Below are 72,089 nucleotides of genomic sequence, written 5' to 3'. Positions count from 1 at the left end.
CTTTCAGAGCCTTTGGGGCTATTTTAACCCATTGCTTATGATCTTGAAACCATAGACTATACATTCCATGAAGACAAGGACAAAATCTGACTCATTTTGAAATTGAAATTTCACAGGAGTGAAAATATGAAATTTGCTATATAAGATAACCTCTGTCTTCATTCCTAAAGTGGATTTTATTCAGAAATTATTATGAAGGACATTAACTGGGGGTGCCTGAGTCTCTTCCGAGGAACCATCTATGTAAGGCTGATAAAAGATCATATTAGACATGTCATTGAAATTGAGATTCTCAGGACAGAACAGGGCTCACAGTAAGAGCTCAACAAAGACTAAATCAATGAAACATTAGAGATGATATGAATAGTAATGGTAGTAGTGGAGGTAAAAATTGTCAACATTAATGAGTGATATCATAAGGGGACAGAAGCATGGAAGAAAGGCTCAGTAAAGAATTTGAACAACCAACTTTTCATGGTGCTTCCTCTGACTGATGTGTGTGAAGTCATGAATCCACAAACCCAAAAAAGACATTCTTGTAGAAATTCTTCAACCTGCATGGCTTAACCAAGTAACTCACAGTTCAGTTTTCTCATCTAGTTAAATAGGACAACTGTACCTATCACAGTTTCTAACTCAGTAGTTGAGAATATGCACTAAGTACACTCTAGAACTTTGTAGTTATAAAATGGACTTGGCTTTTATTACTAACTTAAGATTTACTGCCTACAACATTATAAACATTCACATTGAAACAGGGCTATAAGCAAACATACAAGATAAACACACATCCTATAGTTGTCAAAGCCAAGATTTGAAAGACAGAAGATCCACTTAAAGAAAGCAAAAGTGTCCTCATAATTAGTGGAAGCTACAGTAGTATCATTAACACTATATATTTGATCCTACAGATGATTTATAAAGGATGATAATAATTGAATGTCAGAATTGGGGATAGGTGGTGGTTGCTCACTTTATTTACTAATATTTTAGGTATGTTACCTATAGAAATTATCTAATCCATCATGTCACATGTGATTTTTTTAAAGCTTCAAACTACTATAAAAGGACCAGCAATTTTGTGACCATACTCCAAAGTCAATTTCCTTCTACTATTTAAAAAAATTGTGTAAAATATTGGTTTTGACTAGTATGATCAGAGTTTTGAATTACATAAATATACTAAGATGACACTGAAAATTCCATTCAACGTTAGTAGACATGCTTTTAGCAAATGGAGAACTGACTTGATAAATACTCAAATTCACTGAAAATCTTTACCATCAAATATGGTGGTCTAGTACATGAACATGTTAGAGGAAAGCTATAAAATTTAAAAAAAAGAGTTCAAAATATATTCTTTTCCCACAAAAGGAAAACAGAATCTGGAGGTAGTAAAGAGGAAGACAGTAAGACATCCAAGACTTAGTTTATTCTTTTTTCACTAAACCCTGTGCTGGTATCACATTAGAATAATCAAAACAGGAATATTCCTCATGCCCTGATTTTAATCTTCTAAATAAACCGTGCATGTTGTTATTTAATTTCTTCCTAGCATTGGCAGTCAAAGAGCTTACTGCCTCCCAGAGCTGCTTCCAGCTTGTTTTAAAAGCTTAGTGCTATCACAGTTGGGTTCATTTGTATGGGCATAGCTCTCTGTATTAACTTCAAAAATCATCTTCTATAGAAGAAACTGGTAAAACCAAGTCAGTTTTTCTTTAGCTGATGTGAAGATTAAATTAAGGTTTTCCATGGGGGAGCTTGGGGGGTTTCTCTAGTGTCCCACAGGGACACTACATTTTTGGAAGAGTTAGCCACCTGAAGAAGGGTTAATGTAAAAATCCTAATCCACCTGGAAACTTAAGAAAAAAAAATACAAACCAGAATAATCACTATAGATCTCTGGGCAGAAGTTAGATATAAACAGACAGAATTAGTATGTATGCTCAGCCCCCATCCCCCTCCCACACACACACATCTTAGTCTGTGGGGAATGGAAAGAAAATTAGTTTTTGAGGCTTTATGATTGGCAAGAAATTTCACAACAGGAAATAATTTCTGAACTTTTCACTGTGACAATATATAACAAAATCATTAGAGAAAATAAAACACAATCTACCATAACAACTTTAAATATAAAGATGTTCCTTTAACATGGCTGAAGTATTTTTCTTAAGCCTTGGATTAACACTAAGAATTTGTGATATATATATATATATATATATATATATATATATATATATACACACGTGTGTGTGTGTGTGTGTGTGTGTGTGTGTGTGTGTGTGTTATTTTGTCTAGACGAAAAGTGTTATGCAAAAGGAAATGAATTTCTGATAACTTTTCCTACCTGGATAAGACACTTTACAGTATACACACACACACACACTCCAATAAGTATATATTTTTGAGTACTGTGTGAGCATCAAGGGAGTATATCCTTAGTTGTCTAATCATCACCATAAAGAGCAAAGCTCTGGTATGTTTCACATTAATTGTTGAAAAGATACAGAGACTACGCATTGGGATAACATTCAGTTTTAAGAAATCCAGGGACAAAGTAAAAATGGTTCTCACTTTTCATTCAGTATTCTGTAAATCAACGCACTTCATCTTTCTGAACAAAGCGTAATGATTAACTCAGAGCCTAGCATCCTGATCACATCATCAACTTCTGGTTTTACTTTAAGATTTATTTTTAATTATGTGTATTTGTGTGTGCCTGCATGTGGATATGTACACATATGTGCAGGTACTTAGGTTAGGTTAGGTTAGGTTAGGTTAGGTTAGGTTAGGTTAGGGCCTAGGTGTTGGGGGTTAGGGTTACTATCTACAGCAGCAAGAAAACAAGCCAGATTCCCTGGAGTTGATGTGACAAAGGTTGTGAGCTACTTGGAGTGGGTGCTGGGCACTGAACTCGGGTCCTCTATAAGGGCACTTGCCACTTGTAATTGTTGAACCATTTCTCTGGCCTCCATTTCAGCAACTTCTGCATGGAAGTCTTCTTATATTTCAGTAAGCATAAGCCTATAATGCTGTTCTCATTTTTAATAAGGATTAGTTAATACGATAATAGACATAATAAGACATAATTGTCTGACTCTATTTGCTTAGCAAAAATTAAAGGAATTAATATTCAAACATGTATTAAGATTATTTTAATTTTTTATAGTTCATATTTTAGGTACTAAAAATTTTTATATTTTTTAAACATTTTTATGGATGCTTTAACATTTTAAAGATGTCCTAACAATAGGACAGCTTTCCTACAGTTTTTAAAAGGCAAATTTAGATGTGTATAGCAGGCACTTAAGCATGGTACCTGACCTGGTCTCCATGGCAACTCTATAATAAAGAAATTGATACAGTAATACTTATAGGTGACATGAGGAAGAAGGTAAAGACATTAGAATGTTTTTGTTCACTAACACCAAACAACACAGTATAGAATGTTTGTATCTATATGTAGCATGAATCTTAAAAGGTCTTATTAATAAAGTCAAAAAACCTGAAGCCAGGTACTGGGGTGAATGCTGGAAGATCAAAGAAGCAGAACAAGCCACAGCCACCTCACCTCGCCAATTGCTCAGCTGATTCTGTTTCCTTAGACTGGAAGCCTCTGTGTCCTCATTCAAATGGATCTCAGCTGAACTGCTGCTCAAAAGCCTAAAAGCTTAACCAGGCTCTAGTTCCTGGTCCTCATGCCTTAATATAGCTTTCTGCTTCCTGCCATCACTTCCTGAGATTAAAGGTATGTGTCACCATTCCTGGCTGTCTCCAGTGTGGCTTTGTACTCACAGAGATCCGGATAGATCTTTGCCTTCAGAATGCTAGAATTAATGGTGTGTGTGCCACCATTTTCTGGCCTCTATGTTTATCTGGCGGCTGTTCTGTTCTCTGACCCCAGATAAGTTTATTACAGTGCTCAACATTTCGAGGAACACAATATCACCACATCTATATCTTTTATCTTATATAACCTTGGGTGCCACTTTGTTATTTCCTCAAGGTTAATGTATGATTTATTGTTTCTTTCCAGATACTTGTCATAGATAATCCTTAAGACAAAAAACCTGACTAAGAAATATAGAATTGTGAAGTTCAGCTTTGTCATAGCTGGAGATATAGGTCAATATTAGAATGCTTTACATGTATGCCCTGTGCCTTAGGTTCAACTCCCAACATATTAAAAAATTATTTATTTTTCTTAGTACCTATTCTGTGATTTATATCAATAAAGCAGCTTTCCTGTGAAACATTTCTTTTAGTTTATTCATTTTATGACTTTTTCTACATTTCTCCTTACATTGATTGAGGTGAAAGGTGATACTTTTCTGTGTCCGTGTGTATACACATTTCTGGTGTTATTGTTATTTCCTGTTTTTTCTTCTCATTTTGATTGGTTTTCATGTCATTGTCTTCTAAACTCTAGGGCAGAGTTGATTTTATGTTCCTGCAGATTTTAAAATATTTTAGCAATTTTTTTTTTTTACTTTTTTCTAAAACTTTTTTAGAAATTCATCTTTAAACATTTTACATTTGTTTATTTACTGTGAGCATGTGTGAGTATGTGCTGGCATGTGTGCCAGAGCACATGTGTAGAGGTTAGAGGACAACTTAACTAGCCTCAGTTCTCTACTTCCATTAAGAGGGACCCAGATTCTAAAACAGGTCATTTGGCTTGGTAGCAAGCCCTTGAATCCCTTACAGTTGAGATAAAAGCTAGGCCTTCTGGCTCACTGTGTGGTACAGTCCCTTATCAAGGAAAATTGGGCTGAATTGGAAGGGGAGTCTTGGCAAATTCATGTATGTTGGCTGGTTTTATATCGATTTGACAGAAGCTGGAGAACTTTGGGAAGAGGGAACCTAAATTGGGTCACCAGATTGGGCTGTGGGCAAGCTTGTGGTTCATTTTTCAAGTTATTAAATTATATAGGAGGGCCCAGCCCATTACGGGTGGTGTTATGCTTTGGTAGGTGGTCTTAGGGTATATAAGAAAACAAATCAAGCAAGCCAGGAGGAGAAAGCCATTAAGCAGTGCTATTCCATTGCCACTGTGTCAGTACCTGCCTCAAGGTTCTTGTCTTGCTTGAGTTCCTGCCTTGACCTCCTTCAGTGATGAACTGTTACTTGGAAGTGTAAGACAAAAATAAACCCTCTCCTCTCCAAAATTCTTTTGGTCATAGTATTTAATCACAGTGATAAAAAGACATAAGTCAGAGAGCTGGCCTGTTCAAACCATATTTTTAAAGTGTTTATCTGCTCTGTAGTCTTCAGTGATCTGAAAAATTCCAGATCTTCTCAGTTTACAGAGACAGGCAAGTTTGAAGTCAGTCTCTCAGGGACTGTCCATGAGAGTTTAGATGCTGGTTATGGAGTTGAACTTTATCCAGCCACAAACTGGAAGCTGAATGCTACCAGTTGAGTACGCTGAGGGTGGGAAGGTGCATTGGAAATGCCCATAGGGTCCACCAAGCACTTCAGGGACTAGTTGTTGCCTACTTCAACATCTCCAGGAAACTGGTCAGTTAGAAGCTAGATGCTTGTGCAGCATCTGGAAAGGCTGAAGTGTCTGCTTATTAGAGAGAAGCTGAAATATGAGTTTAAATGCCCATTCACTTTGTGCTGAGCTCAAAAGGCAATATTTTGGGAAGTGCTCATGAACACATCATTCAAAAGCCCTACCATGTTCCTGATCCCTTGGTGAATGTTCAAACCTTGCCAGAGAGTTGAAATGTTATGTAAAGTGATGTGTTATAGAAGAGACTGGGAGCTGAGAAAGATTTCCCAATTGAGGGGGTCTCTGCAGGTGTCATACAGGGAAGTGAACTCCTGCTAAGAGATAAGAATGAAAACCCAGTACAGATTGATTTATTGAATATGGATCAGACTTCAGGGAGTCTAATAACAGGTGGTTTATTCCCAATGAATTAAACCCAGTAAAATTTGAAAAAGAAAAGTTTCCTGGTGCAATACAATCCTTGTTGCACAAGGAAGTGTGATTACATTGAAACTCAACTCAGAGTACATGTCATTTCCTTCAAGATGACAGGGATAGGCTACCTATATAGCTTAAGGGACTAGGGGTCTGGCTAGTCTCAGTCATACAGATAGCATAGAGGTCATTTGGGCTATTAGCCACCTCTAGTCATGGTTGTGGGAACTTGGGAGAACCTCTCCCTACAAGGGTCATTTAGATTACATTTAGACCATTACAGGGGTCTTGGTTGTAAGAGCTTGATATGGCCTGGTCCAACAGGTAACTCAGATCATTTCCAATTCTCAGTTTTCTGAATGGAAGAACAGGTTTTTCATTCTTCCAATTGGAAAGATAATCCTGTATGCTTAACATTCTTGGTTTCTCTGGAGCTTTGTGGGTACAAGAACCTTCGTGCTATACTCCCAACACCCAACCTCAAAGTACTTTGCTGAGTAAGGAGCTCACAGCAAGAACATGTCCCTACTTCCTCTCAATGTTAATCACCATGTTTTCAGATTTATTGGGTGTGTTAGTCTCACAACTAGTGTCTGATTTCCTTACAGGGAATTAACCACATATTGCTGTTTTATAAGTGTACTCATAGAAGGAGAGAGATTCCAGAATGTTCTATTTATCATTGTGGGACCAACAACTATTTACCAAAATTTTAAGCTAAATATGTGCCACATGTGCTCAATTTCTTAAGTTCTTTATGAAATTTTAGCACCTTTTTGGATGCTATATTTTCAAGTCTGAATCGAATTTGCTGATCCTACTATATAAACTTATCACTATGACATTTTTCCTATGAATAATATAAAATTCTTTAACTTTTCCCTTGCAATAAATCATATATACATTTTTTAGAATACCACAACCTTTAATCAATTCCAAGTTAATCCTATTAAAATTCTATTACCCCATGTAATATGCTTCCTGTATTTATTTTACTTTCCTCACATTAGTTTAGTTGCCTACATGAGTTGGCAACTTGTGAGCCATTCCAACAAAAGATAGATTGATAGGAACACTGGGAGAAGAAATAGCTCTATAATATCCAGTACTCTACATAAGTGTATACAGGAATTTTATTTGCATACAAAGATATGCACTAAGGCAAATTCTGCTTTTATAACTATATTATCCTTCAGCTTCATTAAGATTTGATGTGATAAAATATTGCAGCTATTTGTTGCTAGGTGAAAAATACTACTACTTCTACTAACATAAGCATTTTATAAAAGTTGGGTGAGGGTATGACAGCATGCTTCAGGTACTATTGGCTTTAATTATGCTATTTTGTTACTTGTCATTTAAACACTAATGCATATGTGAGAAAAAAATTTGCTACATTTTAATTATATAATAATTTTGAAAATTTTCTAATTTTTCAAGAAAATACTCTGCACTAGAAGTACTACACAATGAATCTAACTTATTTAGCAATTCAATTTAATATTAGATTTAACTCAGGAAGAGAGTTTAACATCTTAATATTATGAATATGTAAATCTTTTCTTGTGTTTCTTTTTGTTGTTGTTGTTCCTTTGTTTTATTAGGTATTTGGTTGTTTGTTTTGATTTTCCTTTTTGTAGTTTAATGGGTTTCTTTGCTTTTGTCTTTTAGGATTTTTTGAAAGAGAAAGAAAAGTTGGTATGTAGGAAGGTGGAGAGAATCTGAAAGGAATTGAAGAATGGGAAAAACATGACCAAAATATAATGTATGCAAAAAATAATTTAAAAGCAATAAATAAATATACAAACCTGGAATACAAATCATACATATATATTAATATTTTTATTTGAATATTTAGGATTTGTGTGATATGTGCTCAAAGACTGAATACATATCATTTAGGAATAATTTATGAGCACACAGTTTATAATTTAGGGAAGTTGATTTGAGGTACTGAAAAACATTATTGTATATGGCAGTGATAAGAATCTCTTCCTTGATTAACAAATATTAGTCATGAAATGAGCTTAATTTTCATTGGTTTGGTATTGCTGACCTAGGAAACTAGATTTGTGATCTTCTGGTTGATTTTTTAAGCTGTTTGTATGTTTTTGAGCAGTACACTCATCCCATATTTTTTTAAAAAAGAAAATGGACAAAGCTATTTTATAATCACTCTAATCTCAAAGGCTAACACATTTACTAATGTATAACTTTCCACCATCTGTTGGTGTCTCATTAAATTGTTTACATTTAACAATAAGCATGAGTAACTCTTGAAAATTCACAAATATATAACATTGAAGCATCATGTATGCAACTTCACAGAGAGGAACTCAGTGTGTACTGTACTGTACACTAGAACATCTATAAAATGAGAATGCACACTTCCACACTCAAAAAAATAGTAAACAAGGCAGAATATTTCATCTTACAAATTGCTAATCAATAAATCACATTTTTAAAGCTGCTGAGTAAGTAGTAGCTGAAGCATCAAGCAATAGCATCCTCATTTACATGTTAACACATTTATAACAATAATTTCTGTTATGTGCTTGTTTATGTGGAATATAATAAATTGTTCGTGTAATTCATACTTTGTTAATGCATAATTAAAATGCTGTTGTTGGGGCTTAAATACATGTGTACTTTCTATAAAGAATTAGAATTGTAAAAACTTAATGTAGTCAATCTTAAAAGCAAATGCAAGTGTAGTATTTGGGATGAGTAGATTCCTAACTTTAAGGAAAAATTATTTTTATTAAAGGCAATGGTACTATAATGATTTCTAAATATCAGTTGGATTTCAATTTATTTTAACAAAAAGGAAAGATAGTTAACTTTTAAACAATGTATTCAAAACACTTTTGGGCAATTGAGCTACTGCAAACTAGCACTGTGAACACAGGAACAAAAGAGGGTTGCCGAGAATCACAGCTGAGGTCAGCTTGAATGGAACAGAAGACACTAGGACCTCATGCTGTACAAATGTCTATGTGACCATTTTGTTGACTTGCAGGAACTGAGTGTGGACTACAATAAAAATAAGGAACAATCTAGAATCAGCATTTTGGTGGCCACAACGACTATTAGTTTTTCTTTCAGAAACCCTACCTGATTCTCACAGTGAAGAGCAAAGGCAAAAATCATCGTGTTACTTATGAAAGAGAGAAAATCAGGAATGGGAAGTAGGCCCAGAGAATTGCCCTACGTAGGTCCACTCTTCAGGGGCAAAGATGTAAAATGGAGCAGTATGTGACCCAGCTTGTCTAGCTTTTCTGTCTCTCCTGAGGACTAAGATGGGAAGGGCAGTAAAGGTCTTAGCTGAGGAACTATGATATTGAGGTTTAATCTTGGAATTCTGGAAAGCTTCATTTTTCTCACAGTGACCTCACTTCAGTGCTTCTGTAAAACAACAGTGAAATGCGACAGAAAGCCATGAGCAGCGGCTTTCACAAGAAGACCTAGTGGACCCCAAAGACAGCAGAGGAGACAGGACAAAGAACAATGGACAAAACAAATATCTGTATCACCTATATCATAACAATCTGAACACAAAGCAACTTAAGGGAAGGAAATTTATCCTTCAAACGTGAATGCAATGCATGTATATGCATATACATAATATCTTATACACATATACATAATATCTGATATATGTAAGACTATATATAAAGAAGTCTTAAAACTCAAGACTAATAAAAAATGGGGAAAATACCTCACAGAACACCTTACCTAGAAAGGTGTATAGGTGGCAAATAAGCACAAAGAAAGAAGCTTGGTGTCATAATTCAGAGAAATCAACACTTAAACATTGAGGTCTACTACAATAGGAATCCAAAGGCTGATGAAAACAAATGCTGTTGTGGACATGGGCAGTGGGAACTCTTGTTAATAGGAATGAAAATGGCAAATTTGCTTTACAAGATCATTAGGGTTTCTTACAAAATTAACTATTACCAAATAACCCTAAAATCTTCCTGGTATTTATCTAAATGATTTGAAACCATTACAGCAGAACAAAACCTGTTCCTGGATATTTATAGCAGCTTCAGTCATAATTGCTATATCTTAGAAGTATCCAAGATGTCCTTCGAGAAGGAAATGGAGATAATTTGGTTATGTTAAGACCACAGACTCCATTCATCACTTAAGTAAAGGCAGTCAGAAGCATGGAAATGTTTAGTGCATGCTTCTCTTTCAAAACGCCAATATAAGAGTGCTGTGAAGTTCCAGCTACACAGCATTGTGGGACAGACCAAACTAAGAGTAAAATAAGGTATCAGCCCTAGGGCTGGAAGGGTCAAAATCTGAAGCTAGGAATTTTTAAGAGAGTGATCGTGTAATGGTGTGAAATAAAAGCCAAACACAATGCGAGACAGGGTTTCTCTGTGTAGCTTTGCTCTTTTTCCTGTAACTCACTTGGTAGCCCAGGCTGGCCTCAAACTCACAGAGATCCACCTGGCTCTGCCTCCCAAGTGCGGGGATTAAAGGCGTGTGTCACCACTGCCCCGCTTTTTTTAAGTTCTTAATTAAACAAATAGAGAAGGGTTTGCTCAAGACACATACAGTGACATAGTAGGCAACTGGCATTTACCAATAGGTGAAGTGAGTGGCAGCAATATTATAAAGAGTGGGTGGGAAGATGGGAGACTGGGTAAATTTTCTGCTCTATTCATGGTATCCTTTTATATAGTTTTATTGCAAGGTAATCCTATGTTAGATGTAAATGTGTATTATAAATTTGAGAACATCTGATTTTTAAGAGGCACGAAAATAAAATGTGAATACAAAACAATATAAGCATGGAATCTCTCTATATAAATTGTCTCTTTAAATATGAATGCTATAAACTATGTCACTTATGTTACACCTGAAGTTGAAGGTTCCTATGTGATCTGTATGAATGGAACCACATTCATCTTTTCTCATATCCCATCCTTCCTCTGTGGGTTTTTGTAATTATGACATCTCAAGTGCACACAGAAAAGCATCATCCTCAGTCGGACAGGTGCAGAGACTCTTCTGGAAGTATTGCCACAATGACTGCCCAGGGAGAGTGACAGGTCCAGTTCAAGCTCATCCTGGTGGGCGACAGCGGCACCACGATGATGATATTTGTGAAGCGCCACTTGACTGTTGAGTTCAAGAAGAACTATGCAGCTACCCTGGGCGTGGAGGTGCACCCGCATCTTCCATACCAACAGAGGATCCATCAAGTTCAATGTATGGGACACAGCCAGCCAGAATTTCAGGGGCCTGTGTGATCGCTATTACATCCAAATCCAGTGTGCCATTATAATGTTTGATGTAACATCAAGACTCACTTCCAAAAATGTACCTAACTGGCATAGAGATCTGGTATGTGTGTGTGAAAACATCGGCATTGTATTATGTGGCAACAAAGTGGATATAAAGGACAGAAAAGTGAAGGCAAAATCTATTGTCTTCCACGGAAAGAAGAATCTTCTGTTCTTGTACTATAACATTTCTGCCAAAAATAACTACAACTTGGCTTACCAGAAACCTCATCGGATACCCTAATTTGGAGTTTGTTACCATGCCTACTCTTGTCCTACCTGAGGTGGTCATGGACCCAGCTTTGGGAGCACAGTACAAGCATGATTTAGAGGTTGCTCAAACAGCTGCCCTCCCGGATGAGGATAATGACCTTGGAGAAAGTGAAGCTGGAGCCCTAAGTCAGAAGTCTAGTTTTATCCTGTGATGTCGGCAGTGCAGCGTGTGAGCCACCTTATGTAGCTAAGTGGATTGTGTACTTGATTGGGATGCTGAAGGAGATGAATGAGCTTCAGAGTGAATGAGGCAGTTACAACATACCTTCATTTTTTTTTGAACTTGCATATTTAGCTGCTTGGAACACATTTGCTTCCTTCCTGAATTTCAAAAATAAGATTGCTATGTTCACATCCCACTATTCAGTCAGTGGTGAAATCTTGTTTGTTACTGTCATCCCAATTCTTTTTGTTTAGAATCAGAATAAAGTTGTATTTCAAATAATCTAAAAAAGATAATCTAGAAAAGAAAAACATCATCCTACTAGAGTCCTAGTAATATTCTTCTATATTTTAAAAAATAATTTAATTTTAAAAAATGAATGCTATAAACTAATACTTATATTTAATATTTATTAAATTTTTTACTTAAAATAATTTTTAAATGAGTGAAATAAAAGAAAATAATGTGTTTCTTTTTTCTCTTTTCTAATATAATATTTTTATTGATTATTTGGGAATTTCACACAATGTACCCTAATTATACTTAGTTCCCATTTTTCCTAGGTCTACCCTCCCACCCTTGTGTCCCCCAAAAATTAAAAAAAAACCTCCAAGTTCAATTTGTTTGTGTTGCCCATATACTCATTGGAGTATCATCAAACTTCCAGTGGTCAGCCCCTTAAAAATAACTGAATACTCCTTTCCCATTCCCATACCAAAACATGAGCTTTTACTTGTTTATTTGTTTAGGTAATGTTATTATTTTAATTGAAAATGTATTTTTCATATAATATATTCTATTTATGTTTTCCCCTCCCCCTAACCCTCCCAGATCCTCCCCCACTTCCCCACTCACTCAAACCCATACCTTTTCCCCCTTTCTTTCTCACTAAAATATAAAAAGGCTTATAAAAATTAATAAATAATAAACTAATAAATAAGAACAGTAAAATAGTTCTGTGGAGTAGAAATTTAGATATGAAGTTTTGAATAAGGGTCATTATCAGAGAAAAGAGATACTGAACAAGAAAAACATGCCAGCCAGGGGTAGTAGCACACACCTTTAATCCCAGCACTCAGGAGGCAGAGTCAGGCGCAAAGCTACACAGAGAAACCCTGTCTCAAAAAAAAAAAAAAAAAAAAGCAGGGTTGGGGATTTAGCTCACTGGTAGAGCACTTGCCTAGCAAGCGCAAGGCCCTGGGTTCAATCCTCAGCTCAAGAAGAAGAAGAAGGAGAAGGAGAAAAAGAAGAAACACAATGTCAACAAGTCTGTACCTGAGAACAATTTGAAGAAAAAACATGAGGTAAAAACTAACAAAATAAGTCTGCCATTTGTAATATAAACCTTTACTTCTATCTGGAAGCTTCAACACTCTCTTTTAACAATTAAAATATTAAATATCCAGGAAAAGAGTAAGCATAGAGTTGACTTCAATAGTATTATAAACCAGTTTCACTAAATTGACATTTATGAAATACATAGTTATATTTCATTCCCATCAGCTGAATATAAACTTTCAACAACTCATCATTATAGATGTTATTAAGAGCCAGAAACGTATCTGAAAAAAATTGAAAAATACACACATGAAAAAACATGTACAACCAAGAGACTGAGAACAGGGCTTGGTGTATATTTTGAAAGCAAGAAGACCTGAGTTCAAATCCCCAGACCCCACATAAAAGTCAGTAATTGTTGCATGTATATCTAACTCCAGTATTGGAAGGCAGAGACTGGTGGTTCTTTAAAGTTAGCTGGTCAGCCTGCTTAGAAAAAAAAATTATAAAGTTCAAGGTCAATGAGATTATTTGTCTGAAAATAAGGTTTAAGGATTAGCAAGATGGTTCAGTATGTAAAGGCTCACCTCCAAACTGCATGATGTCAGTTCAATCCCCAGTATCCATGTAGTGGAAGGAGAGACTAGAGTACCATAAGTACTATAAGTTGTCCTCTAATCTCCATAAGTAGGGTATGGCACATACACAAGAGCATGTGTACGCGTGTGCGCGCACGCGCGCACGCTCACACACACACACACATACTGTATATTCACATACTACAGTGATTTGATTAGCAACAGAAATATATCTACAAAGTCCCTAATTATTTGTAGACCTGGAATACATTATCACATGACAGGAACAGCACATATGTTAAAGATTGTAAGAGCCAGATCAGGTGTTTTCTTTCCTGTGAGATTGTGTCTATTATGAGTGTCAGAAGCTGAACAAAGACAACACCAATAAACATGCCAAAGTGAATGGAGCGGTGGTAGAGGGTAGCTCATGAGGCCTTAGTCCTTCAAAAAGAATTACAGGCAACTAAGGAATGCGGAGTGTGGGAGAAATGGTCTTCCCAGGGAAAAGCACAACTGGCTATTCCATACCAAATAATCAGCCCTAAAAACATACATACATTCATACATACATACATGCATGCATACATAACATTATACAGACTTACCAGGTTAGATTAAGAATGCATATAACAACATTTAATGAAATAAAAGAGTTCATGAATTTGAAAAAAAGCAAGGAGGGGTATCTGGAATGGTTTGGAGGGAGGTAAGGTAAGGGATAAATGACAAAATTATATCATAATATCAAAAAATGAAAGAAAAACATTACAGTGTTCAAGAAAAGTTAAAGGTATTTTGAATAAGTGAGTGTGTAGCAATGCAACTTGTTAAAACTGGTAGGATGTACTGACTACAAAAATAAGATCAATAATGATTATTTGCATTCTACATTGTGAAAGTAGAGAAATAAGTGGAATGAAACCTGAAGTAAGCTGAAGGATTAAAAGAATGAGCCCTAAAGCAGAAATCAATACCTGGTGTTTTTACATCATACACCTCCAATCTAACACATTGTTTGTCTGTCGATTATAACTCAAAGATAGAAAAATGAAAGAAAAACTTAAAAAATCCAATGAAAAATGATGTTGAAAGCACACATTTTACATATACAAATCTATACATATTCAGTACTTACATATAAATAAACATTATAACATATACTATTCCATAAATATGCATTTTATAGTTTTAAACAAGCTTGCAAATTTGTGAACTACCATAAGGTGACTCAAGAGAAAGTTTATCCAAGCTTCACTGTTATTCCTTCCTAGATTCCTAGATTGACATTTCCTTCTCCACTCACCTACCTTAGCTGGAGATCTTCAAGGGCTCCTAGTCTCTCACCCTAACACACATAGTCAAGCACCAACACTCATTATACAGAGATCATTAAAATAAAATCTTTTACCAGATTATTTGTTGTTAATGGCTATCGGGTCCTCTCACAAGAATTAAAGGGCCAAGTAGAAATACCCAGATGGACAGCTACTTTGAGGAAAAGGAACTAAAACCATGATCTTAATAGGCATGTGTTGGCAAAATTTCAGCTAATGGAGTTTGGGAGCTGTAAAGATTTTGTGGCACATATGACATCACACTTCTTCCCAACTTCAAAACCCAAGAGCTGGGTTAAATATAAATAACTTACTGTTATATAACTGGGAGACCTGTGAAAGCATCGTCTTTATTCCATAGCATAGAAGGAAAAAAATGAGAATGTGAAAACGTGAGTCAGGAAAATGAGACCATAAGCACAGGCATAAAATCAAACACATTTAAGGGAAAACGAGATGAAATGAAGAACAAAGGAAAGAGAAAAATGTCAAAAATTTCACTCACGGACCACCTTCTTTCCCTTTGTCAACTAAAGCAGGCTCATCAATGCTAATATTTAGAAAAAGACACACAGACTCTATATGTATTTGAGGAATATTCTGAATTCTCACCAAAACTACACAGATTTTTGTTGTTGTTACTGTTATTGTTGTTTAGATGGAGTCTTACTATGTAACTGAGGCTGTCAAACTCATGAAGATCCTCCTGTTTCAGCCTCTTAAAAGCCTGAAGTGGCCATGGGACCCCAGGGTACACTGGGAGCCTGTCAACTGAGCTTGTGGTCATCCTTTGTCAGCTCAGAAAATATAGGGTAAAGTGCCACCTTGGTCGATTACATGGGTCATTACGTGTTTTAGTTAGGGTTACTGTTGCTGAGATAAAACACCATGACCATAAGCAAGTTTGAGAGGAAAGGCTTATACTTCCATATCACTGAAGGAAGTCAGGACAGGAACTCAAAACAGGGCAGAAACCTGGAGGCAGAAGCTGTAGCTGAGGCCAAGGAAGAGCTTTGCTTACTTGCTTGTCCCCCATAGTTTTCTCAGCCTTTTTTACAGAATCCAGGACCACCAGCTCAGAGGTAGCCTCACCCACAATTGGCTAGGCCCTCCCATCAATCACTGATTTAAGAAAATGCCCCACTCGTTAATAAGGCATTATCTTAATTGAGGTTCTCTCCTCTCAGATGATTTTAGCTTGTGTCAAGTTGACAAAAAATTAGTACAACTGATTCCTTGTCAGCTTGACACACAAACACATCACTTTTCAATTAGAATCTTTCTTTCCTCAATTTTCCCAAGATCTCATATTAAAATATAAATAACTTTTAAAAATTCTGTCTTTACACATTCAAAAACATTAACATTTTTCTTTAAAATATCTATTCTCTTTAAAACTCCAAAATCTCTTTTAAAAGCTCAGTCTTTTACCTTTGGGTTCCGGTAAAAATTAAAATTAACTTAAATACTTTTTTCAAGAGGGAAGAACCAGGGCATAGTCACAAACAAACCAAAGCAAAACCAAACTCTTAGAGTATAAATTACACAATATCAAATTATCTGGGGTTTACTCATGATTTTCGGGGTTCCTCTAATGGCTCTGGATCACTTCTCCACCTCTGCACTTTGCAACACACACAGCTTGTCTTTTAGGTCCTGGCTGGCTCCACTCCAATGCTGATGCTGTTTTAGGTGGTCATCACATAGTTTTGGTATCTCCCAAATGCTGGGGGTCTTCTAATGCAACTGGGCTGCACTTTGACGAATATCTTCTCATAGCCAAGCCTCAACTTCTCTGCATAACCCCTTCAACCTGGGCCTTCATTTGCTGCTGGGCTGGCTGCACCTTCACCAATTGCTTTTCCTAGTCTCTCAGTGCTGCGCCTCAGCTGTTCTCCATGACCCCTTTATACCTTTAAAACCAGTTCCACCTGTGTGACTCTTATACTACTAAGTTTGGTTGCCAGCACAAGGTAAAGCATTGACCACCTCTGGAACCTTTTTTTTGTGTCAACTCTCAGGAAACACTTCCCATAAAATTTTCTCTTTCCCAGTGATGCTGGTCACTTCTTAATCACTGTTAATTTCTCAGCTCCAGCTGGCCAGCATTGAGTATCCCAGCAAGGCAAAGGTTTCACTTTAGTAATTCTGGTTTCTTGTTAATCACAGCTAATTCTTCAGCTCCAGCTAACCAGAACCACAGAATCATAATTCAAAACAATGAATGGCCCTTTAAATTAGAAAACAATAGTTTTTAATTTAAATGGTCTTTAAATTTCTCTCTAAAACTGTACAAGCCAGGCCTCCATCTTCTGCATTGGCTTCAACATTCTTATCTTCTAAGCTCCTACAGAACAGCTCACCAAACATTGAACACTCCATGGCTTTTCTTGTACAAAAGTCCTTCCATAGTCCTTTCCAAAACAACATGGTCAGATCTGTGAGCGTAATACCCCACAAGTGTGGTACCACCTTGTCTTAGGGTTACTATTGCTATGATGAAACACCATGACTGAAAGCAAATTGGGAAGGAAAGTGTTTATTTGGCTTATGCTTGCACATCACTGTTCATCACTGAAGGAAGTCAAGATAGAAACTGGAAACAGGCCACAAACATGGAGGCAGGAGCTGATAGAGGCCATGGAGGGGCTCTGCCTACTGACTTGCTCCTCATGGCTTGCTCAGCCTGCTTTCTTATAGAACTCAGCATCACCAGCCCAGGGATGGCCCCACCCACAATGGGCTGGGTCCTCTCTATCAATCACTAATTAAGAAAATGCCCTAGAAGCTACCGAGGCATTATTTTAATTGAGGTTCCCTCCTCTCAGGTGACTTTAACTTGTGTCAAGTTGACATAAAACTATCCAGTGCACATGGACTTTCTTAAATGCTTTTGGGTAATAGCTTAGTGGTCACTTAATAGGAATGACTTCAATACCTGCATTGGCTATCTTAAATGCAAATTCGAAAATCTGAGAAAAATTAAATAATACTCATTTTAATGAAAACCAAATCAAGCCAAACAAAAATAGTTCTATATACCTGTAATATCAAAACTTATATGTGTTATTTCCCAGATGTTTAATTCTAAAAGCTGTAAACTTTCTATTTATTCTTTCTGACCACATGTTTTACTAGGTGACATTATTTCAGAGTAGTGTTTAAATCATGCTGGTTTGTTGTTCACTTACTCTATCATCATAGAAATCAGAATATCATGAAGATCATTTGTTATTTCCAAGACTGAGTATAGCAAATGTTGCTTTATGCATTTTGAGGGTATTTTAATAAATGCTTAGTTACTTAGAATCATTGTATTTCATTGATGTCTGTTCATCCCAAATAATGCTTTGTTTTTTGTGGGAAAAGTGTTGTCAAGTCCTTCTTTATATTAAATGCTTTGAAACCTTTCAGTGTTATCACATAAACAGAATATTATTTGATTTGTGTTTGACATCCACATACTTTCTACTTCACTTTAAATAAATCCATTATGGTTTATTGATACGTTAATGTTTTAGTTATCATTTTTTTCTGTATGTAGTGCTTTAAACTGTTCTAAATTACTTTCCATTTTCAGACTGGATGCTTTGTCTCCATATTTTCTCTTCTCAATACCTTTTCTTGTTCATTTAGGTTCATTTAGTTCTCAGCTAACACATAGCACACCATTCTGAAAGATGACAATAAAAATTCTCTGTATATTTTAGAGAGAATTAAAAATATTCTGATATTAGGACATTTGCAGGCTCTAAAATAGGCAGAATTTTTGTTGTTTATACAGGGTTTCACTATGTACCTGAGGCTGTCTTCAAATTCATGACTATCCTCCTGAAAGCCTGAAACATAGGTATGTGCCACCCTTCATACAAGTGTTTTAACCTCTAGGAAAGGAAGAAACAATACAGTGAGGCCTTGCTCGGTTGATGCATTCACTTTGGATTATGTAATAGTGGAGGCAAAAAGAGTGGTAATGAATCCTGGAGAGGGAACTCCTTGGATAAAAATTATAGAGAGATGCCCAGGGAGCCTGAGTCTGCTGCTGAGCACTGAGTGAGCCATTCATGCATTGACTGGACAAAGTTCCATATGCAAGAGACTTTTGAAGAAGTAGATTGTGGAGCACAGGACAGAGCATGGAAATATGTAGAAAGGAAGCCCCAGGACTTACAAAGGCAGCTTCTAAAGAATGCATTCTGTTTTTTCTGATCCTATTGTCTCTCACTTCTCTTTCCCCTGCCCAACTCCCATGCCTTCCAACGGCCATTTCCTGCTCTTCTCTCTTCCTCATCCATGCCTTTTTGTTGTGTTTGTATTGCTCTGGGTTTGACCAAGGCTCTCTTTGTGGCTTTTGTCAAAATTTTCCACTGGGGCAGAGACTTATAGCCTCCCAAGATGCTAAGAATAACTGACAGATAAGGACTCAAGCCTAAACAATTCATTTACGCAATGCTATTGACTATACCAACCAACAAAAGTAAAGATACATGTTGGCTATTTTTAACATTCATCATTGGCGATGTCTTAGGAGGATAATTCAAATAGATCGATAGTGAAAGCTAGTCTATACACACCCTTTCAAATCCTGAAATAGCTCATTAAGACTTGGGATTGATCTGCGAGTACAGTAACTCCCTAAAAGCCTCAATACTCTTTAGGAACCACAACCAAATCTAACCACTCATCATCTTAAAAGTCTACTGGTTATTGTAAAATAAACAAAATCACCACACAAGTAAAACAGCAGGGTAATGTGGCATGTAACAGATTTTTTAAAATGAAGTGTATAGAAACAAAACAAAACAAAAACAACCTTGGAATATCTCTGCACACAGTTAAACCACTGACACATAACAGATGTGCCAAGGGAATCTAATCTATTCAAGAAACATTTGAAAATTTAGACAAAATTAACTTTAAATCTATCTTACTATTAGGAGTCACCAAAGACCAAGCTACACAACTGTCATATATATAGATATATATAGATATATAGATATATATAGATATATAGATATAGATAGATAGATAGATAGATAGATAGATAGATAGATAGATAGATAGATAGACAGAGAAAGACAGAGAAACAGAGAGAGAGAGAGAGACAGAGGGCCTAAGTCAATCCCATGCAGGCTCCCTGATTGTTGGTTGAGACTCTGTGAGCTCCTATGAGCCCAGGTACAAGCATTCCTCCCTCTCTTCAGCCAGATTCCCCCTGCTCCACGGGTCTCTGCATCTGTTTTCATCAGTTACTGGATGAAGGCTCTCTAATGACAATTGGGATAGGCATGATCTAGGAATATAGAAGAATATCCTTGGACATAATTACATTGACTTTTTTTTCTCCAATGGTGTTAGGTTCTATCCTAGCTCTCTGGGCCATCAGCCTCTGGGTCCTGGCCTTCCAGGCAGTGTCAAGGGGTAAGCTCACTCTTGTGACATAGAATTCAGGCTGGACCAGTCATTGGTTGGCCACTCCCACAATGTCTGTGCCATCCTTACTTCAGCACACCCCACAGGCAGGACAGACTGTGGGTCAAGGTTGTGCAGCTAGATTAGTGTCCCAATCCCTCCGCTGGAAGTCTTGCCTGGTCACAGGAGATGGCCAGTTCAGGCTACATGTCCACTATTCCTAGAAGTCTTAGCTGGAGTCATCCTTTAGATTCCTGGGAGTTTCTCTTGTATAGGTTTCTACCTGTCCCGCAGATCCCCCACCTTTCCAGTTATCTCTTTCAGTGCTCTTATCCTCAGGGCTGTCCCTAATGCTTTGGCTGGCTTTTGGGAACTTTTTTCTCTTGCTGAGTTGCCTTCCCCAGCCTTAGTACAAGGGGAGGTACTTACTCCTACTGAAACTTGATATGCCATGCTTTGTTGATATTCATGGGAGGCCTGTTCCTGTCTTAACAGAAATAGAGGAGGAGTGGATTGGGGTGGGAGAGAGTGGGAAGAGAGGAAGGAGGAGAAACTGGGGTTGCAATGTAAAATAAATAAATTTAATTTAAAAATCTATCTCAATTATATGCATAAATTAACTTGGATAGGTGATAAGTCTAAATATAAAAGTGAAAATTATAAATTTCTGAGCTGGAGTGATGGGTCAGCTGTTAAGAACTTGTTGCTTTTCCAGAGGACTTGGGTTTGATGACAAGCCCCCATGCAGTGGCTTACAACCATTTATAACTCCAGATTCACTGATGCCCTTTTCTGGCTTCAGAGGGCACTAGGCAAGCAGGTGATACATATACACACATGCAGGCAAAACAGTCACATGTAAAATAAAAATAAATAAATCTTTATAGGAAACTATAAAACTTCTAGAAATAACACAATAAAATGACTTCAGGGTAGCAAAAGGATTTTTAAAAAAGGATAAAAACCAAAGTGCTAAATTGTAACTTATCAATATTAAAACTTTTTGTTCTTTAGCAGTTTTAAGCCAATGTGAAGATAAGTCAGAGACTGGAGCAAGCATTGAAAGGGAATTGTATCAACATTATATCAAATACTCCTACTGACCAGAGAGATCATTGACCAGGCAAAAGTCCAATCAGCATTTTATTTATCAATCAGAGCAACACATTCACAGCATACAGAACAACATCACCCATCAGCTGCCTACCCTGATAACCTGAGTTCAATCCCTGGAAGTTGTCCTCTGACCTCTGACCCCCACATGCATGCAGCAGCACAGGTGGGCAGACACATATACACAAACACATACATACACTAAATGTAAAATGAAATATAATACTTTTACAAGTAAACAGTAAAGAAATAAGCAAGCAAATATAAATAAATTTAAAATGGACAAAAATCACTTCATCAGAGATGCAAAGTGCAAATAAATAGACAAAGAGAAGTTAGTGGTTAGTCATTAAAGAAACACAATTGCAGTGAGAAACCAGCTCACACAGTAGAGAGTATAAAATCAGGATGCATATATCTACATAATACCTTTTGTGTGAGGATATAGAACAACTAGAAATCTTAGAATCATGAGACTGACCAAAAGAAGCAACACAGAAAACAGCATATGGAATGGCCTTCTTATAGGAAACTGTAGATTGTACAAAGATAATTTATTTCAAAGAAAGTAAAAGATTGGCTGGTTGAGCAGTTGAGACCATGCACGGGTTTTGCATGCAATATATTTCCATATTCCAACATTATTTTAGCAATTCTTTCTCTAGTGGATAAAACCTTTCTTCAAAATGACAATAATAACAGCTGTATTGATTGTACTAGGTGCTGGGCATTTAATACCAACACCACTATTCTCCTTAACCTCTAGCTGACTTAAGATGAGAATTGTTTTTCCATAAAGGCCCTTCCTCACATGGGTCCAGATGGGAGATGGTCAAAAGGAGAAAGAAGCAGCAGTGATCTCTGCAATAGTCTAACGTTGTGACATAGTCTTCCTTCCTCTGCGTTTTGTCTCACTCACCTTATTTCTACCACCAAACACTTGACTAAGGAGCCACAGCTTCTCCTAAATATAATGGTAAAGGCCCCTTCACTGCTGACCAGGGTGACTGACTTGAGTCTTCAGTGTGTACAGCTCTGGTTTTTCTCTTGTTATGAATTTTTACGACAAACCTTCACAGTTCCCTTGACAACAGTGAGGTTCACTTCCATTGTGAATATTTTATTTCTGTCAACCCTATTGCTGTCTTGCCTTGGCAATTTGTCCTTCCTTCCTTCTTACAGGCGGTATTTATACACAAATGACAGATATTTTTACAGCTAAGACACCATTTTCAAGGACATATACATGCTCCTACTGTTCTTGTTTTTATTGTTTGTGAGACACCTTTAAAAATATAGCTCCTTATTTACAGTTATTTGACTTGCAGCTTATCAACTTTCTAAAATGCAAATATGCCAAGCAGTCAGTAGACTCTGGACCACAGATTTTGAATTTTGATATTTTCCTGAGCTAGAGATGTATGACAAAATTACTTCTTATAAAACATACACAATCCTGAAAGTGAATTTCAGCCCCAAATGTAACCATGATGGGCCTCAGGTATGCTCCTAAGTACTGTTCTAATACTGGTGTTCAGGAGGTTGAGTTTATTAAATATATTTCTAATTTAAAATATTTTTAGCTAGAATGAGTCTGTCAGTGTATCACCCATCATAAGATTAAAAAGTATCTATTATGAAGGTCAATAAACAACACTGAGAAAAGATTTATATGAAGATATTTAAGTACATTAGAATTAACCTCTTGTTCCTAAGCCTGTTTCATTAATTGCTTTAAATGGTGTGAGGTAGGACTCTAGATTTTTGTCAGAATCAGTTGTTACTTGGACAGTCTAACATTTCTCATTTTACTGTTAATATTCAACTACTTCATTTGAGAGGCATTTATTAAACACATATTATATTCCATACATTTCTAAAAAAATGTATTTGAAAATATTATGACAGAGAGCACTCACACAATAGAAAACTAAGCTGAGGAGGAATCATGTGCAAGCTACTTTGTAAAAAATAAATAAATAAATAACTGAGTAAGGAAGAAATGCCTGAATAGAAAACGTGAGGATTCCAAGGCAGTCTTGACAGAGGATTCAGAGAGTTTGTGTGGATACCTCCCATTCCTGTGTCCACTCTTTATTTTACTATAGGATATCTTTATTCACCCTCCATTGAAACTGTCTTTTGTGTAAGGTGGGCAGGTTGGTGACTTCATTATTGCACAGTTCTATCTTACAAAATACTTGTAAAATATTTGCATGAGATTTTTTAGTAACGTGAGTGTTAAATTTCCTTTGATATATAAGTAAAGCTATCTGGGGTGGCAAATCAAGACCCACAGCTAACACAAGTTGGATAAATGATATGGTGTGTTAAGAGTGTTTGCTGTGCAAGAATAAGAATCTAATCCTAGAAACCATGTTAAAAATTATTTTTATTATTATTATTATAAATTTTTATCATAGTTATTTATACTGTGTTTTATACAGGGGCATTTTTACATCTTAAAATTTTTTCAGAATGGAAAATTTATCACTAAAGATTGGATTTATTCATTTATATTAGTTTTAATTTCATAGAATGTGTATTTTTTCCTTTCCAAATTAGTCCATCTTTAACACAAGGTAGACATTTCTTAAGTTTGAATAGTTTTCACAAACTGATGTGTAAAATTAAAACACAAATATAATAAATAAAAAAAGGAGAAAAAAAAGAAAAATGAAACTTAGCCACATTGACTGCAAGAATCCCCTACAATTAAAAGGTAAAGAAAGAACTGTGGCTTGTGAAAAATTCTTGACATGTCCGTGCCTATCCGTAAGGGTGACAGCAATTGGAGGCCATCATTGGACTCTCTAGCTTCTTGCCTTGCTATTGGTACAGTGACAATTCCTGCCTCAGATAAATAAGATAAAGAGTGCTAGAGAATTAGATGTCCTCCTCTGGCCTCCAAGTACACATAGGTGCATGCAGCTGCACACACATGTGCACATACACAGATATAATATACTCACTCAAATACATATACACATACAAAATAAATATTGAAAGGAAATATAAAATTCCTCACATAAAATTCTGCCATCCTGACATTTTTTTCTTAACTATCTGAGAAATACACTGCTTACATGTTCATCTTTACTGAGGTAGTAATGCTTAATTTTCATCAGTTTTAAAGCACTCTATCCTACAGGCACCTGTAAAATCGGGATAAGCTCTCTTTCTAAAATCCATGTTGCATTTCTCCAAGGCATCCTTGCTGTCTAGTTGTGATGCTTCAGTCAGGATAACAACAGAAGGCAGATGGCACACCTACAGAGCTCATTTCCAAGAGTTTAACGAATTTCCAAAACCAAGGGACCAAACAGAGGATAATGAAACACCCACCTATTATCAACACAGGGAGCTACACCTAGGGAGCACCAAGAGGAAGGGAGCCTATTGGAGTCAAGCAAGAACCAGGGCCTTGGAAAGCAATCCTTCTGATACCCTGCAGGTATCTTCCCTTAGTCAACATAACCCAGAGTCTAGAAGACAGCTCAAGGCCAGCATTATCATCACAGAGGTCAGTCTCTTGGAACAAGAATCAAGGAAGAAGAGTGAAAACTGAGTCCCCAAGTGGGCTTTAATTTACAGATATTTCTATTTTTCAATCAGCCAGAACAAGCACTCTTTTTCCTTCAATTTACTTCAAATTTCATCTTAAAAATACATCCATCATGAGGAGATTATGTAAAGTTTTTTTTCATGTTTTTATTTTTGTTTAATTTTTCATTTGATTGGCATTTTTAGGTTCTCTGACTTTTTTTTTTTAATCTCAAGGATATTTTGTAATTGTTTAAGAGAAAACAGAGCACAGGTGAAATGAAAATCCTAGCAGCAAGCATGATGTAATGGAGACAAACATAACATTTTTTTAAAGTTAGGCATGGAATAGAAACAGGGAGCTTTTTAAGAAAGAAAAAAGCATTCCCAAGAGTAGAGGTAAGCTAGCTAGTGGAGGAAAGAGCTCAAACGGCTTATTGTAATATTATTATTATTATTATTATTATTATTATTACTATTATTATTAATTGTTTATGAAGATGATGATGATGATGATGATCAAATGGATTCTACTTTAGGTCGGAAAGTCAGGGATATTATCTTTAGAAATGAGCACATTTTCTTCCCAGAAAGTAAGATAATTGAGTCTTGATGACAGACACTCATTGTTTACTGACCAAAGTAGTCCTTATACCCAAAGGTGCAAACCAGAGAATTTTTCAAAAGTTAACATTATCAGAGCTTGCTAGAAATATATTCTAGAGAGGCTGGAGAGATGACTCTGTAGTTAAGAGTACTGACTGCCCTTGCAGAGGACCTAGTTTCAGTTAACAGCACCCATATGGAGGCTATCATCTGCCTGTAACTCCAGTTCCAGAAGATCTGATGTCTTCTTTAGTCTCTGTATACATATAGTGTACACATAGTACATGTCTACACATGCAGGCAAAACACTTATAAAATAAAACTATATCATAGAATATGTACAAATGCTGAAATGTGTATTATAGAAAGTAAGCATTATTTAAAATTGAGAACTACAGAAATTAGTGCAGCTAGCTCATGTAGTAAACACAAGCTTCCTTTTTTTTTCATAGATGAGGCAAGAGTTAAAGAATAAATTGAGGCTACATTTCCTAAGGAAGAACAAAGGATGATTTTAGCATGTTGCATGAAACCAAGGTACTGGAGTAAGGATGCATGTCTTAAGCATTCTTTCCACTTCTGTGCTCAGAGCCTTTTAAAACAATTCATTGATTTCACACAATTGTTAACCTCTTGTCATACTATAGCACAAAATGCCTTAAATGTCATGCCAGACTGGAACTACACATCAGTCTATGAATCTAAGTGCAATATGGAGCATGACAAATATTTTTCAAAAGACTGACAAACTGCTCTATTCTCATGGTGACTTCAAATATTTTAGTCATAATGAACACAGGACAATTTCGCACTGGAAATTTTCAGACATTGCCATAGAAAGAATTTAACAATTTTGTGAAGTCCATATGTCTGAAATGAATATATCTGAGCTGAGGTAGACTGACTACTATCCTGAGAATGGTGCAGCACATTTGTCAGAGTTTATTTTCTACCCTGTGACAGATCTGCAGTGATGGTCCAACTGACTCAGACTTTCTGGTTAATTTCTCACATCATAATATGATTTCTACCTTGGTAATCCAACAGATGGTTTATCTCTTCCTGCCTTGAATATAATGAGAAAGGGGATCAAATTCAGTGTCTTGTAGAGCCAGTGTTGAATTTCTAACACAGATCATTGACACCTTCACACCTGTGTACAGAAGTGATGTATCTGGTTGTCAATGGCAGCTTACCAATTTAACAACCATGGCTCCACATCTCTAGTTTGGTATCCTATGGAGAGAGACCATTTGGGGGCACAGTCACTGTTTGACTTATACTGCTTCCCACATTTTTGTTACTATTTTTTCTAGTTTTCATGGACAGAACTTTACTATTTTGTTCTAAAGCAAGGTCAGGATCATACTCCTTCCCATTTCTCTCTCCTCACCAACAATCTCCACCCGCTATGCTCTCCAAATTCTCCAAGAAGAAGTATTCTGTGTAAAGCATTGCAATGTTAAAAACTGATGTACTTTGAGTATGGAGGGGATTTTTATTGAGTGACAAATTCATATTTTAGCTAAAGACATTACATGAATGTTACTTCTTTTGAAGTCTTATCTAAAAAATTGCATTCTAACTAGCAAAAAGGTACATTAATTTTGGCACTCATTCCTGATGTGAGGTAAAGAATAATGATCCTACTTCCCATTGCTCCATAGACCTCAAGGTCTCTCTATTCATCAAGGCCTTTAAGGTTACATGAAGAAGACCACATTTTCAACATTTATTGGAAATCTTTAAGCAACTAAAGAACACTGAAACAAACAAAACATGCTCTTTTAGATCCTGAATATTCTGTGTCACAGAACATTTTATCAAGAATGTTTCTTTTTTATAACCTTATTTCTAAATATTTTAATAGCACTACATCTCTAATTTGTAACTTGAATCCAATGTGAAAATAGACTTGTAGATATAGACATAATACACAAGCAGTTTATCAGATAATATAAGTCTGGAATACGTGAAGGGAGAGGATACATAATAAATATCTACATTTAAGGGAACAAGCTTACAGGGTTTGTAATGACAAAGTATGAATTTTAAAAGTAACATTATAGCTTCCTATTTTAGGATTTAAAAAAATACTTATTAGAAGATTAAATACTTCCTAGAAGCCTGTGGAAAACCTAAGTAGTTTTATTTCCAAAATAGTGTAGTCATCTACTCAGAATCCTGAAGAATTCCAAAGAGAATCTATTTCCCCACAATGAGTCTTCACTACAGTGTGGTCACCAGGCTGTTTAATGAATGCCCTGCATTTCAATTTTGTACTCTCTTAAATGTATTGCAATATATTTAAAATGCTTAGCAGAGTGCCTGATGCATATGGATATTCAACATCATACCTCATGTCCTTGAAAATAATGGTGTGAATGTTTTAAGGCCAAATTTCCTTCCATGTATTAACATAATCCCAAATCAGTTCAATAAAAACTGTCAATCCAAGTAGCTGGAAGGGTTTACCTTCCAAAGATGACCCCATCTACCCTTCCAAGAACAATACCCGCAATCATGGTTTGTCACAAGAAGTACAGAATATACAGTTATATTCAAAACTTGGCTCTCCAGGTTTTTCTAGTCTTGTCTCTCAGTACAGGATGTCACACAGTATGCAGTCCCCTTTCTTATGCCTCTGAATTTTTAGTTCCCTAATTTCAAATGTTTGGTTCTTTCTTTCAAAGATATGATTCTAAACTCATTAGCCTATCTAAATGCTGTTAATCATGTCTAATATCAAGTGTGACTTCTATGAAATGGTTTGTTCCTATCTCCACAAATCCATAACTCTTCTTTCTGGTAACTCATTATCATTCTATATTTAAAAGGACAGCTATTTCTTAAACCTGCCCTTCATTTTAATATTTTTATACTTTTTTATTGGCAATTGGAAGGTATAAATATTATTTTATCTCTATTATTCACAGTACTATATCTGAGTTCAAAATGAAGTTGTACACAGCATAATTACAACATAGTAACAAAAAGTTCATTCTTTTGACTTAAAAGTATAGATGTATGCGAATTTGTAGAAATACATGTATATATATATATATGCTGATTTTTCTGATTTTTCAATTGTTGAGCTTAGAGAAGTACATGTTGTTCAGTGTGCAGGAAAAGAAGGCATGCCTTTAACTGAAAAAATGATTTGGAGATCTAGTGAGCTGGATCAATGGGTAGAATACTAGCTGAAAAACCGGGGCACCCTGAATTCAAATTTTCAGAACCCATGTAAAAATCTGGGCATGGTTCTGTGCACACCTATAACCCCAACAGTTGGGCAGTTGGGAGAATAGAATCACTGGGGCTTCTTGCTGGACACCAGCCGGGCTCAACTTTCAATGGCAGATCCTGTCAAGTGAACAAGGCAGATTAAAGCAGGACAGCCAAGCTGCTGCTTTTCTGGTGTCCCCCACATGCAGTGATGTGCTTATTCAAACACGGCTTATGTACTACATATGTATATAGCACACACAGAGAGTAATGTGATGATGCAATTTTGTAGTAAGGTGAAGATTTGTAGAAATTTTCTATATTTCTATATTACTCTTTCTAATTTTTAAATCCTATTTGAGAGTTAAAACAACTCTCTCTTGTAACAACATACAGTCCATTAAGAAATATAGCTATACCATCTGTGACTCTCACTGCCATTTACATAGAGAATTTCCTATTGCAAACTGAGACAACATTGCCCTTCATGCCGCTGTATTTTATAATAGCTGTCACAACATATATTCAATGTAAGTATTCTTAAGTCATTCATAAACATCTTTTTTTAGTACCATAGAATATTCATCTTTGAGAATATGAATACTCAAATTTCTGAAGTACTTGAAGTATTCTTTGTGGAAATGTACACCAGATAAATTGGATTATAATAAGAAAGTGATTGAGGCTGTGCTGGGGTTTACTGTATGTGCACAAAAAAGCATATCAATCCTAAAATTTGCATAAAAGCTATATTTAGAAAATTTAAGAAATTTTATAGTTCAATTTTAATTTTTACCTCAGCATGTAAAAGAATAATTTGTATTCTTGTTTGCATAAATTAATCCAAACCCATATCATATGCAAAACAGAATATTTTCCTTCAAAGCTAATGTGTAATTTTCAGAAATAATAGGAAAATAAAATTCTGAAAACTTTTTATTACACTGAAGCAACTCAGAAACAATTCATGAGATATGTATGTCTCTGTGCAATACTAAGTGGTATTAATTAAACTATGAACATAATATTTCAATACATATACCAAGTCATCATTTCTTTTACTTACTAACAGATTTTTCTGACTACACTAAAATGCCCAGTACAAGCATATGAATTTATTTCAAAACACAGGACCCCAGGCATACTTGATAGGTACACACACAGACACATGCTTCTGTAATCATGTTTGTGGAAATTACTACAAACTAGATTCAGACAACAAATGATGCTACAAAAGGAGGAACATACGTTTTGGTTATTCCAAAATGTTAACATATCCAAGCAGGATGTTAGAATTCTATGACACATTATAAAAAAGGGGGTTACTGTTCAATGAGTCTTGTTTGATTAACTGGGCTGAAAACTTGGCAAAAATTGTCCTCAACTTCCATTTTTATCAATGTAGAGAATTTAGGGTATTAACCCCAAATTATATGCTAGCTAATAGTTCTGTACACTTTAAAAATCCATACATGCTTCAGTGTGAGCATCAGAATAAAAAGAGATGCTGTGGTAAAGATGTTTCAGGGCTGCATTTTTAATAGTACAGCTTTCCCCTAAATAATAATTACAATGTTTATAAAGTGAATTTTCATAAAAGAAAAAATTTTAAGACTATAAGAAATTTTAAGTCTGGAATGTCAGAATCTTTAATAAGGAAAAAGGTCACAGATGATCTAAGCATCAAAAACAGGAAAACGGCTCTCCAATGGGCAAGGAGCAGATACTATAAATAATGACTTTCTGTAGGGTTGGGAAATGCATAGCCAGAGACTGACAAAATGTTGGTCGTGACTCAGAGTGAGCAAGCCCAACCCTTCCTCTTCTATTTCCAGAGCTTTGTGCTCAGTCATCAGTCATGGGACTTCATGACGTCAGATGGTTACTCTTTGCACTTACTCTCCCACAAAACTGAGAATGCATTGAAGCAATCGACTGTGCCTCTACTGTTCCATCTTCCAGACTTAGAAACTTACTTAGAAAACTGCCATCAGCAGGAGTTTGTACGAATAAAGAATGTGGATGTATAATCATAGAAAAGGGAAGCATATGTAATCCCACCACCTCCTCTCTACTCTATGTATGCCAGGGTAACTGTCAAGAAATCTGCAAAAACCATTTTGCGGTAAGGGTGGGTCAGTTATGTAGATAAAAGATACATTAGGAAAAGGCTATAATTAGAAGCTGCTACATTTTATTATAAATAGAATATTATAGCCATGAAATAAAATATCATTCATAATATGTTCTTTTGTCTCTTTAAATTTACACTATATTGTAGTGATGATAATAATAATGAGGCTGATAATAATATCGGTTTACTAAGCCTTTTCTATAGGCCCTTTACCATTCTAAAACTTTACAGGTCTTGACACATTTAACCTTCATTCATATAGACAGTATTACTATCCCCACTTTTACAAATGTGGAGACTAAGGTGAGGAGAGGTGTAACATCAATCTTTAGGCCGATGATTCTTGAAGTTGACCTTGAACTCCAGTGTTCCGCTCGGAGCCAGTCCCTTTGATCATTGTTTTCGCATTTCTTGCATACTGTTAAAAATGGACTGATCCTTTGGCTCACATTTGCCCTTATTTCAACTAACTCATTTAGTAAGCATCAGAAGCAATGAGATTGTCAACTGTAAGTGGAATTCTGAAAGATGCTGGACTGACTGACATTACTCCTCACTTAATCCTGAAAGCCTTGGCACATGCTGATTATTCAAAATACTGATCCCATATTCAAATAACTTAGTGATTACATGCTAAGGCTCTCTCTGTTTTTCTCTCTCTGTCTCTATATCCCTCCTATCTGTCTCCAATTCACATTGGTCCTCCCACCTCAGCCATTCAAGTGCTGTGGCTTTAGGTATGCGCCATCATGCCTAGCTTCAATATTTATTCATTGCCTGTACTATGATGCACTTAAACTTTGTCTGTAGCTAGATAAATTCATATTAATATGCAAATCAAAATTCCCAAATAAGTTTGGGTAAGTAATTCTGTTTATTTTCGAAAATGTAGGTAGTTAACATAAAGGTATTATATATAGACATGCATCTATATGTAGGGACACACATAGTCAGCTTATGAACTTGTTATGCAAAAACATGAAAACATAATTGTTTTATGCTTACTGTTAAAAATTAGAGAATTACATGCATCTGAACTATTTTGTCCTCATTCATACTTCGTGTTATAGATTATATGTTGGAGAAATCTAAACAACTAAATACTTCCAGCCTCCCAAATTCCCAACTGAGTAACAGTCAAAATAGAAAAAGCAAAGCTATTCCTCATGTTTGCCAACTTTTCAACTCCCTTTCCTCAAAGCCATAAGCAAAACAAAATGCCTGCTTTTAAATTGTTAAATTTCCAGTTACTTGTTACATGACATAAACCAAGAAATAAGAACAAAACAAACATTTCTAACTTATCAAATTTTAGTAACTACATAAATTAAATAAGGATTGTTGACATGTTCAGAAAATGGATGTTGATATTACTCACATAATTAGCCTAGTATAAATGTTTCTGAAATTTTGTTATCTGAAAAGACAATTATAAGTTTTCTTTTATTTGCTAAAGTAGGAGAAAATTCTCTCTTGTGAATTTTAGGCAGATCTTTTGTTCACTTGAATTTGAATCAATTCCTGTAATAATTGGCATGCTTATATCTTATGTTTTTAAAATAGTCTCCTAAAATAATTCTTTGCATTACATTTCCATTTATAAAAATTTAATCCCATCTCTTCACATGCAGATCACAATATTTTCCTTTTCAAACAGAGAAATACAAAAGTATCCCACCATTATATATCTATTAAAATTTACATATTCTGCCTTAGTTGGAGAGTCCAAACTGTATCTGCATACCTGTTTCAAATCACTGTGTCTTGCCCACATATTCTTTCATTAAAACATGACAAATCCTTTCAGGTAGAATTACACTTAAACATCAGAAATAATTTTAAAAAGTGAAAGTTAATCAGGCTCATTTCATGTTTATCTTGAATGTGCTTACTGTAGTGGGTAGCCATTCCAGTCTTGGCCTGGAAGTTCCAACCCCCATTGAGGCTTCGGTAATGGTCATGCCTACAAGGCGGGGCTGAGAGAGGATGCTGAAGACCCAGGATCAAGAGGAGAGGTCTCTCTTGGTTCTGGGACCCTGGACGCTGGAGGTAGATGGAGCAGAGTTCTCCAGAGAACACCGCTGGACTGCGCCATACCTTTCCCAGACCCTACAACCTACCTATCCCTTCATTTGTGAGTTACCCCACAAAATAACCCCCCCTTTTGACAACGTGGAGTGGCCTTAATAATTTCACCAATAGCTTATTGTCACTTTCTGATAGAGAGAGAGAGAGAGAGACAGAGAGAGAGAGACAGAGAGACAGAGAGACAGAGAGACAGAGATACACATGCAATAAAACATAGATAAGTCTCATAGCTTCACTTTTATGGAAGTCCATGCACATTAGTTTAGCCACTGAGCCTTTAACAGGTGTTTTAATAACATGATTTAAAATAACCCTCCTTTATTTCAGGCACATTGATTCCAGCATACATAAGATGTAAAAGTTTGTTCTTCTTCTTCTCTCTCTCTCTTCTCCTCCCTTTCTCTCCGTTTCTACCTCTCAAACCCTCCCTCCTCGAACCCCTCTTAAAGCATCCTTACAAGGAGGACAGAAAGAGTGCCAATGAGAGGGGATGCACACAGGTTCACTTTCTCTTTCCTTTGTTTCTGTAGCCTGAGATGTGCTTCCTCATCCACCTGGTGACAACCAGGGTGTTGAGCGAATAAGAGCCTGATGTTTCTGTAAAGGTGTCCCTAGGCTTTGGCACACCAAGGTGAGTGAATGTGAATGTCATGTTGTGATTAAAAACTCTCTGTATTTTCCCTTGGGGAGTTTGGAGAACTTTTTGAACACATTCTTGCCAAACATAAAGTTCATACATTTGGCAAGAAAACAGATTCACAGAATGTGTAATATTATTCATGCTAAGGAATGGCACATACTATCAAATGTCACAACAAAACCCAGAATGTTATATAACTAATATACGCCAATAAAACATTTAAAATCACCATCTGAATATTTCTTACCCAGAAGATAGTCCATTGTGAACCTCATTTTTTTTTCTTGTTTTTCTTTTATTTTTCTTTAACATTGGGTATAGTTTTCCTGGGCTCAATCGTTGAGGCATGCTCTACCACAGATATTATTCTGAGCACTTTTACATATTTTGACCCGTAAAAGTTTCCCTTTTACTTTCTGAGACAGGATCCATCCAATAGCTTCCTTTTTGAGGACAATTCACTGAAGCCCAGACAAGCTACTTCATCTGACCAATGTCTCATGCTGAAGGAGGTTTTACATATATATAATATGAAGAATAGATGTCTTTCAAATGAACTACAAACCCATCCTTCATATTTGACAAACAAGTTAGTTAAACTGCAAACTGGCCTCATCACTCCCACACTTTAAAATGTGTAGTTGAATAGTATAGTGAAATTAAACCTTTCATGAAATCTGAGACCCACCCATCAAATTCTCCCACATCTCTAATCTCGTTTTCTGATACCATCCTACTGTATCATTTAGTTTTTCTCATCCATACTTTTCCAAATGCTCCAGGCTTATGTATACAGCCATGCAGGTCCTGCTTTACTCTAGTATGTGAAACTGTCTGCCCTTTTCCATTGTTCCCTGCAAACATCTCCTCAATATTTAATATTCAACATAGCTGCTACCTCTTCTGAAATGAATCTTTGAACTATACTATGACTAAATAACCTTTCTGCTACTCAGTACTTGAGTATAGTCATATGTCTACTATTGTTTTGGGCATTAGTGAAATATAGTGTGTGGATCCATGAACTAGTATAATTTCTTCTACTCATAATTTATTTTACTCCTAATGTGGAAGGTGTGTCTTTCCAAGGCAACTTTCATTATATAATTCTTAACATTTAACATTGCATCAGATAAAAAAATATGTAGAAATTGCACTTTAAAACTGTAACATTGAACTGTAGAAATTCTATCAGGTTTGATCAATTAAGATAACCTTAGTATATGACATCACCAGTACAAGCCAGTGACTCCTTCTGCTCAGCAGGTGATGTCATTTTAAAGAATGATTGCTAGGTCACTGTTGTTTCCTCCCAAATAGATGCAGCTATTTCTAACTTCTCTGTCTCATATCATATATAGGAAGCAGTGTCCTCTCACATACGGGAAGAACAAACAAGTGTTTCCTCCCTGTGACTGGAATGAGAAACACTTTAATAACTAACATGCTGGGCACAATGTTTACTATGTAGCAGATCTTGTACTCAAAGTCAATTTAAGTGATAGCTACTTTTATCATCTCCATTTCACCAGTGAGTTACAATACATCTAGAGAACTTAAGTGAGCTATGGACCATGGCCATGAACCAAGCTGAAAGCTAGCTTGTAAGGTATGAATTATAAAGATATCTGAAAATGGCATAAGAAGGCCATCAATAACCTTGAACTCTGGAGTGGTCTAAAGGCACAGGGAATTCAAAAGGTCTGTTGTGTCACCTTAAGGTGCTACACACTGCCTTTGAAAGCATAAGACTCCTTTCAGAGTTGTACTCTTGCAGCCAATGTTCATCCTCCCCCCTCTTTCATATCCTCAAATCCCCATTTCTGAGAAACACTAAGTCTGCATGTGTACAGTGAGAGTTCACTGAAGATACACAAGAGTATTTGCTTTCTTTGTATTTTGTACTTACTAAAGCAATATATATTTATTGCATCACGTAGAAAATCAAATCACAAAAGATAAAGGAAATATATAATATAAATCCAACTACTGCTAAAATATTGACAAATATGAGAAAGAAAGAGGAGGGGGGTTTGAGAATAGAGGGAGAGAGAAAAAAGATACAGAGGCAGACATATAAAAAAGAAAACAGGCATTCTCATGTGAATTTCTTCCAAAACTTGGCCTTTCATTTATTATGGTGAATAGTTTTTCAAGATTATAAATTTCTTATTGCTTCAGTTTAATACTGAGCACATGTTCCTCAAGGTTCTTTCTCCTCAGTCAGTTGTTTTACAGTAGCAACTCTACACAGTAGATTGTCTACACTTCTACACTTGCACCATGGCTCAGAAAGATGGAAGGCAAGTGGAACAAGGCTTTATTTCATCACCCAGGTTTGCACTATAACTTTTATTTCACCTGAAACAACTTTTGATAGAAGGGCACTGTAGATAATACCTGATTGTATTAGATTTCATTTAAAAAATCTCCCATTTGTGTGCTTTGGGCTACTTTATATTTTCTTTTAGGAAATAACTTGGTAATGAACAAGTCTGTATCTGAAGTCTATACATCTTGAAATATTTCTTAAATCCTCCAAGTTTAAATTATTAGATCACATGCTATGTACATTATTGAAACCTTCCCATATTCATGCATGCTTTAAAAAAATTCTTTAAAACCCTTGGACCAATAACTCTCATGATAATGGAGTTCTTTCCATGGTTGACAAAATAATTCACAGTAAAAATTTTATCAAGTTAGTGTTCAACTTTGTGATTTAAGTTATACTGACTTTAATATTTTAAAATATACATTTTCAAGACCACCTTTATCTACTTATTTTTATATATCCTGCATTTTATACTTTCTCTACTATAATAACATGTTCTTATTTATGAAAAGACATCATTCATTATTATCATTATCAGTGATTTGGCTCCATCTAATATATTGAAATACCAAACTGCCTTAATCCTTGTTTGAATACTCGCAACCAGTATTGAATACTGGTTCAATCTCCATTCATACATATATCTCCATGCTTCTGTTTCCTATATAGTTCTGGATGATGCAAGTCAACTATAGAGGATGACAATCTCATAAAAATTATTTCTAATAAAGTATATCACTTACTTGGTTATAAATAAGTTTTTATTTCTTTATTGGAAGCCAGCCACCATTAGCTAATTATTTTAAATTCAAGCAGACTTTAGAATAACTTATATTGTTTGTCAAGGTGAATTTTATTTAGCTTTCAGCCAGTTTTGCTTCATTAAGCTCAAAATGAAGCTCAGAAATAGGTCTTTGTAATAAGCTGTCTGCTAATTCTTATGAATAGGCTCACTAACATCTTCCTAAAGAGTACAATAGACTAGAAAATACACATAATTAAAATAGGCATCTAGAATATGGTAAGATCAGTATCATAATGATTCTCAGAACTATGTGGTTAGGAACATTCAGGAAAAACATCCAACCTGGTCTGTGGTGGCAAAAAGAGATTTCTTGGCTCAGAACTGATGCAGAGTTTTAGCCCTAAGGAATGATTGTAATTACAGTGAGAAGATTGCACATAAATCAGCAGGATGTGTTTGTTGCCCCTAAGGTATAGGTGCTGAACGATCTAGACAATGGAAGATGATGTGGAATATAGATGATTTCTTGGGCTCTAGATTTCACCTAAAAATAATGGGGGCCTTAAGAGTATTTTATATATTTATATATATATATATATATATATATTTAATTTAGAAAGATCACTTTGGCTCATACACTGTTGATGGGAGACTAAAATGCCCTTCAGAGGACCACTTAAGAGCACTTCAGATTAATGCAGGCAAGAGAAATAAGGAACTTGACCATGACAGTTTGGTTGGGAATATAGAAGCACAGAGATTTGGCATTGGGAGTTGAATACTAACTATTCACTTGTCCAAGGGAAGACAGAAAGAAAGCAATGAACAAAATTACTAGAGCGATTGGCTAACAGACAGTGAATGGATGTTCCTCCCATGACCCAACGATTGACAATGTAAAGAGGCTTGGGCATGTCAGATGCAAGGGAGAAACTAAGTTTCATGGAACTTGAAGTAGATGTGATTTGCAGGTCCCCCTTTTCTATATGCCAAACATACTGGCATGTCCCATCTGTCTTCCTGAAGGTGTCCAATACAGAGAAAATTCTGACCACACACATTTTTCTTTACTGAATATATTCTCATTAGTGTTCCTGAAATAGAGTGTGATGAGGAGAAAGAAACCAAATTTAAACACTTACAATCCTGTTAGCCCATGTAGATGCATACCAGCCTAATGAGAATGCCAGTGTGTCATCTGACAACCCACAGGTCAATGTTTCTCCCAAGAACTGGGAGCCACACTGAGGGAAAGGATCAGGAACAAATCCTAGTTTGAAGCTTTGTGTCACTGACTGACATAGTTGGGAGAACTGGAGGGTTGTCTTTACATACACTTGTCCCGGTATGATTGCTGTGCATGTATCCTCTGCCCTGGAGGTGCATGACAGATATCCCTCTGTCACTCTCTGGCAGAGAAGAGACTCTAATCCCATTTCAGGGACTGAAGAGTCCCATCTGCTAAGTGTTAAACTCTGCCCTTTTCAATATTTCACTCAATTAATAAGGGATGTGAAGACAACCTAGAATCCGGAGTTGCTGTGAAGTTATAAATGAACTTATATATGAGACTGAGGTTTTCACCACAGTTCAGGTTATATATATGTCTGTGCAACTCAAGGAAAAGTATGAAAATGTGCACAGATGTAGATGGAAGTTTTCCTGTGTCCTGTAGCTATTTGGTCCCAAATAAATACACAGAGGCTTATTTTAATTACAAGCTATTTGGCCTATGGCCTAGGCTTATTACAGACTAGCCCATTCATCTCTAGTTAACCAATTTCTATGAATCTATGTATTGTTACATGTCTTATGGCTTTACCTGAGTTCCATTACATCTTGCTTCTCAGACAGCGCTTGCAGCATCTCCTTTGACTCTGCTCTCTCCCTGTATCTCTCTTGGGTTTCCCACCTGTCTCCTGTCTTGACATAGGCCAAAGCAACTTGTTTGTTAACCAATAGTAGTAACATATTTCACAGCATACAGAAATACCATCCCACAGCACACAGATGAGATACTGCTTAATTATACTGAGATTTTTTTTTAATTATACTGAGACATTGGTACAATTACACATGGAAAATTTGCTGTTTAATATCAAATACATACTTTAATTTTATATTTTATGGTAATACAGTTCTTCCAGCTACTCAACCCATGCCTGTTCAATGAATTCTAAAATATACGCTCTAGTGTAAAAAGAAATAATGATTGGTGAAGAATACTGAAATTACAAATTACAAAAAAGGTGAAATTTAAAGAAAAATGATTGGGGCTGAAGAGAGAGATCAGATGTTTAAGAGCTATAAAAAAACAGCTGGGTGAGGAAGCTGGCCTTTCAGTCCCTCAGCTGAGGATATAAAGCAAGAGGATTGATAGCCTGCCAGTCTAGTCTACTTGAGTTCTAGGCAAGTAAAAAAACAGCACTGTCTCAAAAAAAAGTGGATGGGCATGGGGAGGATGAATGTCTCCTGAAGAATGATACCAAAGACCTAATTGTCCCCTGTTCTTCACACTCATCACTCATCCACACACATGTACACCTGCACCTGGAAGAACACATACCTACACTTACATACGAATGTGTTTTAAATCATTCTTAATCTCCATTTAGACATTTGTTCCTTGTTAGGGTTTTCTATGCATAGTTTACTTCATGCACTCACTATACATGAACATGTATTTGTTACTTTTACTAAAATGTTCAACTCTTTTATGATTTATCATTTTGGACAGATGTCTATTTGCCATCTTCAAATGCATCAGGATTGCAAGCAGCACACCTGCATTGTTTTTGCCTGGCATGATCTTGAGAAGTCCCCAGGCTTTTTTCCTTTGTTTACTTCAGGTTCTTACTTCAGGTCCACTTTCCCAATGCTGCCGCCACCACTCTGAGTTTTGATCTAAAGTATTATTTGCTATAGACATTTAATTTTCCTTATATATTTCTCCCTCTAGATTAGAGCTAGAGGATTCATTTTAGTCCCTGATTTGAACATAGTGTGTTGCACATAGTAAACATACAACAAATATTTTAATGAATCTGTAATTAGTAAATATCATGGCTGTCTATCAGGAAAAAAAAATAGAAACTTGAAGAGGAACCTCAGAGGTAAGCCTCAACAAGAGACTACAAGAAATGGAAGAGATAACCTCACCACTAAAGATAAGATGGAAGAAACAGATCCCTCAGCCAAAGAAAATGATGACTCTGAAAAGCATCCAGGCAATCTGGGGAAGGATGAAAAGACAAAATCTACAAATAATAGGAATAGGGGAAGGTGAAGGAAACACAGGTCAAGAACACTGAAAATATTTTAACAAAATCATAGAAAAGATTTCTTAATCTAAAGAGGGAGGTATCTATCAAGGTACAAGAAACATAAAGAACTCTAAATAGATTAGATCAGAAAATAAATTCTCCAGGTCACATAATAATTAAAACACTAACTGTACAAAATAAAAGACTACGAAAGGAAAGGAAAAATGACTTAGAAAGACTGATCTATTAGAATAACAACCAGCTATTCAACAAAAATTCTAAAAGCCAGAAGGGCCTGAACAGATGCTTTACAAATGCTGAGATGCCACATATAGCAGCCCAGACTACTATACCTAGCAAAACTTTGAATCACTATAGATGTAGAAAGAAAAATATTCCATGATAAAATGAAATTTAGACAGTTTATATTTACAAATCCAGCTCTACAGAAGTCACTAGAAGGAAAACTTCAACCTAAAAAGTTTAACTATGCCCAAGAAAAAAAACAATAAATAAATAATTTCAGACCAGCAAATCAAAAGATGGTGAAAAATATTCACACCATCACAGGTAAATAACTGGAATCAATAAACACTGATCACTGATAACTCTCAACACTCAGTGGTCTCAATTTCCCACAAGAAGACACAGACTAACTGAAGGGATATGAAATCAGAATCCATCTTCCTTCTGCATCCAACAAACACATCTTTATATTGAAGATAGACATCACAACAGGGTAAAAGAATGTACAAATATATTCTAAGCAAATGGACCCAGGAAGCAAGCTAGTATAGCTACTTTCCTATCTGACAAAATAGACTTCAAACTAGAGCTAATCAGAAGAGATAAGAAAGGACGCTAAATACTCAAGAAAAGGAAAATCTACAAAGAAGATATTGCAATTCTAAATGTCTATGCACTAAATCCAAGGCCACCCAAGTCAACGAGAGAAATACTACTGCAGCTTAAATAACATATTGACTTTCAAACACTGCAGGTGGGTGATTTCAATACCCTAATCTTGCCAATAGACAGGTCATCCAGACAAAAACTAAACACAGAAATGCAGGAACTAAACTTAATATCATAATCCAAATGGACCTGACAGATATTTATAGAACATTTCACTCAAACACAAAAGAAAATACCTTCTTTTAGCACCTCATGGAACTTTCTTCAAAATTTACCATGTACTCGGGCACAAAACAAGTCTAAACATATATAAAAACAATGAAGCAACAATATGCATCTGAAATGACAACCATGGATTAAACCTGGATGTCAACAGCAACAGAAACAGAAAGCCTACAAACTCATGGAAACTGAACAACTCACTACAGAGTGAAAAACGGATCAAGACAGAAATTAAGAAAAAATAAAGGATGTTCTAGAAATAAATGAAAATAAAACCACAACACACCCAAACTTATGGGATAGAATGATGGCAGTTCTAAGAGTCAAGTTCACAGCACCAAGTGCCTCCATAAAAATACTGGAGAGATCTCATACTTAACAGCATGCATGAAAGCTCGAGGGGGAAAAAAGAAGAAACCACACTGAAAAGGAGTAGACTGCAAGATATAATTAAACTCCAAGATGAGATTAATAAAATAGAAGAAAACACAGGTAAAAAATAAAAAGAGTTAATGAAACAAATAGTTGGTTCTTTGAGAAAATTAGTAAGAGCAACAAACGCTTAACAAAACTGAATAAAAAGCATGGAGAGAAGATCCAAATTAAGAGAATTGGAGATGAAAAGGTGGTCATAACAACAGACACTGAGGAAATTTTAGAGGATCATAAAGATATACCTAAAAACCTATACTCAACCCAACTGGAAAATCTAAAAGAAATGGCTAATTTCCTCAATATATATAACATACCAAAGTTAAGTCGAGAACAGATAAGTTAATGACATATAACCCTTATAGAAATAGAAGCAGTCATTAAATTCTCCCAATAAAAATAAGCCCAATGCCTTAAACTTAAGAGTAAGGAAAATAATGATTTGGGGTGACGCCTGAGTCCTCACTGCTAATGTGAGAAGAAATTTTGAGCTGGTAAAGATTGCCCCCTAAGGCGACCTGCCTACTTTGCGGGATGCCTGGGTGCGGTAGTCTGTCCGACCCTCCCTCCCCCCATATTAAAGAAAAGCAGAAAAATAATAAGCCCAAGGCAAGATGGTTTTAGTACAGAATTATGTAAAAAAATTAATAGCAGAATTAATGCCAATATTCTTAGAATTATTCCACAAAAATAGAAACACAAAGAACATTGCTCATTTCTTTTAATGGGGCCACAGATACCCTGGTACCAAAACCACATACAGACACAACAAAGAAAGAGAATTACAGACCATTTTACTTTATAAACATGGAAGCAAAAATTCTCAGTGAAATAGTTATAAACTGAATCTAAGGACACATCAAAAATATTATCTACCATAATCAAGTAGACTTTATCCCAGAGATACAAGGACAGTTCAACATACATAAATTGATAAGTCTAATCTACCAAATAAACAAACTAAAAGACAAACCCCACATGATCATCTCATTCAATGAAGAAAAGGCATTTGACAAATCCAATACCCTACATAATAAAACCCTAGAGAGACTAGGGATACAAGGGTCATACCTCGAAATAATAGAGGTGATTCACAACAAGCCCTCAGCCAACATAAACCTAAAGGGAGAAGAATTCAAGCATTTTCACTAAAATCAGGAACAAGAAAAGGTTGTCTCTCCATAACTATTCAATATAGTATTTTAATTCTTATCTAGGTCACTAGGATAACTGAATGAGATCAAGAGTATACAAATAGGGAGGGAATACATTAAAATAGCTTTATTTGCAGATGATATGATAGTATACATAGATAACCCTAAAAAATCCACCAGGAAACTTCCACAGCTGATAAACACTTTCAGCAAAGTAGCAAGATACAAAATTAATACACATATATCAATAGCCTACCTATACACAAGTAACAAATGGACTGAGAGAGAAATCAGTGAAGTGACACTTTTCACAATAGCCTCAAAAAATGTGAAATATATTGGGTAAACTCTAACCTAGCAAGCGAATCACTTGTATGGTTAAAAACTTTAAGACATTGAAAAAGTAAATAAAAGACTATATCAGAAGATTGGAAAGATCTCTCACACTCATGGATCAGTGTGATTAGTATAGTAAAAATGACTATCCTTCCAAAAGCAATCTACCGATTCAGTGCAATCTCCATCAGAATTCCGGTACAATTCGTCACAGATCTTAAAAGGACATATGGAAAGACAAAAACCCAGGACTGCTAAAACAATCCTGAATAATAAAAGAACTGCTGGAGGTATCGCCATTCCAATTTCGAACTATAGATAGCTACAGTAATAAAAACAGCATAATATTGGCATAAAAACAGACATGTTGATCAAAGGAATGAAACTGAAAACCCAGACATAAACCCACACACCTATAGAAGCCTGATTTTTGACAAAGAAGCTTGAAATACATACTGGGGGGCTGTGGGGGGAAGCAACATCTTCAAAAAATGGTGCTGGTCAAGCTGAATGGTTGCATGTAGAAGGCAAATGGGTCCTTATTTATCACTTTCAGAAAACTCAACTCAACTCTAAGATTTCAACATAAAAGCAGATGTATTTAACATAGTACAAGACAAAGTAGGGAATAGCCTTGACCTTACTAGCTCAAAAGACTTTTTGTACAGAAAACCAATAACATAGGCACTAAGATCAACAATAAATGGTTCCTCATGACTTTGAAAACCTTTTGCATGACAAAGGACACAGTCATTCAGACAAAGCAACAGTCAACAAAATAGGAAAGGGAAAAAATCTACACACTCATAGAGGCTTAATATCCTAAATACATGAAGAATTTTTAAAAACTTGATATCAAGAAAATAAATAGCCCAATTAAATATGGGGTGCAGATCTAAGCAGTGAATTCTCAAAAGACAAAAATCAAATGACTGAGAAACACTTCAAAAATGTTCAACATCCTTAGTCACCAGGGAAATGCAAATCAAAAGTACTTTGAAACTTCATCTCATGCCTGTCAGATTAGCTAAAATCAATAAAACAAATGACAGCTAATCTGGCAAGGATGTGGAGTAAGGAGAACACTCTCATCAGTTGCTGGTGGGGATGCAAACTTGTACAGCAGTTATGGAAAGCTGTATGGCAGTTCCTCAGGAAGATGGGAACCAATCTACTTCAAAACACAACTATACCACTCTTGGTCACAAACCCAAAGGGCATTTCATACTCCCACAGATGTGTTAGTTTTTGTTTTATCTTGTTATATTTTATAATTACCCCCTTAGAATCCTGCTTATTTTCTATTGAGAAACAGAAAGGGGAAGAATCTAGTTGGGGATGTGGGAGAAAGTAGGAGGAAAATCCATAATCAGGATATATTTTATGAGAGGAAAAAAAACTGTTTTCAATAAAAGTAGAAATAACTAAAGTTACTGAAAGTCAGCATTGTATCAAAAGAGACAAAAGCTGCTTGAAGAATTCACTATTGTGTGGAGAAGGTAAGACCTAGGTGTATAAAACAAAACAGTCTCTTTCATAAGTTCATAGAGATCACAAAATTGACTTTTCTCTTTTTATCTACTTATCTACTTTATTTATTTTATCTATTACTTTTATATATTTGTTAGGGTAATAGAGGAAACCATAAGCTGTGCCTTAACGGGTCAGAAAATACTCTGGAAGGGCGTGAAAGGTCAAGCGTACTTGTTCAAGTTCCCATTCTGTGTCCTTTCCCTCTGTTCATAGTCTGTGCTTATAGTCCACACATGTGCTTTCCTGGATCCAGACCTAATATGCTGATTCCTTGTTGCCTTTTATGCGCTTCGCCACTCTGCTTTGGAATCATCCCTGGGCTATTCCTCAGTCAGCATTTCCCTGGTGTTTGGATCCCAGTCATTCATCGTGTGTGTGTGTGTGTGTGTGTGTGTGTGTGTGTGTGTGTGTGTGTGTGTGTGTGTGTGTGTGTGTGTGTGTGTGTGTGTGTGCACGTGTGCATCTATCCTATCTTGAAGTAGATACATAACCAAGAATGATCTTGGGGGAAAAATATCTAGAATAATGCTCTTACCACCGTAATTTTAAATGCTTTGATTTATAACTTTCTTTGTTCTGTTACCACAAAAACTCTGTGATTCTGCTTCAACATTAGAACGTTTATTTGGCATGACCTAAATCTATGCTCCTGGGCTATAGTCACTCATATTTTGCTTCTGAAGAAAGCTTGTCTTTTATTCCTTCAAAGAAAAATTCAAAAGAAAAGAAGAATAGGAAAAGAATTATAAAGCACTCATTATAATCTTAATGTTAAATGTGATAAATAATTTGACAACTGTACCAGACTTTTTATTTTGAGCCACCAACTACCTCCCAAATTATAAGAGATTTCTTAGTTCTAAATGCTTAGCCTAGCTTAGGCTCACTTTTGGCTAGCTCTTTTAACTTACATTATTAACCTGTTTCTCTTTATCTACCTTTTGCTTCGAGACTTTTTACTTTTCTTTCCTTCTATATATACTTTTACTGCTTCTCCTGTCTGGCTGGCTGGAGGCTGCCTAGCTTCTTGCCCTGGGGGTATCCCTCTCTTTCTCCCTCATTCTCTTCTCTTTCTTCTTCCTTTTCCAGCCTAGATTTCTCCTCCTATTTATTTTCTCTGCCTGCCAGCCCTGCCTATCCATTCTCTACCTCGCTACTGGATGTTCAGCTCTTTATTAGACCAATCAGTTGTCTTTGGCAGGCAAGATGAAACAGCAATACATCTCTTATAATTTAACAAAATGCAGCAGAAACAAATGTAACACATCCTTACATCATTAAACAAATGCAGCAGAAACAAATGTAACACACCTTTACACAGTTGAAGTAATATTCTACAACATAAACAAATCTAACACATCTTTACATGGTTAAATATTACACAACAGACAACAGTTTGTGCCTTTTCCTTTCGTCTTAAATATGAATTCACCTTTTGTAGTAATCAATGAGATTTTATATATTTTTAGAGAAGATATAAACTTAAATATAAAAATAATGAAATAATTCATAAATATGTTTATTTTCTTATTTCAGTTGCTAACTGATAATACCTGTTATGTGGGAAGGACGTTATTGTTATTTTGTGGACAACAATTTGAATAAAAATGTGTAACACCTGCTCATTTTATTAGTCTTTCATTTAGTCCAACAGTGGCATCTAACTCATTGTCTAAGTTACTAGAAGGAGGCATTTGCCCACATTTAGATGTGAGTATTACCTAATACAGCCTCTGGGCTGGTCATCTGTCACATTGCTACCAGCAGAGTTCCACAGTGCAGAATGACCTAGAACTGTGATCATTCCTCCACACTGGCATCCACATGAGCACTGATTCCAATTTGATTTCCAGTCCTAATTTCCATACTACACCTTGAATCTTCATCTGTAATTATGAACCTCAAACTTTCCAAGTTTTGTTCTTTGTTGAAGTAACCATTTTTGTCTGACTACCCCCATGATATATACAATTCTTGTTATTTTCAAATTAGGAAATATTATCCCTATTCTGAATGATACATTTCTGACTTCTGATATAATGTAAAAGATATGGATAGAAAGAAACAAGGAAGTGGATTCCTAAAATTAAGATGGCTAAGTGTCCCAATGATTGGTGAGTATATAAAAGACCCAGAAGTCTCATCCTCTATTAGTGGAAGAGGCATGGCACAATAACTGAAAATTTTGCAAGATTGTGTAGTATACAAATGTATCATAAAATTAATTTTCAACAAGACTTATAAAAAACTCTCCAATCTTATATATTCACTTTAGATAAATAAAGACATAAATACCCCTCCCAAAAGGAGTGCAAGGGTTTGCTAGCTATTTCACTCAAGTACCAATTATAAACTTCTTGTTTGAGTTGCCATATGTAAAATGCTTCTACTATAGACATATCAAAGAAGCTAACCACACTGAAATCAAACCATTTTTCTTAGACCTGTGAGGGAACTTAGGTTACATATCAAATTGTATCTCCAAATCTGAAAGGACAAGAAAATATAGAAAATTAAAGAAATTGCCACATTAATTGGGATAGAAGACTTAGACACATTAGGTGGTAAGGACTTTAAAAAGTAATTACAGTTATTGGATGAAAGCTAAAGATGGGTTGGAGTAAACATTCATTCTTATGTGCATGTGTGTGTGTGTGTGTGTGTGTGCCTCCATGTACATATCTGTACTACATGTACGACTGGTCCCCACAGAGACCAGAAGAGGCTATCAGATCCACTGGAACTGGAGTTTCAGGGAGTTATAAGCCATCTAATGTGGGTGCAGTGCCAGAGCCTCAAGTGCCCTTCACAGCTGAGCTGTCACTCCGGCCCTGACTCTGCAGTCTTAGTAGCACCTCCTAGTAATAGAGTTATATTAGCTTATCAATGAGTGAGCTGAGCGACTAGGAAACTGGGAAGCTGTAAATTACCTGCATTGCGCATTGTTGTCTGGAAGTTGCCTTGGTTTCAAATGAACAGTGAAAACTCTAGTGAAGTCACTGTATAACAGCAACAACAACAACAAATATTGTTCTGAGCAAAGGAGAGAAAGTGGAGCTGTCTCAAGGACCCATGTAAACCCATCAGAAGCTGAAAAAAGAAAAAGAAAAAGAAACAAATGCCAAGTCCAACAAATGGAAAACAATGATAATCATGATACTGGAATTGTATCAATGATCATGAAATATGAATTCACTAGTAGAGATAGAGTGGATGTAAAATACTGTTTAACGCACTATATAATAGAATCTGTTAAATACAAAATATAGACTAAAAGTAAAATTCATTCATCAAAAGAAAGTGAAGTTAGATATATTAATTTCTAACAAAACAGACCTCAATGCAAGGATTACCCCAGCTGGAGAGATGGCCCAGCAGGTAAAAGTGACTGCTGCAAAGCCTGAAGACCTGAGTTCAATCCCTGAGACTCATAATACCTTGGATTGTCCTCTAACCTCATTATGCACATTGTGCACACAGACAGACAGACAGACAGACAGACAGACACACACACACACACACACACACACACACACAGAGAGAGAGAGAGAGAGAGAGAGAGAGAGAGAGAGAGAGAGAGAGAAGAGAGAGAAGTAAATATATAACATTAAAAATAGGAAAAATATAGATTATAATCCAACCAAAAGAGGAGCTTTATATAAAAATAATAAAGGAGTCAATTGTCCATGAAGATATAATAGGGTAGTACTAAATTTGTATGTGTCTGACAGGTTGCCAAACTGCATGAGGTAAAGTCTGGAAAAGGCAAAAGAAATAGACCATTTCCCTCTTAATTGGAGACTTTCACACTTTTTTTTTCAGTAATTGACAGATAGAGCTGGTGGAAAATAGGTATGATTTAGATGATTTGCACAGCAAGTCAACCCACTTGGCTTACTCAGCAGTGCGGAATAGTCCATCTGACAACAGGGGAACATACTTTGTTCTCAAACACATAGGGACACTCACCAAGACAGACCACACTCTGGGCTGTGAGTTACAACTTAGCCAAACCAGATAAAAGATATCCTTACAAAGTGCATCCCAGACCACTATGGCTTGCTGTGGATATCGCTCTGTACAAATAAAATGCTGTTTGGCCAGTGGCTAGGCAGGAAGTATAGGCGGGATAAGAGAGAAGAGAATTCTGGGAAGTAGGAGACTGGAGAGAAACACCGCCAGCCGCCGCCATGAAAAGCAACATGTAAAGACACTGGTAAGCCACAAGCCATGTGGCAAAGTATAGACTAACAGAAATGGGTTAATTTAAGATAGAAGAAGCAGATAGCAAGAAGCCTGCCACGGCCATACAGTTTCTAAACTATGTAAATTTCTGTGTGCTTTCTTGGTTGGGTCTGAGAGACTGTGGGACTGGTGGGTAAGAGAGATTTGTCCTGACTGGGCCAGGCAGGAAACTCAAACTACAAATGGCGCCCAACGTGGGGCAAGAGTTTCCACCTAAAACCTGAGAAAAAAGATTCTAAACGGAGCTAAAAACAGCTTCCTAGTTGTCTCTCTCAAGTTAGCGGCAGCCTGCCAGTTTGAGCTACTCTGGCGGGTTCCTGGCGTGTGCGTCTGACCTGTACTGCGGCGGGAATGAGGAATCTACAAGCGGCACTTTACTCTGCTGCGTGGTGGATTTAGCCTTTGGTAGTTTAAAAAAAAAAAAAAAAAGTTTCTGTGCTATGTACTGCTTTGATAGAACTGCTTCTGATAGTTGATGGTACACATGGCTCCAGACCCAGAGCTGGCAGTAAACTGTACCGCCGCCATGTTGGGAAGCAGAGGTGGGTGGAGTCAGCAGCCACAGCAGCGTTTCAGTCTTACAAAGATGGATATTACACAGAGAATCTGGTTTATGTTGTCTTTGGGATTTTTAACTACAGAAAAAGATTTGATCGTAAAAGCTGTTGAGTTAAACACATATGTAAATTTTAAAGGTACCTTGACTTCAAAATTTGGATATAAGGATATGTTGCTTTGGAAAGGAGTCTCTGCTTTTGTTTCCACAGAAATCCAGAGGCTGTGGATTTGTTCCAGATTAAGATATATCAGGTTTGATCAGCCAAGACCACCTGAAAGGTCTCCGATGACACCATGGCCCAGATGATCTGACATCCAGAATGGTTTCAAGGCAACTGGCTCAGAGGTTCACCCTAATAGACTACTCTATAATCCTAAAATTTTCTTTGTATCCCCATAAGATACAGCGCCCCCCTCCAGCAGGAAGTAGTAAGAGAAACTACGCCCACATTCCCAAAATTATCAAGCTGGCTTTGGAGATGGAATTGGCTCACTCCTTCTCTAAACCCAGACATATTGCTAAAAGAAAAGGTTAAGAGATTCTTGTGTCCCAAATCAGAAGAGCCCTCTGGTGTGGGACAGAGAGAAACAAATATTTTTATTTAAATTGGGTTGATTATAAATGAGATCTCTTTCTAAAGAAGAAAAGGGGATATGATACAGATATAATAGGATGAAAGGGTAGATTAAGGAACTTACTTCTAAAGAGCAACAACTTGTTTAAGATGTTTTACATTGGTTTAGATTTTAGTTTATTGATACAAACTTAAAGTTATACTGTGTGTATATTTCTACTCCTGTTTAAGGTATTGTGTTTGTATAGCTCATTTAAAATTGTAATGGATAATTAAAAATAGATTAATAATTAATCATCTGTGATAATCATACTCATAGCCATGTTAGTTAAGTCTTCTAGGTATACATAGAGATATTTCAGATAGATAGGTAATCTTCAAATACTTCAAAGACCTTCAGAATATGGCATTTAAAATATTTTTAAAATTTAGACTTTCTGGACAATGAGACATGTCTGCTCCTGGCAGCACCGATTTGCTTCAGAGAGGAAGATGGGCATTGAAAACATTTCATATCTTATCTTCACCTTGACAAAAAAGCCATTTGGGCTAGAAACTGTTCTTGCCTGGACTGCTTGATCGACTGGACATGCAGGACCCATAGAAAGGTGACCACTAAACTTTGCTTGACAAAATGGTCCTTCAGGTTCCTGCTTCGCAGAGGAAACTGCCAGACATTCTACAGGTCACTGAGAGAAGTGATCGAGAGACTCTAGCCCTGTGGGCTAAAGACAAATGCCCCAACTTTACAAAGGAACATTAGGTGACTGTCCAGGCTGCCAGCTGTCTCTGTCTACTCTTACAAGACTCCCGAAAAATGCTTGCATCCTTCTTCCGGTTCTCAGGCAATATTATATCCTTCTGAGGTCTTTGATGTGGTTGAAGACTAGATAGTTATAATTTCCTCAGTTATGATACAAGATAAGTTAGATATAAAACCTTAGACTTACAAATATAAGATAGGATATCTTCTTTAATATTGTAACTGTAATTCTTGCTAGATAATTGTTTTGTTATATGTAATTTTACTATGTAAAAGTTAAAACCTTCCTTAAAAAAAAAAAGAAAAGGGGAAGTGCTGTGGATATCGCTCTGTACAAATAAAATGCTGTTTGGCCAGTGGCTAGGCAGGAAGTATAGGCGGGATAAGAGAGAAGAGAATTCTGGGAAGTAGGAGACTGGAGAGAAACACCGCCAGCCGCCGCCATGAAAAGCAACATGTAAAGACACTGGTAAGCCACAAGCCATGTGGCAAAGTATAGACTAACAGAAATGGGTTAATTTAAGATAGAAGAAGCAGATAGCAAGAAGCCTGCCACGGCCATACAGTTTCTAAACTATGTAAATTTCTGTGTGCTTTCTTGGTTGGGTCTGAGAGACTGTGGGACTGGTGGGTGAGAGAGATTTGTCCTGACTGGGCCAGGCAGGAAACTCAAACTACAATGGCTTGGTAAATTATCATAGGAATTGATGAATACAATATAATATTCATTTACAAAATAGGTTGTTTCTATGTGTATTACTAAATACATCATGATATTAAAAATAATTTCTATTAATTTGAAGAATGGGTCACATTAATTCATAGTAATAGAACAATAGGCAAGGATGATGAGCTGTCTGATGTAAACTATCATGAGGGGATTTTTTTAGGTGGACGAAACATTCATGGTTTGATTTGGGTGCTAATTATTTGGTTTATATATTGGACAGAGTTTATTTAATTCTGTCTTGGGGGGTAGGGAAGGGGATAGGTGGATAAAGCCCTTGTCATGCAAGTATGAGTACCTGTGTTCAATCCCCGGCACCCACATAAATGTGGAGTAAGCATAACTGCAGAGGCAGGATACCTCCAGAGTAATATGGCTAGTTAGACTTCAACAAAAAGTCCATAAATACAGTTTTAGTCTAGGCAGCCAACTTCACTTAAAATACACGTTCATAATTTCAAACAGGAAAGTACATAGGCAAAATAAAATCTTTGTGCCTGGATTATGTGGTAAGTCACTATCTCAAAAGAAAGTATAAAAAAACTCAAAACCACACGGATGAGAGAAAACAATATTGTGAAGAGTTGTAGAATACCACATCAGCTGTGCATCTGTGTATGTATTAAACAGTATATGTCTATAAATACGTATTGAATATATGGTTCATATACGAATATATATGATTTACTCATAAGCTCTGACTACATTCCCATTCACAAGCTGCCTCTACATTTCAGAAGCTTACACTGTGGTCTTGCCCATCAGGACTTGGTGAGCTCATTGGGGTGGGGGTAGTAAAATTTTCAGAGACAAAGTTTCCCAGATTATAGGACACAGATGACTTTTCCAGTAACCAGAAGAGAAAAGCAGTGGTAGAATTCAGTAAACATCAGGGAAGAGGCTTTCATCTAAAGAAGGAAATTAGTTTTATTCATTGCTGTGTTTTTTGTTAGATTTTATTTTAACTCTGTTTTCCACTCTGTTTCTCTCTCCCCCTCTTTGAGAAAGTTCCTGAATTCAGCTTAACCAGTTCTGTCCTGAGTTACAAACATCAATTACAACTGTCATGTTTGCTCCTCAGTAGACAAGCAGGCTTGCATAGTGTCCAGTAAACTACTAGTTGAATAACTCAATAGTCATCTCTCTCATGCTTATAGCATGACTTTATTTGGTTTTTTTTTTGTGTGTGTGTTTTGGTTTTTGTTTTTGGTTTTGGTTTTTTTGGTGGAGCTGAGGATCAAACCCAGGGCTAAATCCCCAACCCTATAGCATGACTTTGAAATTAGCTAGCATTCTGGTGGCACATTTTAGATATCAAGAGATCGAGAGAACTCCTCCTACCAGGCCAACAATAATTACACAATCACAGTAGGACATCTCCCAATGTACAGAAAAGCAGTTTTCTCCACTGCTTTTGCTGTTTTGTAGTCACTGCCCAGATAGTGTTTCATCCCTTTAAGCAAAGTTTTCTCAAGTATTTTATGTAAACTCAATGATCTACACTACATCACATAACTTTCTGGTTAATATTAATCTCACTGGTTGCCATTGCAATCAGCATATATTCAACTTTAGCAAACTAAACACATAATTAATAATAATGTGCACACTGGCCTCTGAGAGATCTTAGCACATCAAATGAAGACCATTATAGTTAGCCCAATGTATTGTTCATATTCTTAATTGTATTATTTACACAACACATTGCATTAAATGTGCTATGTAAAAGGCATTAATAAATTTTCATTCTTTATCAGTTCAGGTTTCTATATGCTTGACACACAAAGCACAATGTTTTTGTGTGTGTGTGTGTGTGTGTTTTTTAATAAAACCTGACCTATATTAAGCATTTAGTAAGTGCTTAATGGCTAGCTCCATAGTAAAACAGACATGCTCATTGATCAATCCTCTACATTTTTCACAAGGTTCTCTACAGTTTTCTACAAATCTGCATTCTATAGACCTATATGCTACTGTCAAGAAACACTCATGTGATTAGATATGAGCACAAGGAGCAACGGAGAGGAAATTGAAGTTGCTTCATCTACTATGACAATATCTGTGTATTGTGTTATTAGCATGACTATGTGATAACATAACATTCCATGTGATTTTATTAAACTCCTTCTATGTCTCATAAGCTTCTTAAAAACTCTAGCATTACAAGCTAAAGTACATTTTTAAATTTTTTTTAAAATGCCTCATAAATTATTTAAAGAAACTAAAAATTCCTCCTTGGGTTGTTATGGTAATCTCACTGTATTAAAACAGTGCTTTATACTATCTCTGATAGTATCTTATTTTTTACCTGTAAATAGATCAACTAATTGACTTAAAATTGAGTCTCTAATATAGTAAGCATATTAAATAAATTTTATTAAATACATTTATTTTCAACAAAATATGGTTTAAAAATTTATTAACAGATATATGTATCTGAAGAATATACAAATATATTAATATTGTGTTATTCTTCTGTAAGATATTTAAAAATACATCTATAAGTCTTCATGATAGATACTTCAACAAATGCTTTTTGCATACTTATCTTCTTCTGGATTATTTACAGAAGTCATATTTTTTACAAACCATATTATTAACTGACTCAATACTTTTCTTTCATTTCTACCTCATAGGCCATATTCTAAAGACTTTATTTTCCTTTGCAACAAGTTTATTTATTTTATTTTAATTTATTTATTTATTTTATATCCCAATTCCCTCCTGTCCTCCAGTTCCTTTCCCCCACCTTCCCTCCACTCCTCCCCTCCACCTCTCCTCTCTTCCTGTTCAAGAAAGTGAAGCTTTCCATGGATATTAACAAAGCATAGCATATCAAGTTGCAGTAAGACTAAGCACCTCCCTGTTGTAGAATATTATTGTAAAGTGTGTGCTACTTTCTATTGCATTTGTTTAACTATATGAAGCTGTGTTACTCTGCCTGTCTGAAACACCTGATGAGTTAATAAAGAACTAGAGGGCCAATATCAAGGCAGGAGAAAGGATAGGCGGGGCTAGCAGTCAGAGAGAATATATAGAAGAAAGAGGTGGAGGAGGGTGAGATGAAGTAGCCAGAGAAGAAGGAGGACGACTCAGGGGGGCCAGCCACCTAGCTACATAGCAAGCAAGGGAGTAAGAGTAAGATTTACAGAAGTAATAGGAAAGGAAAAGCCCAGAGGCAAAAGATAGATGGGATCATTTAAATTAAGGAAAGATGGCTAGAAATAAGCCATACTAGGGCCCAACATTCATAATTAATAAGCCTCAATTTGTGATTTATTTGGGAGCTGGGTGGCTGGTCCCCCAAAGAGCCAAAAGACCAAAGACCAACTAACAGCACCTCCCCTTGTACTAAGGCTGAGCAGGGCAATCCAGTAAAAGGAATAGGTTCCCAAGAGCCAGCTAAAACATTAGGGACAGCCTCTGCTCCCTTTGTTAGGAGTCCCACAAGCAGTCCAAGCTACACAACTGTCACATATGTGTAGAGGGCCTAGGTAGGTCCCATGTAGGCTCCCTGGTTGTTGGTTCAGACTCTGTGGGTTCCTATGAGCCAGGTTAGTTGATTCTTTGAGTTTTCTTGTCATGTCCTTAAGCTCTCTGGCTCCTAGAATCCTTCCTCCCTCTCTTCAGCAGGATTTCCAAGCTCTGCCTAATGTTTGGCTATGGGTCTCTGCTACTGTTTCCATCAGTTACTGGATGAATGTCCTCTGATGACAGCTGGGGTAGTCACCAATCTGTTCACAGGAGAAGGAAGGCAGTGTTATTTGCATCAGGTTTACTTTTAACTTAGAGAAACTTTATCAAATTTTCATAGCATTCTAGTAAAATATTGAATGAAACTCTGTTGACTTTTTTAAAATTATAGCTCATAAAATCAGATCATTAGCATTCTTTGCTATTAGTCACTTCTAAATATGCTTTGGGAAAGTTCCTTAAGGACTTTCTGATTTTTTAAGGCCTTTCCCACAAAATTGAACCCATACTATCCCCTACAATTTTAGAGAATGGATATCCTACATTTGCAGCATATTTGGTGTCAGATGAAAGTCTGTTTCACTTATCATGGTTCTGCTTAGTATCGCATTGGCAAAATAAACCAGAGACCAACAGATAGACCAACACACTTCTTGATTCCCTTTGGAAGGAACACTAGTCCCATTCATTGGGACAGATCATCCATGACTTAAATCTCTTTCAAAATCACCAACTCTTAATACTATTGAACTTGGAGTGTTATTTCAACATTAACTTTGGAGGGACTGAAATATTTGAACCATAGCAATGTATAAATAATAAAGACAATGTATAAAATCTTCATAAGATAACAAATAAAATTAACAACTTTTTAAATTGTTGCTACATGTAAATCATGTATGAATATTTCCATTATAAGTTTGGGGTTTGTATCTTTCCAGATATAAAAAAGTGTGATTCTTGTATGAAGTTCAAAAATATCTGAAAATAATCTGCTGCCTCCATGGTGCAAAGGGAATCTTCTGACCATCAGTCAAGTTCACCTTCTAGATCTCTATGCTGGTAATGTGTTCTTGGTCCAAGTTGTAAGTACCATTCTGATCACTGACAGAACAGGATACTTATGATCTGTATCACTTGCTTTGTATGTATAATAATTCAATAAAATGTGAGGAGCATAGTTTTAGCTCCAACTTCCTTCTTTAACCAGTCACAGTCCAGAGAGGAATTTCTCAACAACCCATGCTCTGAACAGGCTGATCAGTTTTCTTGTCCCTGGCATCTATATTTTCTTTTTGCCTCCCTTTTTTCTCCAGGATTTTATTTCATACAAGTTGTCAAATAGCCTGTGTTTATTTAGCAATATAGAAACAGCTTGAAGCTCCCTTAAGGAAATCTCATAAACATTTTTAATAGCTGCAATTGTACCAAATTGCTCTGCAAAGTGTCTCTTCCATTGATACTATGGATTCAATGTACCATTGCATAGCATAACACACTTTGAATTGTATGCCTGGTAAGTAATACTTCATTTCTGTTTTAACTGTATTCACTTCAATGCTAGATCATGCCTGATATGTGTCTATTACTTGCAGTTGCTTTTTGGTCATTGGCTGCTCATGTTCACATGTTTGCATATATATTTATTAGCAGTTTGATATTATCCTTACAATTATAATGAAACATATCATACCCGTTATACCTTCTGCTTCTTCCTTCTGACACTGAGGGAAAAATAGAAACATTTTGAAATGTTGTGAATGCTCATGTAAGATTAAATAAGCCAGACCTCCTGTCTGTCAAGAATCAGGGAATGAGGACTGTGAAATGTCATTTACTGAAATCACATACCCCTCCACATCTACAGTATGCAAACATTATGTAGGGTTTACCCAACCCTAAGATTGTTTAGTTTTTGTTGTTGTTGTTAACAGTGATTTGTTATGAAAGGAATTCAAAACACTGTCACTATCTACTTTTTATTCTGCTTAACTGCTTAAAGCAATGCTACCATTGGGGCTTCAGTCAAGCTTAACAAATGCCACCAGGAACTGAAAATTCTCTGTGATCAAACTTCAATCTGTTATTTACACACACTCCTAAGAGCCCATAATACACCTCATTTCAACAGAAATGAGGATAGTTGATTTCACCTGTAAGTACATTCTGCCTTTAAACTGCTTCAGAAAAATACAAGTAGATTTTCCTACTGCTGTACATGGGAATCTGAGAGAACCATCTTCACATGAAACTCATAGCTCCCAATGCTTCCTAATAAGATATGATGCTTAAATATCTTCTAAAAACACAGACAACAGTGAATACATAAATGGATATCCTCTTTTATATTCTGATATTTAGCACAAAGTGTGTTAATCTTATTAAGAAACTTCTTTAGATTACAGAGACATAATTGCATAACAATGGCTTCTTATTAGCTGACAGTGGCTTCTAGTAAAATATTATAAATAAACCCTGGTAGTTTTGTACCATGATGTGAGAATACTGTAGCACAAAATTTCACCTCAGTAAAGAAGCCTGAAATAATAGATAGTAAGAAAGAACTTTGTCATTGATATTAATAGTATATTTAACAAATTTTAACAGAACTTTCATAGTTCTTAGCATTTCCCAGGAAGTAGTGGCTCATTTTTGTACAGGATCTAGCCTGGTCAGGTTGCCTGATCTTCCTTTCCAGGCATCCTCCCCAATCTACTAGATCCCACATCCAGTGACCAAGCCTAATCTCCACACATATGACTCCATGACAACCAATTTATAGGCTTATACCATGAACTTTCCTGACTACCTCTGACATGCAGGCCCCTCCCACACTACCTCCAAACTCTCCACCTGGCCAGATCTACTCCACCACTCAGATTTGGACCATTGTATATACCCTGCACTCAAGACCAGTCCCGTCTGCTCTTCTAAGGCATTTCTAACCTTCAGGCCCAACCACACACCCTCTTTTCTACCATAACCTGCTTTGTCCCTATAAGGCATAAAACTGACAAAAGCAAGTCCTCATGCTCAGATCTCATCCCCAAAACACACACAGAATGAAAGATCATCTCAGTATCTCCCCTCCAAAACCTACTAGTCCTGTAGAAATATTTGCCAATGAGAATTTCCTAGATGAATAATGAACATAGAATTTTAGAAAAAGAAAAGAAACAAACTCCATGAAAGAATTCAAAGAGTTTAAAGAAGACACAAAGAAACAGCTCAGTGAAATAAGAGAGAAAGTATTTCAGGGGAAAAAATGCCTGAGTGATGCCTAAGAAAACACAACCATAAGGCTGATAAAATGACAAAGGCAATCCAGAACTTGAAAATGGAAGTAAATAAAGAAATAGAAACATTGAAGAGGACTCATGCTGAAATGAAGATGGAATTGAGAAACCTAATAACTCAACTAGAAAACTCAAAGGAAATACTTGTAAGTAGAGTGAATAAAGCGAAGACAGTGTATCAGGACTTAAGATAAAGTACAGGCTCTCAAAAAAATAATCAATGTAAATAATAATGATAATAATAATACATAAATAAAAACCACAGTGAAGGAACATGTGGGAAACCTGGAAACTCATGAAAAAAAAAAAACAACAAATCTTTGATATAGGCATAGATGAGAGAGAAGAATCCCAAGTCAAAGGTATCAAACAGATCTTTAACAAGATCACAGAAGAAAACTTCAGCAAACTAAGGAAAGATGTCCATACAGATATAAGAAGCACACAGAACACCATAGAGACAAGATTACAAGTGGAAACTGTGCATCATATCATAGTTAAATCAGAGGACCCAGAGAACCCAAAGTAGAGCTGACCTGAATGCCTTCTCCATGAAATTTTTCATGGTACCAGAAAGCACCACACAGGCTTTCAAAGGAAGGAAGCAGCTAGCAGTCCTATCTAGCTGTGACACTTATGAACCACAATGGCCTGCATGGCACAGTGCCCTGAAGGGTGCGGTAATGTTGTGCATGCCCTGACAGTAACCAAATACACTCTAACCCAATAAGAAGGAAATTATGCCAGGTACAGGAAACCTAACAAACTGCCCACTAGTGAAGTCATGGATCTTGGAAGAAAACTTGTAACTGCCACTATACTAAACCAGCATAGTCCTAATTAGTCTCTAATTATTTGTTCTTATATGTGCAGGTAAGTGTCCTTTTTACCCCACTGCAAGGAAACATCTCTTTGTAACAGATGGAGACCATTATATAACACCACAAATGATCAAAATGCAGTTGAGAATCCCTGTCCCAAGTCCCAAGGGATACATCTACAAAACAGCTCCCACACCTAAGGCTCAGAGAGCAATGTGGAAGAAGGGGCAGAAAGACTGTAAGAGCCAGGGGATCATGGGTTTGGCTGTGAGATCCTTTCCTAGCAATGTCAGAAGACACACGAATATGGTCTCACCAACAAGAGTGCCTAATTGTGAGCTGAACAAGTATAACAGAAATTGATGTGCTAATGTGGATGGGGAAAATCCAAAAGACCTAAACCCGACACCAGGTAACTCGGGATTGGCGAGAGTGGAAGACATAGCCTACACTAGGGAAGAGCCCACGTATTGGTGGTCTAATACCAAATGATCAGCCCCAAAACATATATACAAGTAACATTACACAAACTGAGAAGGTTGAATTTGTGAAATTTGGGAATATATACACACATAGACATAGACATATATGTATATAGAGAGCAATTAATGAAAACAGAAGCCAGGAGTTTGAAGGGGGAGAAGAGGGTAGATATGGTAAATTTTCAAAGGAAGAAAGGGAAGGGGGAATGGTGTAATTATATTATAATCTCACACCTAAAAGAAAGAAATAAAAAAAAAATCAAGTTTCACAGTAGGGAATCACAGAGTTGGCCAGGCTTAGATGCCTTGAGAGGCATGTATCATAGGTTTTTCAGGTTAGAGTCTGTGGCTCCTGGAGTACCATGTGCTCTTTAGTTCCTGAGAAACTGAGGCACTCCCTCAGGCAGTGGGGCATTCAGGCTGCCTGTGTTTTCTCTGCATTCCCTAGAAGTTAGCAAAGTAAATAGAAGTTTGGCATAACAATTAGTCTTAGACATTAATCTTGTGTACCCTATATAGCTTGCAAACGTCATTGTATTCTGGCAACTACCATTGGATTCTTCCTGGCAACGTCCATTGTATTTTGTCTCTGATAAGAGTATAACAAGTCTGATTGCTTGACAAAAAACAGTCCCAGCCACAGTCATGCTGCGACTCCCTCCAATTCAGGACTTGGTTTTGACTCAGGAGACCCCAGTTTGGTAAGTAATCCATTGAACACTGAGGATGGAAAGCAAAGTTTGGTCTCCAGGCTGTTCAAGGTCCTTTAAGGGGAGAGGCATGCACACAAACCACACTGAGCCCTAGATCAGTGAGGTATACAGTGCTAGACAGGACATTGGAGAGAGACTCTGTGTTGGTTTGTACAAAGTGTCCTCCATAATTTGGAGCATTGAATGCTTAGTCCCCAGCTGATGGTGCTGTTTGGGTGGTTTTGGAGACTTGACCTTCTTAGATGAAGAATATCACTGTTGCAGGCTTGGAGGTTTCAAAGCCTCCCATCACACCTAGAGCACTCCGCATCCTGCTTGATGATCAAGATGTGAAGCCTCAGGCTTCTGCTCTCAAAATCTATTTCTTGCTGCCTGCTGTCTCCATATCACCATTAAGGATTCTAGCCCTCTTGAATTCTAAACTCAAATAAACTGTTTATTTCTTTCATATATGAAACACATACACACACATACACACACATATATACTTTGTCACAGTTTCTTTTTCCTGTAAAACTATTATTATAACTATCAGATCTACCCATCAGGATCTCTAATACCTTTTCTCTATATTTTTTTAAAGAATTTTGATACATTGAAACATACTTTGTGAAATTTTCTGTTATAATTTTTTTTCTCCAACAACTACATCTTCAACTGGAACCTAATTTCTTGTATAGCTTTACCTGGACTCCTTTGATAGTTTTCAATAAAATTTTGAGGTATTCTGCATTTTTTGTTAGTGCTTTAAGTTCTCAGGTTTTAATCCTGATGATACCTGAAATGTTTCACATATGGACAGTCCTTCACTTTACTTCCAGTTCATTTTTAGTTGATTTTTCTTTATGCATTCCTTTTGGTCTTAAAATAGATGCTTCACATGTGGTGGTTTTATGTGTAGTTTCAGGAGCAGCTTAGCCCATAAACAAACCAGGAATAATTTTATGTATTCTTTATGTATGAATGTTTCTACTCAGCTAAAAGTTGTAATTTGTAGCCAGGCAGTGGTGACACAGGCCTTTAATCCTAGCACTCAGGAGGCAGAGCCAAGTGGATCTCTGTGAGTTCGAGGTCAACCTAGACTACAGGGCGAGAACCAGGACAGGCACCAAGATGACACGGAGAAAGCCTGTCTGAAAAAAATAAATAAATAAATAAATGTAATTGATATGCATGTATCATGCAAGACTGGTATTTCCTACTTGTAGTCTTCACAGACATAGGCAAGTAGTAAATCACCTTCTGAAGAGAGATTGTTTTCTATTGAATGATTTAATCAATATGGGGCCCTCTGAACCTGAATTCAGTGAAGGGTTTTAGGTGCTAATCTCTAGCTCATGTTGACTCATGATCTGTACCTGAAGAGTCATAATACTATTAAGGAAGTCCATGGTTATATTATGACAGTTTACTCTGCATTTCTTCTTAAATTCTGTCATCTATATATTTCTTTCCTTTCAAGAAAAATTTGCCAAACATTAATTTTCATGATTTCTAAACTAGAATGCAGGGGGGGGGGGCACTTGCATGCATTCTGTATACATATACACAAGTGTCACATGAATGTAGAAGCCTGAGATTAGTGTGTCTTCTCTTGATCTTTCCCTCATTTTTTTTTTTTAAGAGAGAATTTCTCACTGAACCCAAATCTCACTGTTTGACTACACTGGCTGGCCAACAAACTCATTTGGTGTCCTTGCTTTAAACCTGCCCTGTGGTAATAGACATGTTTTTCTCTCTGTCCTGGCTTTTACATGCATGCTGAGTTCAGAACTCGAGGATTTGTATAGACATTTTACCAACTGAATCCTCTCCCAGCCCCTGAGGATTGATTTAAAGTTATCATCTTCTGACATTTTGAAGAGCTAGAGCTTATCAATTCTACTTACTTGCCTTGTGTTTTGAATCTAAAATTTTCCTTAGTATTTTTTTCCCACTGCATCAGATGTGCAGCTCTGTCTCATTCACGTTGAATTTCAGGTTAGCTTATTAGGGGTGAAGGGCCTTGGGTGGGGGAGTCAAATATCCCTAAGCAGACAGAGCTTCCTAACTTCTTGCCACTTATAGACATTTGACTCTGGATCACTCCATAGGAGGCAGACAATGTGGGTTAAAATCACAGCCCACTCTACATGCCATTTTTTTTAATTAAAGTCTTCTTACATTTGCCTTTATAATAGATAATGAATTTATTTGGCATTCTCACTTTGTTTTTCCTATTAGTTAGCAAATAAAATTTTAATTCATAGCTTTAAAAGTATAAGATCTTCTAACTCTTGGTCTAAAAGAGTTATGAAAAAAATAGAGCTATAGGAGTTGAAAGGAAGCAATTATTACCTCTTCACAAAGGAAACACACACACACACAAACAAAGCAAAAGTTAAATCTAACTATTAGTGCTTATAAAAACTGCAGACTTCTGATGTCACCATTGTGTCTTATTAAAATAAAGCTACAATTATGAGAGGTTTGTAGTGGTGATTGCTTTCTTTAGTTAATGGTCTTGTGTCCTGAAATAATATTTAAGAAGATATCCTTATTTGCTCAAAGGCATAAATACTGAGGATTTTCTCTGATGGCTAAGATTACTTTGATGACCCCACCCCCTTCGTATACACAAAAGGGAGGAATAAATAAAATAGCACACTATATTTCTTATTTAACTAACCATCCTTGGCTAACCTAAAATTCTCAGCAAGGGGAGCTTTGATGATAAAATGAGAAAGGGACAGAACACACAGGGGCTGCTTGGTCTACATAGAGGCAAGGTCTATGCTACATCTTTCCAGTGTCTGCTGAGCTCCTGCTCTGGTTTCTAGATCTTCTTTTTCATGGCCCTATGTTTTATTTCTTTATTTTTTGTAATAATTTCTGCTATTCAATGGAAATGTTTCACTTTTTATCCTTTCTTTCAAAGAATTTTAATACCTCAGGAGAAATTCTTGTTTTTAAATGTCTCCCCTCAAAAGACAGGGCATCCAAAGCTGCAGCATAAGACTGTTAAGAAGAATAAATTGAAAAAAAGAAACACACACACACACACACACACACACTGGCTGTCTCAGTGAGAGTTTCTATTGCTGTAAAGAGACACCATGACCATGACAACTCTTATAAAGGAAAACAAACACATCATTGAGGCTGGCTTACAATTTCAGAGGTTTAGTCCATTATTATTCATTCCAAGCTTTTTCTTTGGGGCCACCAACCAGCTCCCAAATCATGACATGGAGACTTATTATTAGTTTTGAATGCTTGGCCTAGCTTAGGCATATTTCTAGTTATCTCTTTTAACTTAAATTAACCTGTTTCTCTGTATTGACCTTTTGCCTTGGGGCTTATTACCTTTTCACTTCTATATATCTTACTTTCACTGCTTTTCTGTGTCTGGATAGCTGCTGTCTGCCTGCTTCTTGCCCTGGGCATGTCCCTCATTCTCCCCCCTTCTTATCTTGTTATTCTCTTCTCCTAGATTTCTCCTCCTATTTGTTCTCTCTGCCCACCAGCCCCTCCTATCCTTTCTCCCATCTAACTATTGGCTGTTCAGCTTTTTTCTTTTCTTTCTTTTTTTTTTTTTTTGCTGTTTTTCTTTTTTAGGGTGGCAGTTTGTTTGTTTTTTTTTGTTTTGTTTTGTTTTTCAAGACAAGGTTTCTCTGTGTAGCTTTGCACCTTTCCTGGAACTCACTTTGTAGCCCAGGCTGGCCTCAAACTCACAGAGCTCTACCTGCCTCTGCTTCCTGAATGCTGGGATAAAGTACCACCACTGCCCAGCTTTTCAGCTTTTTATTAGACCCATGAGGTGCCTTAGGCAGGCAAGGGGAAACAAATGCAGCACATCTTTACATGATTAAATGAACATCCTTACATCAATAAGCAAATGCAGCAAAAACAAATGTAACACACTTTTACTCAGTTAAAGTAATATTCCTCAGCACAAACAAATGTAACATATCTTTGCCTAATTAAAATAATATTCCACAATTGTCATGGCAGGAAGCATCACAGTGTGCAGGCAGACATGGTACTGGAGAAGGAGCTGAGAAGTCTCATCCAGTTTGGCAGGCAGCAGGAAGAGAACTGGCTTGAGCTTCTGAGACCTCAAAGCCCACCCCTTAGTGACATACATCCTCCAACAAGGCAGTATCTCCTAATAGTGTCACTCCCTATATGCCAAACATTCAAACACGAATCTGTGAGTGCCATTCCTATTCAAACAACCACATTCACTCCCTGGCCCTCATAGGCTGGTAGCCATATCATAATGCAAAGCTGTATTCAGTCCAACTTCATAAGTCCCCATAGCCTATCACAGTCTCAAACTTGTTTCAAAGTCCAAAGTCCCTTCCTTCTGAGACCCATGCAGTCTTTTAACTGTAATCCCCTGTAACATCAAAATGAAACGGCAGATCACATATTTCCAACAACAAATGCCACAGGATATACATTACCACTCCAAATGGGAGGAAACAGTGGACCAAAGTGAGATCAAAAACCAGCTGGGCAAACCCCAAAATGGTATGTCAAACTCCTTCTGACGTCAAAACTCTCTTCAGATCTCCAAATCCTTTTTGTTTTATTGACTGCAACACACTTCTTTCACTTGGGATAGTTCCTCTCCCTGTTAGCAGCTTTCCTTGACAGGTATATACCATGACTCTGGCATCTCTAACATCTTGGGGTCTCCAAAGCAACACAAGCTTTAACTTCACAGCTTCACACAATGGCCTCTCTAGGCTTCCAAACAGGGGCATCCCTAACACATGCCTGGCCTCAGCTGCTTTGCTTAGCCATGGAGGCAGATTCCATAAGCCCTTTGTTGTATCATTAGCCAGAAACACATGGCTGAAGCTGCCAAGTTCTGCTGCTTGCTGGGTCTGGAACACGGTCCCCTTGTTCAATTCCATCTTCATCAACATTCTGTTTTCAATGGTTTCTTTCACTGCATAAGCTTGACTGTGCTGGAACTCACTCTGTAGACCAGGTTGGCCTTGAACTCAGACATCCACTGGCCTCTGTCTCCTGAGTGCTGGGATTAATAGTGTGCACCACCATGCCTCTGCCTAAGCTGTTCTTTAGTTCCTTTTCAGAATTTGGAAGCTTAGCCCAATGGGATCTTGTCCTGAGGTTACCATTCCCCCTTTTCCTTTTAATATCATATCAGACTTAAAAAAAATCTATTTATCTCCTAGATATAAGACTTAGCTCTATTCCACTTCCTGGTACTCCTTTTCTCCTTGAACTGCACGTTTTGTATTTTTCCTTTCCCAGCTTGCTCCCTTTCATTATAGATCTTCATAACCAATAACCACATGACAGAGCTAATACTAGGCTATTTAGATATTTCCTCTGCCAACAGAATTAATTAAAATCTCTTCACTTTAACCTCAGGCAGATTTTTTGGACAAGGACAAAAATCAGCCACATTCTTTAAGATATCACAATAATTATCTCTAGGCCAGTTATTAATATATTTGTCCTCTGAAACCTTTGAGCCAGGATCCCACAGTTCAAAGCACCCTCAGCACCACTGTCTGTCATGCTCCTAATAGTCTGGCCCATTAATCCCACTTAAAGCATTCAGCTGATTTTCTAATCCAAAGTCCAAAGTTCACACTCCTCCAAAGGAAAGCATGATCAGGCCTATCACAGTACTACCCCAGTCCTTGGTCCCAACTTCTGTCTCGTTTAGGATTTCTATTGCTGTGAAGAGACACCATGACCATGGCAACACTTATAAAGGAAAACATTTAATTGGGGCTGGCTTTTCAGAAATTTATTTCATTGTTTTCATGACAGGAAGCATCACAGTATGCAGGTAGACATGGTACGGGAGAAGAAGAGTTCTACATCTAGATTGGAAGGCAGCAGGAAGAGAACTAACTTGAGCTTCTGAGACCTCAAAACTCTTCCCCTAGTGACATACCTCCTCCAACAAGGCCACAACTACTCCACAAAGGCCACACCTCCTAATAGTACCACTCACTATGGGCCAAGCATTCAAACACCTGAGTTATGGGTGCCATTCCTATTCAAACCACCATATTGGCTATTATCACTTGATCATTTTGCATTGGTACACTAAAAATATATTTATGGGATGATGCCCAAAGAAATGTTTCAACAATAACAACAGCAGCAGCAATAACAACAACAACAAAACACAGAAATAAACAAGAGGTCAGATACACCTTCAGTGAAGTGTGAGGTCCTCTGTTTGGGTTTTGTTTGTTTCTCACTTGTTTTGGCCATTTAATTCAGAAAACATCAACTATATGTAAATGGGAGGAGAGTCCACGTTTTCTGGCTGGGTCTTGCTGAGGTACAGTCTTTATCATCTTCTCTAGTTTTATAATTAAACTGGCCTGGGTTGAGTTTGAATGAATACTGTGGATTTTTGACAATTCTTGAACTTATACAATGTAACCCTCTGTGGCTGGTTAGTGTGTTATACTTTGGCTTTTGTTCCATTGGTAATTCTGAATGATTAATAGAAAGTTGAGACATCTTCATCTGTTTGACTTCCTCACAACTGAGAATATGAACTACCTCTTTAAACTTAACTATGTTCATTATTACTTTATTCCCAACTCTGAAATCACAGTTCCTGAAATCAAAAACAAATCAATCACTACTATGAATTACAAACAAGAAGTCACTAAATCAATCTCTTATTATCAAGATGAAGTAAATTACAAGCAACTCTCTCATTAATCCTAACACATGCCTGTTGTTGTGGTGAAATATTCTCAGAATATGCATGTCTGGCATGTAGATGAACTAAAGACTGAATTCAAGAGAAAGGAAAAATTACATGCAGAATCTATTGAGTTTCTCCTCTTCTTCCTATAAGTGTTCCTTTCTGTCTTTTGGGATTGGCCTAGCTAAACTTTGCTCCTGATTTACACACAAATACAATTTTAAATTCAAGTCATCTAATTTTGCCTAGTTGAGTGCTGATGGCATTAATCAGCTCTTTAGAATGTGCCACTCACATTGGAAATACTTAAAGAAATGGTTTTCCAGCATACTTATCCTGAATTTTAGCCTCAGAAAACAGTGGAATTTAGGCAAGGGTGTTCAGGAAAAGATTATCATTTTGTATCCACATTTAAACTGGCATACAATTATGCTTTCAGATGTTTCACTACCACTTACTTTCTAAGAGAGTAGTTTGCCTAGGAAGGCTCAGTGAATACTGAGTTAGCTAATCTTCTTGCTTTTATGCTCTTAAGGGCAATATTAATTTACCTATGTTAGTGGTTAGCACCACTGAAGGAATAGGGAACTTGGTAGTCAGGTGTGGTGTGGTATACCCATAATCCCAATACTTGGGAAACTGAATCAGGAAGATAAGGAATTTTACATTACCTGTAGCTGCATAAAGACTTGTAGTCCATCCTAACATATAAGAGAACCTGACTCAAACCAACATTAGCCACAGTGAAACAAAAATTAGCTCCTAAGAGTTTCTACATTCCATAGTTGTACTTTTGCAAGCCTTCCTACGGCTGTAGTTATTGACCCTTGGATAATATTTTTAAATGTCTCTATTAATAGAAAAAAACATTTTTCCACAAGTATGCAACAAGTTTTAAAGGGATGATATTATGAAGATGTTCCCTGGGGAAACAAAAACAAACATATGCCCACTCTAGGTAAGGTTCTAACAGCACACTAAAATAGATGTCACTAAAGTTCTCTTCTCTCTTGGTCTTATTTACACAGCATGGGTTACTTACAGGAATATAGGTGATCCCAAGGAAGTCACAGCATCCAAAAGTCTCACCCCAGAAGAGATGACAACTCCCCCATAGATGACATTTCCTTTACTTAGTCTTCCACTCTCTATTATATACTCTAGTACTTCCTGAGATTATAGAACTACAGGACTATTGCTATTAGGCAGAATTACAGACATTTAGGAGAAGGTGAAAGCAAAAGTTGCTGAGACCTCAGGAGAGGGTGATGGATGTCTTTCTGTATGCTGTGAATATGTGTTGTTCTGATTGGTTGATAAATAAAATGCTGGTTGGCCAGTAGCCAGGCAGGAAATATAGGTGGGATAAGCAGACAAGGAGAAGTCTGGGAGGAGGAAGGCTGAGTCAGGAGATGCCAGCCCACTATCCAGGGAGCAGCATGTAATGGCACACTGGTAAAGCCACAGAACACATGGCAACATATAGATGAACAGAAATGGGCTGAGTTTAAGTGTAAGAGCTAGTCAGTAACAAGCCTGAGCTAATGGCTGAGCAGTTATAATTAATATAAGCCTCTGTGTGTTTACTTGGGGGATGAAAGTGAGAGAGATTTGTCCTGACCACTGGCAGAATGAGACACAGGAAATCTTCCAGTTACAGGGTGGTCTTGTGACCTTCTTCCTCCCTTCCTAATATGACAAAATATCAACAAACCCAATTGTGAGAGTCCCTGTGAGTAATCACAACTAATTCTGATGAAAATGACAATGGCTATGATGCCAAGAAGACAGCTTTTACAACAAATGCTAAAATCAAAATGCTGTAGAAATATGCTCAGCACTCATAACAGTATTAGATATGCAAAATTGCTTAGAAGTACTTTCACCTTGAGAATTGAATACAAAAAAGTATTATATAATAATGCCTATTAATTTGATGAAAAATATTTCCATCCTATATGTTTTCATGTAATTTAGTGACCATATGAATATTCGTATCTTCACAAATAACGTACACTTGACATCACCCAAAGATAGGCCTTTTGAAACTCCAGATAGTGTCCTATGTACATGCGGCACAGAAACTGATTTGATCTAAACTATATTTCTCAATAACACTATAGTAGCTGACATTTTTCTATGGAAAAACTTGAGTGAAGTAGTTATTGTGAGATGTTCAAGGATCATAGTGTGGAAGGCAGTACAAAGGGTTCTTCCTCCAGTTTCTGCCTTGGTAGTATTGAATGAGTTAGTGGGGGGATTTACAGATATAACTCTTGGGCCTGCTGAATTTAATAACTTGAGTCACTTCTCTGATGACTGGATCCTAAGGTAGAGGAAATCCCTAACACATGTAATTTTGACTGGTCATTTTCTATGAGTCACAATCCCCTGGAGATACCCTTAGATTTAGAGACTACTGGGCACAGGTATTTGTATCATTTAGGACTGTGCCATGAAAACTCACTGTATTACTGGCCTTAGTGAAAAGGAAATAAATTAGCTATTCCCTGAGTATTATGTGAACAACATTTTATAGACTTCTCTTAATTGCATTAGAAAATCAACCTCACTTGCCCAACTTAGAGCAAGACAATTTGATTGAGTTAAATTGGTCATGAAAAAGATCAATAAAACTTATTCATTCAAATCAATCAGTACCAATAAACAGACTGGATCTAGTTAAGGGAAAGAACTGAAAAGCAATTAAAACCATGACCAAGTTTAACCTCTCTGCTGATTCACTCTGAGTTTCAATAGCTAGTAACATATATTGAGAAAGAGGCAAACAGTTTGAATGGAGTATGTCTTTTGGGTAATGGTGCCTTACTCTGCTCCTAAAATTATCAAAAAACAGATTTCTGTTTCTCTAGTGGCTATGGCAAATATATGCAGGAAGAGAAATAAATAAAAAAATAACAAAGTATAATTATGCATGGGATATTTACTAATTTTATAGTAAATAATTAGCCCTAAGAATAGCTATTAATCCCACTTGTAACAATGAAACTATTGAAGTGCCTCCTATCAATGAATTAATTACTAAAAAAAATGTCTAATATGAACCAACACATTTGAGATGTACACTAGGCAACTGTAAATTCTGTAAATTACACATGTGTTCCATTCTATACATCAAGTGAACATACTGGAGGTGACTATCCCTCCAGTGGTTTTTCAGTGGTTTATTAGAGATTTTGACAGTGTAGTTAGTTACTGTTATAAGCCTCAGACATAAATAGGGCAAATCAAGGCAAGCAATACAGTTTACTTATGTTGAACTCAACCTCTACCAGTTCATATTATTCAATTTGAATTCTTGTACAGGGAAGCACTTTTCCCCTTAAAACTGGTAAGATTATTTATGTAAATTGGCATTTGTCAATTGTCAGGTGCATTGTCATTGTGAAGACCCTCACTGAGTTGAAAACTGAAAGAATAGGGCATGATTCTGAGAATCCCTAGCAGATACCTGGCAGAGTTGGGAAGCTGATGACCTTGCCAGACCCAATATATTAGGTGGCAGAAGACTATTTGCAGAGGCCACACCATCACTGCCAGCCTCTCCTTCCATACACCAGCTTCTTTCCAGTTTCTACTTGTCCATCCTCCTGGGACAGGTATGCTTTCCTTCCCAAGGATGTCTAGCTCCCAAGAAGTCCCAATCTTTTTGACAGCAATCATAAAACCCAATCCAGCTGCTCCTCCAAACATCAGGGGCAACAATTGCCTGAGTCTGAGCAAGCTCTAGCTTTGGGAAAAGCAGAACTGCCCAGCAGTCTGTACAGCTGTTTGCTTATCATAGTCTCAGTCCCCAAGACGAGATTCAGACCTTCAGGAATCTGTCTTGGGACTGAAGAAAACAAACACGAATCAAAGCCAGATCTTTCAAAGGCAGGGAAACCAAATTAAAATTTCTTATCAGGGATAAAAAGATAACCAGGAAATGAAGATCAGAGAATTATGAGCCTGAAGTAAGGTTTCAAAGAGCATCACCCTGTTCTCCTGCTGTCCGTAAGGAATTTTCCAGACATGGAGAAAATAACTCACATTTGTGAACAGGCTGCTGTATGATTGGTAGGCACCCAGCCTAAGATTTCATTGACCTTTTCCACTACATAGTTACTATCCCTCACCTTGGCTATTGTAAGGTCATTTTACCAGAGAGTACAAACAGACATTGTAAAGTGAAAATGGAAGTCTATAGATATATTGTCGGCCAGATGCTGCACTGGAAACTTGCCTAAATCATGCAGCCTGATCCTCGTAGGGTTTTTTATTTTTGTCATTTTGTCACAAAATCATACCCTGGTTAACACACTTCAGTTAGTTAGCAAGAATGTTTAGCAAGAAGCAGAACTATAAAAGTCAAAAGGCAAGGTTAGTGCATTTGAAGACTTTTCTGGATCCTGGAACTATGGATCAGGTCTGTGATGGATTAGTTCTTTGTTCCCCTTTTTGCAGGGCCTGAGGTCTATGTGTCGGGTTTTGAGGTCAAAATGGTGGCACTAACATAGAGTTAATTGTGCTCAGGTCTGGGGGCATATTATACTATAACATCTCAGTCTTAGAGATTAATTGTGAGATTTGTTCTACTAAAACACAACTTTCTCTTGTTATAGAAATAATAATAGGTCTTGCTGACAATATTAACATTATATAATGTGCTGGCTTGTTTTATGACATCTTGATACAAGTCATTGGAGAGGTGGGAGCCTCAGTTGAGAAAATGCCTCTATTAGGTTTGGCTGTATGCAAGCATAATTAGTGATTGATGTGTAAGGGTCGAGCTCTTTGTGGGTGGGACCATCCCTGGGCTGGTGGTTCTAAGAAAGCAGAATGAACAAGCTATAGAGAGCAAACCAGTGAGCAGCACTCCTCCATGACCTCTGCATCAGCCCCTGCCTCCAAGTTCCTAACCTGTTTGAGGTCCTGTCCTGATTTCCCTAGATGATGAACAATGACATGGAAGTAATTCAAATGAACCTTATCCTCCCAAGTAGCTTTTGATCATGGTGTTTCATCACAGCCATAGCAATCCTGACTAGGACATATAACTTAATGTAATATATAAATATATTAATACACATAAACTTCATATTAGTATCTGAGAAGATAAACTCAACACTGCTTCTGACTCTATTCCTCAGTCCTAAATAGAAAATGTGAAATTTATCA

At 36.6% G+C, this 72,089-nt stretch overlaps 1 non-coding gene and 1 pseudogene across 1 annotated transcript; both read left to right on the top strand.

Moving 5' to 3' along the window:
- The first annotated feature begins 10,977 nt into the window (after positions 1-10,977).
- On the top strand, positions 10,978-11,660 carry LOC118573417 (annotated as a pseudogene).
- A 30,285-nt stretch (positions 11,661-41,945) lies between these two features.
- Positions 41,946-42,096, top strand: LOC118573525. Its single transcript, XR_004943636.1, has one exon. It is a non-coding gene; the product is annotated as a U12 minor spliceosomal RNA (small nuclear RNA).
- Positions 42,097-72,089: the final 29,993 nt, after the last annotated feature.

The sequence above is a fragment of the Onychomys torridus genome, chromosome 23 (genome assembly GCF_903995425.1).
Source record: "Onychomys torridus chromosome 23, mOncTor1.1, whole genome shotgun sequence".
Lineage (NCBI taxonomy): Eukaryota > Metazoa > Chordata > Mammalia > Rodentia > Cricetidae > Onychomys > Onychomys torridus.
The sequence above is the reverse complement of the archived record's forward strand: the minus strand, read 5'-3'. Positions and strand labels throughout refer to the sequence as shown.